We start from the raw sequence: 59,109 nt of genomic DNA, 5'->3' as shown, positions 1-59,109 counted from the left end.
GGGTTGACCTTTGAAAAAGCATGAATTATTTTCACTAGTATTAACATCACGTGTGATTATTAACCTTTGTAATAAAACACATGAATTATTGTATCAGGCCCAAAAGTTTTCTAGTATTTGCATCAGAGTCAGTTTATGAATATTAACATTAGAATACTTTTTTGTGGTTTTTCTCATCCGCCAAAGATTCCATGAGCTATAACATTTGAAAAAAACGCGAGATTTCTTTCCTTTGGCACGAAATTTCGCTAGTGTTAGCATCAAGATCATTGTACGTGAAGTTTGTGAATGTTAACGTTAGTACAAAAAAATTGTGAAAATTTGTCTACATGTTAGAAAATCTATAGTTATAGCCTTCATCCAAAACACATGAGTATTAACCTATAGAAAAAACACATGATTTTTCCCTTGGCCAAAAAGTTCGTTGGTTTTAGCATCGAAATAGCTGCACATAGAGTCTGCGCACATTAACATTATGACAAAGTTTTCTTGATTTGTTTGCCTTCAGGCTACATTTTCGTGAGTTATAGCCTTGGGCTAAAACCCGTGAGTGAACCATTCAAAAAAACGTGATTTTTTTCCCAGGGCAAGTTTTGTGCACGAAATGTTTCCCCCAGCCTAAAATTTCACTACTATTAGCATTGGAATCGTTACACATGAAATTTTTGAATATTTAAATTATGACCAGAAATTTCATGTTTTTTTGCATTATGGCTATATATTCGTGAGTTATACCATACGGATAAAACATGTGAGTCTTAACGTTTGTGAAAAAAGATTCAAGAAATTTTCCGTGGGCTAAAAATTTCATTAGTATTAGCATCGTGATCATTGCACATGAAGTTTGTGAATATTTAAATTACGACTACAAATTTCATATTTTTTGCATTCTGACTATATTTTCATAAGTTATAGCATTCGGATAAAACACGTGAGTCATAACCTTTGATAAAAAAGCATTAATTTCTCTAGCATCGGGATTGTTGCATCTGAGCTTTTTGAATATTTAAATTAAAACAAAACAATTTATGCATTTTTCATTCTTGCTATATTTCCATGAGTGTTAACCTTTGATGAAAAAATGCCTTTGGATAAAATACATGAGTATTAACCTTTGATGAAAAAATGCATTTGTTTTTCCTCCAGCAAAAAATTTCACTAGTATTAGCACTGGGATCGTTGCACATGAAGTTTATCAATATTTAAATTATCATGAAAAAAATTCATGATTTTTGCATTCTATCGATATTTTCGTGACTTCTAGCCTTCGGATAAAACATGTGAGTGTTAACCTTTGAAAAAATGCAAGATTTATTTAATAAGGCCCAAAAATTCGAAAGTACTTGCACCGGGATCGTTGTGCACGATGTTTGTCCACATTAACAGTGTGATAAAAAAAATCAATAAGGCCCAAAAATTCGAAAGTGCTTGCACCGGGATCGTTGTGCATGATGTTTTTCCACATTAACAGTGTGACAAAAAAATCATGATATTTGCCGTCAGGCTGCAGTTTCGTAAGCTATAGTCTTCGGCTAAAACCCGTGAGTGTTATACTTTGAAAAATGCATGAATTTTTTTCGTCGGCAAAAAAGTTCACTGCTATTAGCATTGGGATCGTTGCGCATGGAGTTTGTGCATATTAACATTATGACAAAAGGTTTCTTGATTTTTTTGCCTTCAAGCTACATTTTCGTGATTTATAGCTTTCAGCTTAAACCCGTGATTAAACCTTTGAAAAAACTGATGAATTTTTCCCCAACCAAAAATTCACTATTATTAGCACCGGGATCATTGTGCACGAAGTTTGTGAATATTAATTATATCAATAAAAAATTTCATGAGTTTTTACACTCGGGCTATATTTTCATAAGACATAGCCTTCGGATAAAACACGTGAGTTTTAACCTTTGACAACTAGTTTTTCCTCCGGCACAAAATTTCAATAGTATAAGCATCGGAATCATTGTGCATGATGTTTTTGAATATTAAAATTTTGATAAAAAAAAGTTTCATGATTTTTGCATTCTGGCTATTCTCGTGGCTTCTCACCTTTAGAAAAAACACATGACTGTTAACCTTTCAAAAAACGCAAGATTTTTTTACTCTGGCCCAAATATTCACAAGTATTTTCACAGGGATCGCTGTGCACAATGTTTTTTCAAATTAACATTATGACAAAATTTTCATGATTTTTTGCCTTTAGGCTACTATTTCGTGAGTTAGCCTTCGACTAAAAACCATGAGTGTTATCCTTTTGAAAGAAATGCATGATTTTTCTCCCCCAGCCAAATAGTTCACTAGTATTAGCATCAGGCTTGTTGTGCATGGATTTTGTGCATATTAACATTATGATAAAAGATTTCATGATTTTTTACCTTCAGGCTACATTTTCGTGATTTATAGCCTTCGTCTTAAACCCGTGAGTGAACCTTTGAAAAATCGGATGAGTTTTTCCTCGACCAAAATTCACTATTATTCACATTGGGATCGTTGTGCAAGAAGTTTGTGAATATTAACATTATGATTTTTTTTTGCACTCGGGATATATTTCCGTGAGTTATAGCCTTCGGATAAAACATGTGAGTCTTAACCTTTGACAAAAAAACACATTAGTTTTTCTCCAACACAAAATTTCACTAGTATTAGCATCGGGATCGTTGCGCACGAAGTTTGTCAATATTTAAATTATGACAAAAAAATTACATGATTTTTGCATTCTAGCTATTGTTTTGTGAATTATAGACTTCAGATAAAACTCGTGGATGTTAACTTTGAAAAACACAAGATTTTTTAATCTGGCCCAAATATTCGCAAGTCTTTGCACCAGGATCATTGCACACGATGATTGTTCACATTAACATTATGGCAAAAAAAATTATGATTTTTTTGCCTTTAGCCACATATTTCGTGAGTTGTAGTCTCCAGCTAAAACCCATGAGTGTTATCCTTTTAAAAATGCATGATTTTTTCCCTCTGCCAAAAAGTTCACTAGTTTTAGCATTGGGATCGTTGCGCACGAAGTTTGTGCACATGAACATTGTGACAAAAGTTTTATTGATTTTTTGCCTTCACGCTACATTTTCGTGAGTTATATCCTTCGGCTTAAACCCATGAGTGAACCATTGAAAAAACAAATTAATTTTTCCCTCGACCAAAAAGTTCACTATTATTAGCATCGGGATTGTTGTGCACGAAGTTTGTGAATATAAATGTTATGACAAAAAAATTCATGATTTTTCCACTCAGTCTATATTTTCGTGAGTTATAGCCTTATGATAAAACACGTGCATCTTAATCTTTGACAAAAAATACATTAGCTTTTCCTCCTGCACAAAATTTTAAATAGTATTAGCATCGGGATCATTTCGCACAAAGTTTGTGAATATTTAAATTATGACAAAAGAATTGCATGATTTTTGCATTCTAGCTTTATTTTCGTGACGTCTAGCAATCGGATAAAACACGTGAGTGCCAACCTTAAAAAAAGGCAAGATCCTTTTACTACGGCCCAAAAATTCGTGAGTTACTAGCAATCGGATAAAACACGTGAGTGCCAACCTTTAAAAAAAGGCAAGATCCTTTTACTACGGCCCAAAAATTTGCGAGTATTTACACCGGAATCATTGTGCATGAAATTCATGATTTTTTGCCTTCAGGCTATGATTCATGAGTTATAGCCTTTGGCTAAAACCCGTGAGTGTTATCCTTTGAAAAAATGCATGACTTTTTGCCCCATAAAAAAGTTCACTAGTATTATCATCGGTATCGTTGCGGATAGAGTTTGTGCATTAACATTTTGATAAAAGTTTTCATGATTATTTGACATCACGTTACATTTTTATAGCCTATGGTTTAAACCCATAAGTAAACTTTTGAAAAAAAACAAATGAATTTTTCCCTCAACCAAGAAATTCATTATTACTAGCATCGGGATCGTTGTGCAAGAAATTTGTGAATATTAATGTTGTTATAAAAAAATTCATGATTTCTTGCACTCAGACTATTTTTTCGTTCGAATAAAATACATGAGTCTAAACCTTTAACAAAAAAACACATTAGTTTTTTCACAGCACAAAATTTCACTAGTATTAGCATTAGGATAGTTGCGCACGAAATTTGTCAATATTTAAATTATGACAAAAAATCATGATTTTTGCATTCTGGCTGTAGTTTTGTGAGCTATAAACTTCCGATAAAATATGTGAGTGTTAACTTTGAAAAAATGCAAGATTTTTTTTACTCCAGCCCAAATATTCGCAAGAGTTTGCACAGGGATCATTGCACACGATGTTTGTTCACATTAACATCATGGCAAAAAATTTGGTGAATTTTTTGCCTTCAAGCTACAATTCCGTGAGTTATAGTCCTCGGCTAAACCCCGTGAGTGTTATCCTTTGGAAAAAATGCATGATTTTTCCCTCAGCCAAAAAGTTCTTTAGTATTAGCATCGGGATCATTGCACATGGAGTTTGTGCACATTAACTTTATGACAAAAGTTTTCATGATTTTTGCCTTCATGCTACATTTTCGTGAGTTATAGCCTTCGGCTTAAACCCATGAGTGAACCTTTGAAAAAAAACAAATGAATTTTTCCCTCGACCAAAAAATCACTATTATTAGCATCGGGATCGTTCTGCACGAAGTTTGTGAATATTTAAATTATCATGATAATTTTTTGACAAAACACATGTCTTAACCTTTGACAAAAAAACACATTTTCCCCAACACAAAATTTCACTAGTATTAGCATCAGGATCTTTGCGCACGAAGTTTGTCAATATTTAAATTATGAGAAAAAAAATTCATGATTTTTGCATTACGGCTATAGTTTTGTGATAGACTTCGGATAAAACACGTGAGTGTTAACTTTGAAAAAATGTAAGATTTTTTTACTCTGGCCCAAATAGTCGCAAATGTTTGCACCGTGATTGTTCCACACGCTAAAGTTTTGTGAGTTATAGTCTTTGGCTATAGCCCATGAGTGTTATCCTTTGAAAAAAATGCATGATTTTTTCCCTCGGCCAAAAAGTTCACTAGTATTAGCATTGCGATCATTGCGCACGAAGATTGTGCACATTGACATTATCATAAAAGTTTTCATGATTTTTTGCCTTCATGCTACATTTTTGTGAGTTATAGCCTTCACCTTAAAGCCCTAAAACCATAAGTGAACCTTTGAAAAAACAAATAAATTTAAATATTGACAAACTTTCATGCGCAACGAAGTTCACTATTATTAGCATCGGGATCGTTGTGCACAAAGTTTGTGAATATAAACTTTATGACAAAAAAATCGTGATTTTTTGCACTCATGCTATATTTTCGGACTATTTTTTCGTGAGTTATAGCCTTCGGATAAAACACGTGAGTCTTAACGTTTAACAAAAAAAACGCATTAGTTTTTCCCAACACAATATTTCACTAGTATTAGCATCGGGGTCATTGCTCATGAAGTTTGTCAATATTTAAACTATGACAAAAAATTCATGATTTTTGCATTTTGGCTATAGTTTTGTGAGTTATTGTTGACGCGAAAAATACACACTGGCCTGGGAGATCTGCTTAGCTCCTGTGCAGGTCCAAATCTTGATGAAATGCGGGCGTGCCAGTCAGTTTGATCCTGCAACTGACAAGATATGCAAATAGTAAATCAAAACAGCCGATCGGCTGACAAGCCGATGGAATAGTTCCAGTCGATAGCCGATAATAGCCGATGCCGATACCAGCTGATAGTGATAGGGTTTAAGCAATCAGCTATATGTCCAATGTAGATAATGATATAAAGGCAATCGGCTGATGATGATGTAATAAAATAACAATATAATCCAATATAAACTAATCGGCAAATAATAATATGATAAATAAGCATCGATCCGAAGGTTAAAGCACACATCGGCTGGAGGTCTGATGTCATGAAATCCACAAGATTAGATTAAACAGTGAAACCTTTGTTGTCATCGGCTAAATCCAACTTATATGTATATGCAATCCTTATGAGCCGATGCAACGTCCAGATAACTCACCGGCTGAAACCCCGATGAAACCCTTATTGGCAATCAAAAAACAGGCTAGAGATTATGGTTCTAAGCACGACTTAGTAGATCAAACTTAACTGATGCAGCACTAAGTATGAAAAGAAACATAATATCTAGACAATCAAGCCATTGAATGAGTTTTCAGGATAGTAGATGTCTAAGCTAATCTAATCTAGCAACGCGATTTAGCCGATACCGGCAGAAACCCTAAAACGAGAAGCAGCCGATATAGCTAAATTGATATGCTAAGACTAGATTATCAGAGACATATGATAAATGGGTAGGCAAATATATCATCCAAACCAGAGCAATCCAAGAGGTCAAACGTACTGATGCAGCCTTGAACGACGCCGATGTAAATGATACAATTGCCTGGACCGGCGGAACATTGGACTTACCCCTTAGCCGGAGATCGAACATCGATGCAGCCCCGCGTCAGGTGCCAAGTCCCGCCGGACGATAAAATAAAGTAGAAAAGGTAAAAGGTGGCGATGCGCCGAATTGTATTGATCGTGAAGATAGTTTACAATGACCCCGGGTGTATATATTTATACCCATGGGTAGATACTAGTCCTTATAGGACAAGAAAGAAACTTTCCTAAAGATAAAAGGAAAACATAAAGTCCTTATAGGACACTAAACACACTTTCCTAAAGATAAAAAGGAAACTAACAAACTATTCCTAATTAATAGATACAACTGCCTTCTTCGGACTCGATCCGTGTGTGGCAATCATCATGAAGCACGTCAACTCAATCCGACAATGATTCCAATATCACCTTGTCGGAATCGGCTACATCGCCTTGCCTTGTCCGATTCGGTAACTGCCGATGCACACTGTAGCCAATGGGGTTCCAAAGCCGATTCATACCATGTTTCCGTTATCGATTTCCTCCCAAATCCGCTTCGGCCTTAACTCCAAATCCGATGTATATAAACTTCAGATAAAACACATAAGAGTTAACTTTGAAAAAAAGCAAGATTTTTTTACTCCGGACAAATATTTGCTAGTGTTTGCACCGAGATCGTTGCACACGATGTTTGTTCACATTAATATTATGGCAAAAAATTTCATGATTTTTTTGCCTTGAGGCTATAGTTTCGTGAGTTATAGTCTTTAGCTAAACCCCCTGAGCGTTGTCCTTTTGAAAAAAAAGTGTGATTTTTTCCCTCGGCCAAAAAGTTCACTAGTATTAGCATCGGGATTGTTGCGCACGGAGTTTGTGCACATTAACATTATGACAAAAGTTTTCATGATTTTTTGCCTTCACGCTACATTTTCGTGAGTTATAGCTTTCGGCTTAAACCCGTGACCGTGAGTAAACCTTTGAGAAAACCAAATGAATTTTTCCTTCGACCAAAAACTTCACTATTATTAGCATCGGGTTTGTTGTACATGAAGTTTGTGAATATTAACATTGTTAAAAAAATCATGATTTTTTGCACTCGGGCTATTTTTTGTGAGTTATAGCCATCGGATAAAACACGTGAATCTTAACCTTGAAAAAAACACAATATTTTTTCCCTAACGGCGGAGACGACGGTGGTCTTGTGGTTGTCGTTGTTGCCCCCCTCATGGTCCCGTCGGCGTCACCGTGTAGAAGAGGAACACGCTAGGGGAGCAGGGAAGGAGGGACCAAAGGGGAAGAGGAAGGAGAGAGATAAGGGGAAAAGAAATGATGACATAAGGACCCAACGGGATGACTCAATGGGATAGATCAGGTCGAAGCGACATGTCAACGAAACCGTCCTCCCAAACCGCTGAGGGAATGAAATCTCTATCTCTACTATTATAAAAATTGAAGATGTTTTTGCCGAGATTTTGGTACGTCATCCGTATTTGAGTTGGTTTAGGGTTTATAGATTTATTGAATAAGTTATGGTATTATGGAACACTCTATTTGTATTTAACTCAAACAGATGAAGCTAGCTGCAAGGTTTCTTCATGTTTGTCACGAGAACGCGCATGCATACAAATCCGATTGTGTTCCTGTCTTGGAGAGAAAAAGAAGTATGTACTTCCGATGGAAACCGAGTCAGTCTCAGTGTGAACACATATGCACGCATAATTCACTCTAGATTGCAATTATATAACACTTTGACGAAAGCCGAGTCAGTCTTGGTGTCAACACGTATACATGCATACATACATATTGCGAGGAGTAATTTTTCAGTTGCTGCCAAAAAGTTTTCTCTGTTTAACTAAAAAAATATGAGCGTGTTATTTATTTTAGATCGCAATTACAAAAAAAAACTCCTTCGTGCTAAAATATAATAAACTTTTGAATTTCAAACTTTGTTCCAAATATAGCTAAAAAGCAACATGTTCACTCTAGAGACTAGGAATTATTATACCACATTAATCAAAAAAAGGAAGAAAAAAAATATGCACCATTAATAGCACTCTTCCCGATTTTAATTTATCTACGTCAACCATAAAAAATTGAAGATGTTTCTGCCGATATTTTGATACGTCATCCGTATTTTAGTCGGTTTTCAAGTTCTTTTGCTTTTAGAAATACATAAGGAGTGATATAAGAGATCCTTTTAAAAAACTCGCATGTTAACTTAGAAGAGTCACACTTCTAATTGCTTCAAAAATCTTGCCAAATCATAAGAAAGCAACGTACAATATATGACCATCATCCCAATAAAAGTTTCAAACTAGATATCAATACTATCAAAATGTATAACACCATTGTCTTTTCCCACAACATTTGATCATTTGTCTTATTCAAAAAATTAATATAAATATGTAAACGTATATGTTAAGATTATATTTTATTTGATGATACAACAAGTCGTAACAAAATAAATGATATTTATACAAAATTTTTAATAAGATGAATGGTCAAACGTTATACGAAAAGTCAATGGTGTCATAATTTTGAAATGGAGGATGTACTTTTTAGAAAAAAATTAACAATAATATGATTAAAATAGCATTCACCCGTCGTAATGCATGGGCATTTTTTCTAGTTACACCAATTTTAATAGTTGGGGAGAGAGGGGGTCAGGATATCCAGTATCGTGGTTCAGGAATATGAATTGTAGATTGGAGCTAGATTGAGGGAGTAAATGTGGACTTACTCCCAATCTCATCTTATTCCCACAACATTTTTTTTATTTTTAACCGAACACTCTGACATGTGGGTCCGCGTTTTTTTTACTTAAAGTGACATGTCAGAAAAGCCGCCATCCAAACTTTATTTACCGGTGAATTGAGGGATGGGTCATGTATGGTATTGCAGTCAGGATGAATTTCAGACTCGGCACCAAACTGAGGGACCTAAAGTGAACTTATTCCAATCCAAAATAGCCCAAAACCAGTCCATTGCTTTGCGTTCCAATCGCCAAACGGGGAGAAAAGAGATGTCCAAATAGCAACAGCGGCGAGGCGAGTGGCTATCGTTTTGCTCCGCTCCGTCATTCGAATCTCGTTTTGGCCGGAAACCCTAGTTCGCTTGGAGTTGGCCGGAAACCCTAGAAGCGATGGCCGCGGCGGCGGCAGGCAAAGGCGGCGGCGGGCAGGGGCGCATCCATCGGCTGGAGGTGGAGAACTTCAAGTCGTATAAGGGGACGCAGACAATCGGGCCCTTCTTCGACTTCACGGCCATCATCGGTCCCAATGGCGCCGGCAAGTCCAACCTCATGGATGCCATAAGCTTTGTGCTCGGCGTTCGATCCGCCCACCTCCGAGGCGCCCAGCTCAAGGACCTCATCTACGCCCTCGACGACCGCGATAAGGAGGCCAAGGGCCGCAGAGCCTCCGTCCGCCTCGTCTACCACCTCCCCGCCACCGGGGACGAGCTCCACTTCACCCGCGCAATCACCGGCGCCGGTGGCAGCGAGTACCGGATCGACGGCCGTCTCGTCACCTGGGACGACTACAACGCCAAACTCAGATCCCTGGGCATCCTCGTCAAGGCTCGCAATTTCCTCGTCTTCCAGGTCAGATGTCCCTAATTTAACATTTTCCTCATACAACTCCTCCCTGATTAATTATATAGCACTAAATAAATTTATGAATTACCATTTGCACCGCAGGGTGATGTGGAATCCATTGCCTCCAAGAATCCCAAGGAGCTCACCGCACTTCTGGAGCAGATCTCTGGCTCTGACGAGCTCAGGAGAGAATATGACGAGCTGGAGGACCAAAAAAACAGGGCCGAAGAGAAGTCTGCGCTTATTTATCAAGAGAAAAGGACCATCGTCATGGAAAGGAAGCAGAAAAAGGCTCAAAAGGAAGAGGCAGAGAATCATCTACGCCTCCAGCAGGACTTGGTACCAACATGATTATAGTAATCCTCACTCACAGTTTTACCATTGTTTATTCTATACATTGTTCACATTGAGTTGTGTTTCCTCACTTGTGTCCAGAAACTAGCCAAGACAGAACATCTCCTATGGCAACTCTACACCATTGAAAAAGATGCAGAGAAAATAGAAGCTGAACTTGAGGAGGATAGGCGGTCTCTTCAGCAAGTGCTGGAAGAGAACCAGTCCTCTGACTATGAGCTTTCTGCAAAAAAGAAGGAGCAAAGTGGGTTTCTCAAGAAAATGACATTATGCGAGAAGAGTATAGCCAAGAAAAAGCTTGAACTTGACAAGAAAGTAAAGTACCTTCCTGTCTATTTTTCGCTTCACCAAACTTTACTTGTGGCAGTTCAGTCTTGGGCTTATCCGAAGAAAATGGCTAGTATTGTTTCATTACTCAATACAAACTTATGGCATGATAATAGGACTTCTTTTCATGTAGTATCAAGGTTTTATGTGGCCATCACGTCACTAGCAATTTTACTCAATACAAACTTATGGCATGATAATAGGACTTCTTTTCATGTAGTATCAAGGTTTTATGTGGCCATCACGTCACTAGCAATTTTCTCCCACTTCATATTGCCCGGTACCCCTCTAGAATCTCTACATGTGCACATTACTTTGTAAAACTTACAACTGCTGCTCCCACAGTGCTCTGGGTGTTTTCTGGCTGCTGTGTTCACTTCTGCAGCTATCCATGTCGATCGGTTAGCTGTTAGTGTGATTTGGGAACACAGCTCTCTGCTCTACTCCACGCCTCTCTGATGTGGGCCGTTGTTTAGTCATTGCTACACACACTTCTGCACATGTTGGCTGTTTTGCTCTCCGTCCTATTCATGCATTCCCTGCGCCCATGACAAGTGGGAGTACCACCTGCTTGCCAGTTTCCCTGGTTGAGCTAGGCACTGTGCCCAGTAACTTTTTTCTTGTGCTATGAATATTGACTGCTTTACATGTCTAAAAATGAACATTGTATTTGTATATCCCACCCATTCATTTGCTTTTACCCTAGCCTCATTACTTCCACTGTTGTCAATGAATTGGATGCTTATATGGCACCTTGTTTGTTTATGGAATCGTTCAATGTTGCCCTTTTGTTATTCCAGTCAAAACAATTTCCTTCTTGCAGTTTAGAATCTCTACTTCATGAACTGGGCACATTAAATGTATTCTAATTATTACTGCATCTTTTTTCCCTCTTCAGCAACCTGAGCTTCTTAGATTGAAAGAGCAAATTTCTCGGCTGAAATCCAAAATCAAAAGCTGCAACAAAGAGATCGACAAAAAGAAGGATGATAGCAAGAAACATTTGGAAGAGATGAAAAGTTTGCAGAGTGCTTTGGTTGATGTCACAAGAGCTATTGATGAGTTGAATGAGCAAGGCCAAAATAAAAGCGACAAACTGCAATTAGCTGATGACCAACTCCAGGAATATCATAGAATGTGAGTTCAGAAGACATCTTACATATTATGTTAAGTTTAAAGTTCAATTATCTTTCATTAAGTTCAGTTATCTAATGGAAGTGGGACATAATCACCATCATCCATCATCCATGTACTTCTCTACAAAAACGAATTAATGGTTGTGTGATAAGATTGCTACTGCTTAACTGCATGTATCAATTATAAAAAAAACTGTGTTTTAAATACCTAGACAGCCTTCTTTTTTTTGAATGATGTGGCTACACTAGTGCTGGAAAAAAGCCTTGCTTCTTTATAGTCAGGACAATCCAATATTTTACAACCACAGGTGGATACATAATACCAGACCTTATTGGTTACGGTTAAGAACGAACCTTTCATTTTACTATACTAGCATACTGCTCAACTGCATGATCAATTATCAAAAAAAAATCCTGTGTTTTAAAGACCTAGACAGCCTTCTCTTTTCTTTAATGATGTGGCTGCGCTAGAGCTGGAAAAAAGTCATGCTAAGTATAGTCAGGACAATCCAATATTTTACAACCACGGGTGGATACATGATACCAGACCTTATTTATTGGCTACGGTTAAGAACGAACCTTTCATTTTACTATACTAGCATATTGCCCGTGCATTGCAACGGGATTTTAATTAAAGAAAATTATCATTAAGCCGTTATTACCATCATTTTACATACATAATCTCTTAATCTCTGTATATATTTGTTATTGACATGTAGGCCCTTTGGCCTCGCACTGTATTTTTTCCTTCCCACAAAAAGTAGGAAGTTGGTGGTGGGGGTGGTTGACATGTGGACCCTTTGGCCCACATGTCATTTTTACTTTCCAAAAAGGTAGGGAGTTGGTGGTGGGAATGGTGGCAGATTCACCACTCACCACCACTACTCCCTTTTCAAGGAGTATATACATAATCTCTTAATCTCTGTATATATTTGTTACTGACATGTAGGTCCTTTGGCCCCGCACTATCCTTTTTTCTTTCCCACAAAATGTAGGAAGTTGGTGCTGGGGGTGGTTGACATGTGGACCCTCTGGCCCAATATGTCATTTTTACTTTCCAAGAAGGTAGGGAGTTGGTAGTAGGTGTGGTGGCAGATTCACCACCACCACTACTCCCTTTTCAAGGAGTATTGATACTCAGCCAAAAATAATGTTCCTTTTCTAATGACTCTTGATTTAGTTGTGGACAGTTATGACATAAATCGGTAAATATTTTTTTGTTCCTTAGCTTGTTTTATTTTTTCTATGCCTATTGATGTATCCCTGTGAAGATTCAGTACACTTTAGCATTAACTTTCTGTTACAGTAAGGAAGATGCGGGAATGAGTACTGCAAAACTGAGAGACGAGAAGGAAGTTTTTGATAAAGAGCTTAATGCTGGCGTTGAAGCAAAAAAGAATTTAGAGGAGAATATGCAGCAGCTGCGTAGCCGTGAGAATGAGATTTTGTCACAAGAGCGTGAATTGCGTGCAAAGCTTAATAAAATTCTTCATTCAATCCCCAAGCATGAAGATGAGCTTGCTCACTTACGTGAGGAACATAACAAAATTGCAAAGGAGCGCCAGACCTCAGGGTTAGTCCGTACCAAGTCCTTTGATCTTGATAGGGTGTCTCACATCCTTAAGCACACTAATTTGCACTCAATTATCAACGGTATGTTTTACTTCTATTTTATACTTATTACAAATATTGTGCAGAGTTAAATACCAAATGTTGAAGCAGAGGTTGGATGAGATAGATACAAAATTACGAGAGCTCAAAGCTGACAAGCATGAAAGTGAGCGGGATGCTCGATTTTCAGAAACAGTTAGGAGTTTAAAGCGGCTATTCCCTGGAGTCCATGGTCGCATGACAGAACTTTGTAGGCCTTCACAGAAGAAATACAACCTTGCTGTCACTGTTGCTATGGGGAAGTTCATGGATGCAGTAGTGGTAGAAGATGAGAACACAGGAAAAGAATGCATTAAAGTACCTCTTTTGTGACTTTTACTCAGCTGATTCTTCAACATTTTTCTTATATCGGGAGAGCTCATTATATTATCTGCAGTAGTCAATTGTAATACTTATTTTTTTTTTCAAAGCGTACCTTTGGAAATTAAAATACGTAGAACCTCTTTTAATGAAATAAAATGAATAGCTTCACGTGAACTGTAAACTGTTGAAAGAAGTTTGAACTGATTCCATTCAAATGGATGTGACGGTCACATGGAGGGAGAGTTTGTGAGTAGGGCATTTGATAGATCAATATCATATTTGGGGATTCTGTTGACTCACATCCATTCAAATTAGTCCCATGTAAATTTCATCAAATAACTTATTTGAGTAATATTAAGATAACCTGACTATATATGTGATCATGGCAGCTGCAGTCTCAGGTGTTGGATAGGTAGTAATACAAAATACTCCCTCTAATCACAAATATATTGCCTGTTGGATATCGACACATCCCAAAAATACAACTTGACCAGCAATTTCTATTTGGAGTTATGATTTCATTATCCATTTATGCTGGTTACCCTTTGATGTTCTTGTGTAAGGTAGTTATTTGTTTTCTACTTGGATCATTGAAATGGCAAAACCATAAATGTCACTTTATCTCTTATGTGCTACAGTACTTGAAGGAGCAACGCCTTCCTCCTCAGACATTTATTCCTTTACAATCAGTCCGCGTGAAGCCTATAATTGAGAAGCTGCGAACACTTGGGGGGTCTGCACAATTGGTCTTTGATGTTATTCAATATCCTTTCTTTCCATAAGGAGGCAATTCTAGTCCCCCCCCCCAACAATACATGGTCTTATAACTTTGCAGACACACGCACATCCACGCAAGCACACGTCTTTTTTTTTAAAAAAATTGTGTCTTACATTAGCAATCAGTGTTTTGTCAATACTCTCTGGACTGTGGCACTGTGCTTTTTTTTGTACTCTGCCTCATTTAATAATATGCACTATTTGTTATGGACATATGGGATGTTTACCAATGGCAATAAGCAATCTGCCCATAACCATAGCCACCATAGCCTTTATGAGCGTTCTAGTTGATTAATATTTTCAGTTTGTTGATTATACTTCACTACATTCTATATACTACTTTGTCAGAGGAAAAAAAGAACCGTCTGCTTGTGTCACGATACTTCATATCAGAACCAAGCATTTTCCACTGTCTGCCCTTTTTTAATGCTGGTTCGCTCCCTATTTTCCACCACGCTCTGCCTCTGCCACTAGCAATAGTTTTTTCGAAAAAGCCCAAAATTTTTGAAAAACCCTAAAGGCTAAAGCTACCAGCAACATTGCTACCTGCCGTTCTCACCTCTATCTGCGTCACCCCAACTATTGCATGCTGCCACTGCCCTATCCTTCTAATGATAAAAATATTGCTGACATTGTGTTCACCTTGCCTGATTTCTTCCATAAAATGTGCCATCTGTTCTTTCACCACGTAGATCCACTTTATATATGGACTCCATTCCTTGATGTTTGGCCTTTCGAAGAACTGTAAAGGCTACCTTTCACTTCAATCTTGATAGTATTATACAATTTTTTCATGCTTGCCTGCCCACTTGTAGTTTTTGTAGGCTTGCTTGCCTGTTCATTCGGAGTTTTGTTAGAAACAGTTCTTGTGTCAAGTGTTGCCTCTTTATCAGTTATCCATGAAATGTACTTTCAGCAGATCATTACTATCAGCTGTGGAATAGTATTCTATTCTATTTGCTTTGCTTAACATTATACATTTGACCGTGCTTTGGAGAAAGCGGTTCTGTATGCTGTTGGAAATACGCTTGTCTGTGATGAACTTGATGAAGCGAAAACCTTAAGTTGGAGTGGTGAAAGGTACAAGGGTAAGTGTTTGGTTCTGCATATCTAAAACAGCATTTTTCTTGTTTGGTTATTTTTACTCTAACTGTTCTATCATGTGTCTGTATTGTAGTTACCATCGATGGGATTCTTCTCACTTAATCGGTCTTTGATGCTAACTGTTCTGTCATGTGTCTGTATTTTAGTTGTTACCGTCGATGGGATTCTTCTGACTAAATCGGGCACGATGACTGGTGGAATAAGCGGTGGAATGGCAGCTAGATCTAATAAATGGGATGACAGCATAATAGAATGTACGCATGTCTCTTTTACCTTGTAACCAACAAACAGGCATGCTTGTTCTGTAATTTGTCTTATTGGCTCTTCATACAATTTGTGCTGCAGCTTGGAAGAAGAAGAAAAATCAGTATGAATCTGAAATGTCAGAACTTGGATCCCCCAGGGAGTTACAGAGAAAGGAGCTTGCTGTGTCTGAGAAAATAACTGGACTTGAGAAAAAGTTACATTACTTGAATGTTGAAGAGGTAGGTACATAAGTTTGATTTCTAGCCAAATACTGGTTGATGACTTTTCTTATAAATGTATGGCAAAGGCAGTTCATTGGTATGCTTGCTCCAAAATTCTGAGCCCCCTGAAAGAGATATCATCAATGATAGTTGATGATGTTTCTATAGTTGCTGGGCTAGTCCCTTTTTCCTTGAGTCCTGTTTTCTTTTCGTTTGTACAGTTTTCTGGGTTTATTCTTTTTTATTATTTATGGATGTCTGTTACTACTGTTCCGTAACTGCAAAACATGATATCTTCAATATGGCTTTAGGTCAAAATGGCTAGAAAATATGACAGAGGAATTGATGATAATGTGATAGCATCTTCTTATGGACTGTTGCTTTCATTTCTTTTTGCTTGAAATATGGATCTTATGCAAATTCACTTTTGTTTCTAGTTCCAAGCCGATTATGTCTGCGTGTCTTATCAGCCATTCCTAGAGAATCTCATTTCTGATTGTTTGTAATATTGAATATTTTGTGCAGAATAATCTCAGGGAGAAGCTACGCAGATTGGAATCTGAGAAGAGTAATATAGAGGAAGAGATCGATCGTCTTGAGCCAGTAAAGGAGGAGGTGATATATTTTACATGTTTTCGTGTGTTGTTTTGCTAGGTTCCACTTTACTTTTACATCAATAGCTATTTTCATTTCTTTAGTTGGAGACCCGTATTGGTAAAAAGGAACGGGAAGTGAGAGTTCTTGAGAAAAAAATAAATGAGATTGTGGACCGTATTTACAAAGATTTTAGCAAGTCAGTTGGGGTGAAGAACATCCGTGAATATGAAGAGAGGCAACTTAAAGATGCTCAAGCACTACAGGAGAGGAAGCTAAGCCTGAGTAATCAAATGTCAAAATTGAAATACCAGTAAGTAACAGTTACTCCCTCAGGTCATTTAAACATAATGCAACGGTCCCACTTTTTGATCTGCATGTAGTTGTTTCGTGTTGTCTGAAACATTATATAGAATAGAAATGACTCGCATGCATGAATTGAACAATCTTAAATTTTACTCACATGGATGCCTTGTAGAAAATTTGGAGCATAATAATAATAATTTATGCTGCAGGCTGGAATATGAACAAAAACGAGATATGCAGGCACCAATTATTAAATTAAAGGAGACACGTGAATCTCTAGAGAAGGAACTTAAGAGTTTACAGGAGAGAGAGTCTGAAGCTAGGGCGGAAGCTGAACAAATTTCAAATCAGATGGAAGAGCTGAAAGCTGAGGCTGAAGGTATGCATTTGAAGCTTGCTTTTGTTCATTTTTGGTTGACAATTCAAGATTATTTAAAGGAGCCAACTGGGTGACTCTTTCCTGTTCATCCATGTCCTGTTGAACATGATTATTTTGTTCCCTTGATTTTTTTTTAATTTACCCCCAAGAATTTACATTTACATTCTATTATTCACACCTTAACTTGAGGAAATTTTCTCTTGCAACTCTATTCCCCAATCTTCCATCTAAAGAGCACTTCTCTTTTGCGATTCTTCCGTTTGAACCTTACTAATGTAACCTAGGGCTATGAGAGATGTCATTTGCATTAAGCTTTTCAAAAGAAAAAAAAAGCACTTAATAGTAAATACTAGACAAGATATCAGCAACTCAATGGAATTATCTTACCTAAGTTTTGTTAGATATGTTTGGTTTGTTAACTAAATGATGTTCTCTTCCGATGCTACCAGCTTTTATCGTCATAACAAACACAAACTTCTCCAAATTCTAAATGTTTCATTGTGTATGTTCACCATTTTAGTTGTATTGACCAATGAAATTTTCCCAATATAGACTGGAAATCCAAGTCTGATGAATGTGAAACGGGTATTGATGAACTGAAGGAGAAGAATGGTAGTGTTGCTGCAGCTTTGGCAAAGCTGGATCGCCAAGTGAAGTCAAAGGTAGGTCTTTCTGATACTGCTAGTCCTTTCATAAACTAGTCTTCAATACTTTTTTAACAATGATATGTCTGAAGCTTGTTAAAAGATTACTTGTTTCATTTTGTTTGTATTATTATGAAACCATGCCATGGACTTGTAGGAAGGGAAGCTTGTGCAACTTAGATCACAGGAACGGGAGATTCATGAGAAGTGTGAACTGGAGCAACTGAAGCTTCCTACAGTTAATGATCCAATGGATACTGGATCATCTTCACAAATACCAATCCTTGACTACAGTCAGCTTAGCGAAAACTACCTACAAGATATGCGGCTTTCTGAACGTGACAAACTTGAGGCAGAGTTCAAAAAAAAAATAGGGGATCTAGTTGCTCAGATTGAGCACACTGCTCCAAACCTGAAAGCGCTCGACCAATATGAAACATTGCAAAGGAAGGAAAAGGATGTTATGGAAAAGTTTGAAGCAGCAAGAAAAGAAGAGCTGGAGATAGCTGACAAGTACAATTCTGTCAAGCAACGAAGGTATTGGCCAAACATTATCTGCTGTACATATAGCAGATAGCATATTCTCTCAATCCATACTATAATTGCAAACATGCATGCAAGTCAATACCTGTTGAAGTTAGTACCTCTTTTTTTTCCTGGGATGCTTGTAGTTTTGTTGGAATCATCCTGCTTATTCATATACTACGAATGCTTTCTTTCTGTAAGAAATGTTTTTGATTATAGGTTTGCTAGAAGAATGATATACATTATATTGTTTGGTCGGTGGTTTATATTACTTTATTACCATAAAACACATGCTGAAATTACAATCCAATACTCCAGTAGACACAAAATAGATGTAATCTGATTACAGTGCTGTTGTTTTTGAACGGAAGTATCCCTTTATAATTCCAATTACATTCTGAACCAAACAGCCTTCTTTGGAGGCATGTTCAGTTTACACCATACTTGTACTCAAACTCTTGTTGCTCATGATATCAGATGATGCTGTTTGGTTCTTAGCTGATTATGTTATACTTATGATATTGGTATTTAGGTATGAGCTGTTCATGGAAGCCTTTGATCACATATCAAAAGGCATAGACCAAATCTATAAGGAGTTAACAAAAAGTCAAACACATCTACTTGGAGGAACAGCATATTTAAATCTAGAAAATGAAGATGAGCCATTTTTACATGGAATCAAGTACACAGCTATGCCTCCGACAAAGCGCTTTAGAGATATGGAACAGTTATCTGGTGGTGAGAAGACTGTCGCTGCCCTGGCATTGCTTTTTGCCATTCACAGGTAAATGTTTCTTGTAGTACAGTTTCCTTCAACCTGTTTCGCATAATTGAAAAGGTTGTCAGGTTGTTGCATTACTAGTCCTTTTAGCTCTGGAGTGTCACAAAGAGAACTACTTGCAGGCACTACACATTGCACTTGAATGGTCATGTAGGCACCAATTTTGGTTATAATATTGATATTGATGTTTGTGTTTCTCGTTCCACAAACTTTTATGAACTTGTTGGATCTGTCATGACCAACCAGTGGGTGTCATGCATATTTATCAGCATAGCATACGGGGAGTTTCGCAAGGCATATCACTCTCTGAGAATGCTCAGATCATTTTTTTTGTGTGATGTATCATGTTAGTATTTGTTTTTTTCCAACCAAGTGTATTAAGTTGTGTGGGGCATTCCTCAGTTTCAGGCCATCCCCATTCTTCATATTGGATGAAGTTGATGCTGCTCTGGATAATTTAAATGTTGCCAAGGTTGCTGGGTTTATCAGATCAAAGTCATGCCAGCGCGTTGATGAACAAGATAATGGAGGATGTGGATTTCAGAGCATCGTTATATCGCTGAAGGACAGTTTCTATGACAAAGCTGAAGCGCTGGTTGGTGTTTATAGGGACTCAGAACGATGGTAAAGTGCACTTCTGTTACCTTTGCAAAAACATTTTAGTAGTACTTATATTACACAGACCCTAACTCCTCTCCATCAAATAATATATGTACATGCAGTTGCTCGAGAACCCTAACCTTCGACCTGACGAAGTATAGAGAAGCATGAATCCACTTTGTTTGGAGTCTTCATGTGTGTGGTTAGCCAGTCTAATATTTTTAACTTGTGTATAACTGCTTATATGGTTGACGTAGAAACTCAGCTAGCTGAATGCTATTTGTGTATTAGTTATACTTTGTAGAAATTTGTATAATTAAGGAGCACCAAATGAGCATTGTGTGTGCGCACAGCCGCATTGTGTTACGTGCACCAGTATTTAAAAAAAATGAGAGGCCAGTAATGCTGTTTTCGCACGACAAGAAGAAAACAAATCAGCGAAGAGAGAGAAGATAACCACTATTGGGCTCGCTGGTTATTCCCATCTTCTCCCGTCGTCTGTACTGTATGTTTATGTAGGAAGAAAGAAAAGGCACAAGTCGAGATGTCACTGATGTGTTGGGGGTGTCCTAGATACCAGTAGAAATCTTTGACACATGTGTTTATATTTATAGCTAATTATTACTTTAGTGATAGATGATATACTTATCAAAAGTGAACCATTAGCAGTGACTATCAATTTTAAGATACGTTGGTTCAATATTTCAGATGTATTTATAGGGCAAAGTATACCGGTGCTTATAGGGATAGTGATTTTATTAAATCTCGAGATATATCGTTTCAAGGTTGTACCTGTGTTGTGAATGCTCATGTTTTTAAGAGAATACGAAGATGTATTTCCATTATCTATACAAAATGAAGACGTATGTATTTCAAAACGAGGGTGCGAGTAAAAGAAAGTCTAGTACTAGAAGGAAAGAAAAACAAGCATTGGAGTCGTCTCCTCCTCACCCTCACAGTATCATATCATCATGTGCGACTGCGAATGCGAGCCCCACTCTGACAGCAGTTGCTGTGTTGGCTAGTGATTCTTCTTCTTCTTACCCAAGCCCTCAGCCGAGAAGAGGAAGAGGCAAGAGACAACCCACTCCTCTTCTGAACTAACCCAAAGATCAGGTCGGAGGCGGAGGCAAACACGAGAAGAAGATGCCGCGGCGGCCTAGCGGCGGCGGCGGCGGCGCTGGTCCCGCGGCGGCCGCGGTGCGCAAGGTCCCCCTGCGGAAGCTTCTGCGTGCGGCGTCGGTGGCGTGCGGCGTGCAGTTCGGGTGGGCGCTGCAGCTCTCCCTGCTGACCCCCTACGTCCAGGAGCTCGGCATCCCGCACGCCTTCGCCAGCCTCGTCTGGCTCTGCGGCCCCCTCTCCGGCCTCCTCGTCCAGCCCCTCGTCGGCCACCTCTCCGACCGCATCGCCCCCGCCGCCTCCCCCCTCGGCCGCCGCCGCCCCTTCATCGCCGCCGGCGCCGCTTCCATCGCTGCCGCAGTTCTCACCGTCGGATTCTCCGCCGACCTCGGCCGAATCTTCGGCGATTCCATCACCCCGGGCTCCACCCGCCTCGGCGCCATCATCGTCTACCTCGTCGGCTTCTGGCTCCTCGACGTCGGCAACAACGCTACACAGGGACCCTGCAGGGCCTTCCTCGCCGACCTCACCGGTATCTATCTACCCTACCTACCATCGATTGCTTGATTGATTGCTAGCTTGCTTGCTTCCCAACTTTCGCATCGAACAGCCAAGAGGAATTGGAATTGGACCTCGCTTCCGCCACAAGCCACACCTGCTCATCTTTTCGATTCCGTCCAATTGCGAAACGTAGGACCAAACTTCAAAACAATTTCCTCTTTTTCTTTTTTTTTTCTTATGTGGCTGTATGTGTGGCTGTGTGTGGACACAACACAACAGCAGCCTGCCTCTGCGTATCGCTTTCCCCTTTAGCCTGCCTGCCTGAGATTCTTGCTCCGATGGATGCTGGTCGGCGTAACTCATTTTGCTTGTCTCCCTAAAAATTATATTATATATTTCCTCTTCATTTGTTTATTTATTTTACGGCCATGGTTTTTTGTTTGCCCTGCCAGCTGGCCTATTATTAGCATCAGGGTTAGGCGAGCTGGACAACACGAACCACAAAACGACATGACAACTCATTACACTGCATATATTTGAATAATTAGGGTTGGTACAAATGTCGCACCAATTGTTTTTTTTTCATTTCTTCCTTGTAGTTTTTTTTTTCATTTCTTCCTTGTTTACACGGAGTATTCGATGGTTGTGGGAGGGGGAGGTCAAGGGATCGCTTTCTGACTGAGATAGGAATATAGAAAGGAAGATATTTGAGTGTTACAGTACCCCTGTAAGTTTGGAATCATAGGAGGAGAAAGAGCATCTTTTGTCAGCAGACAGGGCTATTGTCTGAGGGGCCCTGGTTAAATAATTGTAAGGCTGGCAGTGGTTTGTAGCTGTGGTCTTTGTTATGCCTTTGCATTCTATGGGAAACACCTGATGCAAACATTACATTCAGAAGGCATGATTGTGCTTTTTGTCATGGAAATGCTGGAGTTCCACGGTAAATTGGTGATAAAATTGATATGATTGTAATATTACTCCATGATCTTCTGTTTAGGCAGTCAAATTCAGCTGGCACGATCTCCATTATCCAATGCATGTGGATATGTGCATACAAGAGCTTTTCAGATATTCTTAACTTGTAGTTGCACATGCCTGTCCTCAAATTTTTCCCAGTAATGTTTACACCAATAACCCATCTGTGCAATGTAACGTGTTCGAAAGGCATCGTAATTGCATTAGCATTTTTCCACACCTCGTAAATGCTCATTCTGATCCTTTCTATTTCAGAGAATGACCCAAGGAGGACTCGGATAGCTAATGCTTACTTCTCATTGTTCATGGCCCTGGGAAACATACTTGGATATGCCACTGGAGCATACAGTGGCTGGTACAAGATATTCCCGTTCACCGTTACTCCATCATGTAGCATCAGCTGTGCCAACCTCAAGTCTGCCTTTCTACTTGATATTATCATTTTGGTGGTCACTACATGCATCACTGTAGCATCAGTGCAAGAGCCTCAATCCTTTGGAAGTGATGAAGCAGATCACCCTAGCACAGAACAGGAAGCTTTCCTCTGGGAACTTTTTGGATCATTCCGGTACTTTACATTACCGGTTTGGATGGTTTTGATTGTTACTGCCCTCACATGGATTGGATGGTTTCCATTTATCCTCTTTGATACCGATTGGATGGGTCGAGAGATCTATCGTGGAAGTCCAGATGATCCAAGTATAACTCAGAGCTATCATGATGGTGTGAGAATGGGTTCTTTTGGTCTGATGCTGAACTCGGTCCTTCTTGGATTCACTTCTATTGTACTAGAGAAGTTATGTCGGAAGTGGGGAGCTGGACTGGTGTGGGGTGTCTCCAATATCCTAATGGCATTGTGCTTTGTGGCAATGCTTGTAATAACATATGTGGCAAAGAATATGGATTATCCACCTAGTGGAGTACCACCAACCGGCATTGTCATTGCTTCCCTGGTAGTTTTTACAATTTTAGGAGCGCCCCTGGCGGTGAGTAACAATTTTTTCCCTCCAGAGTTTCTTCAAGTTCTCACTGGTGTATGGTATCCTTATTAATTCTTGTTATTGCAGATCACGTACAGTATACCATATGCAATGGCTGCTAGTCGGGTTGAAAATCTGGGACTTGGCCAAGGTACTGTTCCTTTTGAGTCAATGCTATCATTTTGGGTTCCTGTACTTAGGAAGTCTTTGTTTCACATGCAGGTCTAGCAATGGGCATTCTTAATTTGGCTATTGTCATACCACAGGTATGTATTTCTTGCCTTTTTTTCTCTTTGTTTTAGAGTTTGATTCGTTCAAACATATGACTGTAACACAGTACAATTATGAATATTGACATGATTGCTGTATCCTAAAATAACCTGTTGATGGTGGAAACTTACTTAATTCATGGCTCAACCACAGTTATCAGACACAATTTAAGAAATGGTTTAATGGTTAATTGTAAGCTATGACCTGCCGTCGACCATGTCAAAACAACCATATACTGCATAATTTACTAAGTAGGATAACTAGTCATACTGGTACAAGTAAATTTGTTATGAAAAACAATGCTTTCACAGTATTGTGCTGACCTCCGAAATCATTTACTTTCGTGCTAACTTTGTTAAGGCACAATGAATATAATTTAGTAGTCATGGTGTTATCTTATTGACTTCGAGAAATCAAAAGCCAATTTACTTGAGTGAAAGTGTGAACTCAGGAATAATTGTGTTATGTAAGCTAGATACATTTTGTGAGCTACAGCATGAGAAATCATTCTCTTACAAATTTAGTATACTGTGAGTGCCATCATGGTAGTTGAAATTTAAAAGGTTGAATCCCTGATGGAAGATTACAAGTTCAGGATTGGCACAATTTGCCCTGATTTACGGGCTACAGAATATATGAGGGATTTAGTAGTTGGATGTCAACCATTCGCTTGTTGCTACTACAAAGCTTCCATGCTATTCCAGAAAATTACTTTCATACATTAGGTTATCGTGCATGTACTGACACTGGTACATTCAGGTTATTGTGTCACTGGGTAGCGGGCCCTGGGACCAACTGTTTGGTGGTGGCAATGCACCAGCCTTTGCAGTGGCTGCTGCTGCATCTTTTATCGGTGGGCTGGTGGCTATTCTGGGCCTTCCACGAGCCCGCATTGCATCAAGGAGGAGAGGTCACCGATAAGAATATTGCTACATATAAATTGTCGGCCATTCTTTGCAATTCGACTCATAAGAGGCACTCGGAACGCTATGCAGTGCATGGGGGAATTGTATATTATCTCCGAATCAAGAAGGGGATAATGCTTGCTTTCTCCATGAGCTATTTTTGCCTTTTTCATGCCGGATCATCATATGCTGTCGTACATTGGATGATCTTATGCTGTTGTACATTGGATGTTGGTCATTTGTAGAGATACTAGTGAATAAAAGTTGCAGGAGTTGGTTCACTCGAGAAAATTCTGGTCAGTATGTCGTCCATCTGCTGCACGACAGCAGTTAGGAGCCGAATAGCATGTCCATGGGTTTTCATCAAATGTTGTATCATCATTTGTTTTTTGATACGTTCAGACGGCTTCAGTGCTGTGTGAATATATATGTATGGAATATATCGAGAAAATGTTGTTGTAACATTTGGTTTTTGATCGTTGAGACGACGGCTTCAGTGCTGTGTTAAGGTGTGTGTATGAAATGCTATATATTGGATCGATAATGTTGTTTGGGTAAGGTATTTTGATTGATTCTCGATAGATCATGTCGAAGTACTACTCAACTGTGAAAAAAAAAGGAGTAATCATCATCAGTTGAAAATTTATTGAGATATACAGCTACAGTCGCCCTATATAGTCCATGTTGTTATGTGTAGGAAATTAAATGGAGGGAGGGCATGCATGGATTGGAATGAATCAAGTAAGGTGGGGGAGGTGGATGTGGAGTGGGACGCCGGGCGTTGGGTGGAGCAGCTGAGCCTCCGGGAGCGTGTCGGCCAGCATGTCCTTGAAGGCCTCCACCGTACCCTCGGTGGCGACGACGGCGGTGAGGAGGCCCTTGGCGTCCACGTCGCCGTTGCTCATTGGGACCACGTACCTTGCCCGCAGCAGGCTGGCCAGCTCCACGGCGTCCTCCTGCCCGGCGACGAGGGTGAAGTTGGCCGGGAGGAGCTGCTTCACGACGGGCGTGATTACCACGTCGGCACGCAGCGCCTCCTTCTCCAGGAAGGACCGGTCGTACACGCAGTGCGGCTCGTAGTACACAAGCCCCTTGGCGTCTTCCTCTTCTTCCTGGAGGAGGAACATGATGTAGCCGTTCTCCGGCCGCTGCCATGGGGGCCCCAGCACGGGCCCAGGGGTGGCCAGTATGCGGACGCCGCCGCCGTTGCAGTTGGTGGATTGCCCGGGCTCCAGGTAGGTGACGTCGCGGAATGGGGTGGGCAGCGCGGCCAGGACGGGGCGCGCGTTGGGGGTGGTGACGACGGGAAGGTCGGGGGCGGCGGCGGCGAGCTGGGCCAGGGTGCGCGCGTGGCAGTGGTCGTCGAGGCTCTGCGTGATGAGGAGCAGGTCGACCCCCGGAGGCTGCAGCACATCTTGGACGCCCAGGTTCTTGAGGCGCTTCTTGGCGGCGTCGAAGAGCCATGGCGCGCCGAAGTCGAGGTTGCCGGCGAGGATGGGGTCGACCAGGATGCGCGCGCCGCCGACCTCCCACACCCAGCTGTTGATCTCCAGGTATGTCAGCTTCACCTGCCTCTGCCTCTGCCTCTGGCTCTTCGTTACACCGGCGCTGCTGCTTCGGACTCGGACGGCTATCGCTCTGGGTCGCTGCGGCGGCGTGGAGGCGGCGAAGGTTCTCCGGCTGCAGCTGCTCCTGCTTATTAGCCGGTGGAGGCCGCCCATGGTGGTGGTGGTGGTGGTGGTGGTGGCCATGGCGAAATTTGCGTTTGCATCTCACTCTAGTGGTGCTCTGCCTCTGCTGCTGAGTAGGTACTCCACCTGTGGCCTGTGGGGCGCCGGCTACGTGTCCAAGTGGCAACCACCCACCCAAGACCAATCCTCCTGCTTTTACTTTTGACCGGCCATTCCTTTTTCTTTTTCTTTTACTATGATCGAAGAGGCCAGGCCGGACTTGCGATTCTCTCAAAAGGAAAAAAAAAGGAATTATTGAAAAACGTTCGACAAATTTCTTTCATAGCTTTCGATTTTTCTGCTAGGCTGAGTTCTTTTCTGTTGAAGTTTTCAACTTGTCACCCTCGTTTTCCACGTGTACATTTTTCAAACTAATAAAACAATGTGTTTTTGCAAAAAAAAAAAAAGACAATCTACACGAAAGTTGTTTTAAAAATCATATCAATCATTTTTTAAAAAAGATAACTAATGCTTAATTAATCATACGCTAATAAGTCACTCCGTTTTTTCTCGAAAAAAAAGTTACTCCGTTTTATGTGTGGGAGGGATTAATTCTCAATTCCAAGCAACTAACTCAGCCTTAGATGCGCTTCAGGATTTGTGATAGCAAGTACTTGCCGTGCTTTTTTATATATAGATGAGCATATGTTACATTCTACTAGTTATTAGTTATAATATAATTATACTACATTTAAAAGTTTTAGTTTAAACCGGTAAATGTTATATGGGTAATAAAAAGTAGTATCTATTTAGATAATGGTTATTGGCTAAAAGCTCACAAAGGTAGCTAGCATTAAATGAAATGGAAGATAAATAACCACTCCGCCAAAATAAATACTATCTATAAATGTATTGATACATCTTTCCATGAATTTTACGCTAGCAATGCGCCCACGCATCAAAAAGTGTTTGATGGGCTTTAACCGACGGAAGAAACTTACCCCTACTTCTCAAATTGATCATCAAATAATAGAATTCGAAATTTCTCAAATTAATCATCATATAACCACATGGACACGGATTTCATCAAAATACAATTAATGTAGTATGGGAGAATATGTGCATGCTAAAGTGTACTACTAATTGACATAGTGTTTTAATCTATATATGCATTATGAGAGAATGTGTGCATGGTGTTTTGATTGACGTGATTTCAATTATTCTTGGTCTTTGGTGCATAATATATATGATGATCATTTTGGGAAGGAGGGAGTATATTATAAGCTTTGAAATATTACATTTTCAATTTTTTAAAAGTTATCAGCCCAAAGGAATGTCAATGATCCACTATGGCCTCGTTCTTTTCAGCTGCTAGGATGTGCTACTCGTTTATCGAGAGCCGCTTTCAAAACTTCCAAACGACACGTGTTTTTTTAAAAAATCTACCTAGAAAGTTCTTATAAAAATCAAATAAATATATTCTTAAATTTATAATAGTTAATAAGTAGTTAGTTATGTGCTAATATCTCGCTGTGTTTTTTTGCCAATCAAAATAGCTCAGTAGAGAAGCCTAATTCAGTCCTGTTCATTTTACATCATCTCTTATGTCGCAAGGTCCACGTGCTTATATCATCTGGCCCATTAAAGCATATGAACCTCAAAGCATATCAAATGCTTTCTTCGTCCTAAAATATAAGAAGTTTTTGAGTTAGACATGGTTATTAAAAAAAATAGGCAAAATTAAATAGGACGATGTTGTGATTGGTTGAAAAGTGAAGATAAGAAAAAAAGTGATTGGTTGGTAAGATAATGTTGGTGGAGAAGTTATTATATTTTGGGACAAATCATGAATGCTACAATATGTTATATTTTGGGACGGAGAAAGTAATAGCCAAGTATTCGCATAATTTCTCTAAAAATATATGTTGACACATGTATAGCAAATCAGAAAAAAAAAGATGTAAATGACACGTTAATTTTTTAAATAACATTTGATCATTCTTTTTATTTAAAAAATAGTGTAAATATGTTAAAATAAATTCATATATAAAGTTCTTTTGATGATAAAATATTTCATAACAAAATAAATTATAGTTATATAATTTTTTAATAAAATGATGAATGGTCAAATGTTATCTTAAAAGACAAACGACATTATCTATTGAAAACAGACACGTCACAACATCCCATTAAAAAAGGTTGTAGATTACATAACCTCTAAAGGAAGAAACAAAAAGATAAGTTAGATAACTCTCTTGTAAAATTAATTAATTAGCTCGGTTGGCGTGGTTATCAGATCGTTGATCAGGTTCGTGATGGCGGAAGGAAGTTAAATGGGCGGGCAGACAAGACAGCGCCACCTACGATCTGAACAATGTACTCCACGCAGCATTCGGTCAAACATATCTCGTCACATATAGATAGAGGTGGGCTATATTTAGATATAAAGTTTGGATCCAAATTTCAGTCTTTTTTTATCATGTCAATTTGTCATACACACATAACTTTTCAGTCACATCATCTTCAATTTCAACCAAAATCAAAACTTTACGCTGAACTACATACATAACTTTTCAGTCACATCATCTCCAATTTCAACCAAAATCTAAACTTTACGCTGAACTAAACACAGCCGTGGTGTTTGAATCTTCTGAAAATAAAGATAAAAATTAAGTGTTTCATACAAAACGAGGTGATAATAACGTGTGATTAATTAAGTTTAATTATTATAAACTTGAAAAATGAATTAATGTAATATTTTAGGATAACTTTAATATATAAAGTTTTTGTACGAAACACACTGTTTAGTAGTTTGAAAAGCGTACCATAAGTATCCATAAGTTTATCTAACTTTTGTAGGAGAAAAGAACAGGGCCAGAGTCAGTCTAGTATTGATACTGATGTGGTATTAGTTTTTTAATTAGCCAGGGGTTGTATTTTGTATTGGCAAAATGCCTGCAGACGATGTTGTACGAGTATCTAGCATCAGCACATAGTACATGGCAATAATTTGCCTACAGATACAGATGCCGATCTGATTCCTTTTCTATTCTACTAGCGGCTCAAATAATCTTCATGTATTTTTCTATACTTCCTTAGTCAGATGAGATTAGATCAGAGATCAAGCGAGTAGAGTACATGGGTACTAAAAGTGCAGTTTACTTTTCTTTAAGATGCACTCGATAACGCAATGATAAAAGATATGTAGTTTTAACTCCAAGTTCCCTGTTCAATCTTTAAATGCTCACAAATTTTTTTAGAAAAATGCTTAGAAGGATGTCTTTTCCTTTAAATCTCGATTTTCAGTTTACCTTTTCTTTTTCTAGTAGACTATAGATTTGTACTTCCTATGTCCCAAAATATAAACATTTTTAGCATAGTGATAAGTTAAATATTTTTTAACTTTGACTATTAATAGTAAAAAATAAAAAAGATCAATAATGTGAAAATGATGTTATTGGGATTCATCATTAAACAAACTATCATAATATATACAACTCTTTTTATTTAAAACATCTTACTTTTATAGATATTGTTGGTCAAAGTAACATCTTAAAGGTCGTGTTAGAGTAAAAAAATGCTTGTATTTTACTAGGATGGAGGGAATAATTCTTTTTACTCTTTATCAAAATGAAACTCTGCACATTCTTGTCCAGATTGTTTCAAAAGAAGAGGAATGAGATTGAGATCTGATGTTACAAAGGATCTTAATTTTACACACAACACTGCAAGGCATTATGGCAATACCTAGGTTTGTTTGACACCACAGAATGAGTCTATACACAGGGTTCATAGCCAAAAAAAAAGCCCAAAAGTAAAGTCATGGATGCTAAGTGCAGTTTACTTGTGAACCTGAAGAGGAAAATCTATTCTCCGTTGTTACAAAAGAATCTTAATTCTACGCACAGCACCATGTAAAAACATGTAAATTCAGGCTATCTGGCCATGCAATGAATTCATCTGTTCTGACCCAACAGAAGGCGGTTCTGCGTTTGAAGTGGAATTTTTCATGGCACATGTAAAATGAAACAAGTCATTAGCATAGTGACTTTTTTTTGCCGAAAGGTTCGGTCGAATTGGGTGTAAAATCAAATGAAAAAAAAGCAGCTGCTAACTACAGTGTGCTGTCGCATCGGTACCGAACTAGCATAGTGACTTATTGAGTAGTAGTAATTTGAAAAATAAGTCTAGGATATTTTAAAGAAATTTAGCATGTTGAAAAGCATGCTCATTATAAATGAGAGGATGGTTGTAGCTGCTGTGCACCCATTGAGGATCCAATCCAAAGAAAAGAGAAAAAGGGGTGACAAAACAACAAGTCAAAACAAAAGGAAAGGGAGCTCAAGTGAGGAGGCTGCTGCATCTTCTTCTTCTTCCTCCCTTTGCCTTGGATTTTCCACTTGCACTTGCACTTCCTCCTCCTCATCAGTAATCCATGGACAATCCCGAGGCGGAGCCTGATGACGCGGTGCTCTTCGTCGGGGTCTCCCTCGTCCTCGGCATCGCCTCCCGCCACCTCCTCCGGGGCACCCGCGTCCCCTACACCGTCGCCCTCCTCGTCCTCGGCGTCGCCCTCGGATCGCTCGGTCTGTCTATTTCTCTCTCCCCCTCCTCTCCTACCACCTTGCCTTCTCCTCGATCTCCCTCACCCTACCTCTTTTTCTTATCTTCAACATTCCTTCAGAATTTGGCACAAAACATGGCATGGGCAAACTCGGAGCCGGCATTCGTATCTGTAACTACTTCTTCTATTCAATTACTTATATTACTCACTTTTTTATTGTACATATGCTAATTAATTATTACTCCTAAATTTAATTTCAGGGGCTAACATTAATCCTGATCTTCTTCTGGCTGTTTTTCTACCCGCTCTTCTTTTTGAAAGTTCCTTTTCCATGGAAATACACCAAATCAAGGTACTATATTTCTTTCTCTTTCTTCATGTGTGATGCCACGCGATTATTTTCTGTTCACTGCAAATTTTCTGTTTAAAAATCATTTCAGATGCATATATGGCTACTCATTGTTTTGTACTAAAATGCTTATTTTCCAGAAATGTATGGCACAAATGGTGTTACTTGCTGGACCTGGTGTGCTAATATCAACCTTTTTCCTAGGCTCTGCTCTAAAGGTATGTAACATATACATTACTAGTTTTCTTTTTTTTATTTTTTTAACATGTCCTGATGCTATCTAGTTCATGTGTCGCAGCTCACTTTTCCATACAACTGGAACTGGAAAACATCATTGTTGCTTGGTGGATTGCTTAGTGCAACTGACCCCGTTGCTGTTGTTGCACTGCTAAAAGAACTTGGCGCAAGTAAAAAGCTTAGTACCATAATTGAGGGAGAATCCTTAATGAATGATGGGTAAGATAATATGCCTCTCTACTGGTTCATTCTTTGATCCCATACAAGACAATCTTTCCTTGCTGCGCCTCTGCCTCTTCTACCCTGTCACCTGGAAAAAGGGACAATATGAACCATGCAAAAGTTGGATTTCTCTGGTCAATACTCAGAGAAAATTTCTACACTAAAACTAGTATCATTTACCGAGCCTTAACATTGAACAAATTTTTTTAGTATGAGATTGATCCCATGTGTTTGAACTTCATTTTCCTGTTTGTATTTTTCAATTTCAAAGTTTCTGAAAGATACAGTTCATAACATCTTTGCTCATCCTGCAGTGAGAGATTCTATCACATAACGCTAAAATTGTTATTCCCCCCAAATAAGAAGACCATGGTCTGATTTGTTTATGGAGACCTGGAAACATAAGTTACTATAGATTTTATGGCCATATTAATATTGTTTTTCCCTTTATTTCTTGATGGAAGTTAAAATCAGGAATCATGTATTTAGTTAACTATTATAACATGACCCGACTTTCTTTATCTGCAGTTGTAAGGCACTCTTGACTAATGCTGTATCTGTCATTGTATACATCAGCTACATGGCAGGATAATGTGGTGCTTAAAAAGAGCACTAAAACGTAATATGATTATGTGATATTGCCTGCTGCTCACCCTTAATTACTGCATATTATACAGGACTGCTATTGTTGTGTATCAGTTATTCTATAGGATGGTGCTTGGAAGAACTTTCGATGCAGGATCAATAATAAAATTCTTGTCAGAAGTTTCACTTGGAGCGTATGTGGAATATTCTTTGAATCTCAAGACTGGATAATGATGTTATAGTGCTTTTAAGTACTAATTCTTTTTGTATATTCCTTTACCAGTGTTGCTCTGGGCCTTGCTTTTGGAATTGCATCAGTACTGTGGCTGGGCTTTATTTTTAATGATACAATCATAGAGATCGCGCTTACTCTTGCTGTCAGCTACATTGCTTTCTTCACTGTAAGATAAATAATACATCCAACCTTCTCCACCTGTTCTTTTCTTCAGAAGGGCATTTCTGGTTAAGTTACTTGAGCTACGTTGCAGCAAACAGAATAAGTTGTGGTTCATCCTATAATTACAATTCATGATGGCCTTTTTTTTTGTTTTGCAATTTTGCTAGAGATGTCATTTTACTGCTAAGCAGTGGTAGTTGCTACATGCACATATAGCTTGAATATCTATGATATATTTAAAGATGCATAATCGGTCAGGGATTCATGGTTTCTTGAAATGTGCATATGCAATTACAGAGCGTCAAATGATTTGTTCAAATATTATTATTATTGAGGGTTACTACTGATGGCATCTCTGATTTATAGTTCTAATAATTTGGGCTATGATGGGTGAAACTTTGGATAGGTGAATGGATCTGTGAAGAAATTATTTGAACATAGGTTGTAAAATGAGCATATGCTAAGAAATGTAAGGGTACATGTCTGTACATTATAATGTGCCTATAAATGGATCAGTCATCATTTTTACTAGCCCAATCATTTGTCTTCTTCCCATATTTTTGCAACTACTGACTGCATGTATATTTTTCTGTGAGCATTTGCACATATAACATTAACATATCAGTACCCCTGATTATTGTTAGCTTGTTTGATCACCTGTGCAAGTATCCATCATGGACTGGTTTTTCTGATACCTTCTGCAATAGGAATTCGTCTGTGTTTTGGATAAAATTATGCCAATTAATAATAAGTGTTTATTTCCCTCTATTTTCTTGGAGTCTTCTCATTTACTAATGTGGTTATATCAGGCACAAGATGCACTGGAGGTCTCTGGTGTTTTGACCGTCATGACACTGGGAATGTTAGTAAAACATTTGTTGGCGACCTATTCTGTGTATCCCTTAAATACCATCAAATATTGACACGTCATATGTCCAGGTTCTATGCCGCTTTTGCAAAAACTGCTTTTAAGGGTGACAGTCAGCAAAGCTTGCATCATTTCTGGTATGTCAATCAATATGTGTCACTTTAACAAATATTAAATTATCAAGTCATGATCAATCTTAACATTCCATCAGTTCTGTAAAGCTGTTTGATGTTCATGCTTCCTACATTTACATTAAATTCTTGTGCTCTTGTAGAGCTACTATGCTGCATTGTTGATTTTGTTGGATTCAGTAGCCAGTCATTTCACTTGCATGCCATTATTGTTTTTCTCAGTGGTGGATCTATAAATGTTTTAGAGCCTGGGCAAGTAAAAATAGATGATGATAAAATAACATAAAATAAAATTCATTCAACTCTATATACCATTTACACAAGCAAGAGTGCAAGTTCTGAATTAGGAGAGGAAAACCAGTAGAAGGGATTATCAATGAATGATTGTATACTTGTACATTGTTGATAGACTAGACATATATACAGAGTAGTGACATGTGCTACCCATAATTCCTTTATAGCTGTTCTGTTTCCTTTTGCTAGTTGTGTATTTTGGTTGGCTAATCTAGGAGGCTAATGAGTAACTAAATACAAAATTTAACGCTGCATGCGGTGGCGGAGCCCGGCAACTGCTCAGGGTTGCTGGGCCTTGGCTCCGCTGCTGTTTTTTCTGGTTGCACCAAAACAATGTTAGTAAGAAATCTGCAGCAAAATGAGATGTAAATCCAATTTATAAGTGGAAGACCAACAAGAAAGCAGATTAGAAAATCCCTCGAGTGGCATGCAACTTAATTCACTGCTCTAAGACCAAATTACACCCCATTATGCAGTCCATTACTCATTTGGCCATAAGATACAACCCAGGATATGTCCTAGTGGCTAATGGATATGTTGCGGTCCTGAACTTTTCTTTTCTTTTCCTTTTGTTTCCTCTTTTTTAGCCCTGTGCTGAACTTCTATGAAACTCCTGTAAAAATCGTCTGCGTTTTCATTAATTAAAGCGGGGGAGATGCTCTCCCTTTCTCCAAAAAAAAAAAGATACAACCCATGTGTGTCCCACCATTAGCATCATCACAGATCAACTCATCTTACCAAGATCCTGAAGTTAATACAAAGGATTGGAGCGAAAAATCATAAGATCATTAGGGCTAGAGCAAAGAGGATGAATAAATAGCACAAAGTAAGGTTAGTTTACTCGTTCCAGAGCAGTTTCCATACAAAGAACGCCGGTCAGGGACATACATCAAGGGATATCTCCTGTTTTGCCCCTTTTGATTTATCCATCACTAAGGAAAATTTGGGCTCAAGGCTGACCCTTTGATGTAGTCTTTTTGAAGGTAGTTTGATGTGGTCCTATCTTGATGGGCAATGCCCTGAAGTTTCTCATTTAGCAGGTTTGTTTTGTAGACAGTAACTAACCAAAATTTAAGAAAAGCAAAAACATAGTGCACTGATATTCCTGTCATTAACTGACAAATAATATGGTTATTATTGAGGTACCAAATGTACCTTGTAATCTATTCAGGTAGGAAAGCTATTTCTTTTTTTATTACTTTTCCGAGGCATTCTGATGTAAGCTTCATGTCTATATTTAATTATACTTTTCTTGTATTCAGGGAAATGGTTGCTTATATAGCAAACACACTTATATTTATACTGAGGTATTGTCAAGCTCTTCTACCCTTGCTCTTGAAACATTCTCTGATCTTTCTTTCTTCTTTCTGGCTGAAACCAAACTGCTTGCTTTTATTTGTTGTAATCCTATGATTTATATATAGATACAGTTATAATGTTTCTTACACGTGAATTCCCCACAGTGGGGTTGTTATTGCAGATGGAGTACTAGAAAATAATGTCCATTTCGAGAGGCACGGTATTTATCTCCATGTACCTTTTGAAATTTACCTTTTATGTTTCCAATAAAGAAACCACAAAAGCCTAGTTCAAGTCTGTGGTCAGATGACCAGAGCCTTCCACGACTATTGATAAATGCAGGATAACCAGGAGAATGGCTAGAATGCGCTGCTTCCTTTTAGAGGAGGGAGAGACCGCAGACTTGAAAGATACCTTGCAATTGCTGACATGGACATTCTGGAATAGAACATTGTTTCTGAATTTCTTATTTATGCTTGCATTTTTTTAATTACTGTTTCAGGTGCTTCATGGGGCTTCCTTCTTCTGCTCTATGTATTTGTGCAAATTTCTCGGATATTAGTTGTTGTTATTTTGTATCCATTGTTGCGCCACTTTGGGTATGGTTTGGACTTGAAAGAAGCCACAATTCTTGTTTGGGCGGGACTGCGAGGGGCTGTTGCTCTGTCTCTATCATTATCTGTTAAGGTAAGTTATTATCCTTGTACCAGCCAACCTTTTATTGTTTCATTGTATTTACATTATTATACTATAAATATTTCTGAATCTTCTACCCTTTTTTTACTAGCGTGCTAGTGATGCAGTTCAGACCCATCTGAAACCAGTTGACGGAACAATGGTATGCTGTTTTTTTTATGGAGAAGTTTGAAATGTTTGATTTTACCTTTACTAATGCTACATATTTGCAGTTTGTGTTCTTCACTGGTGGCATCGTGTTTTTGACATTGATTTTTAATGGTTCTACTACACAATTTTTGTTGCATCTACTTGGAATGGACAGATTAGCAGCAACAAAGGTTAGCTTCATGAATTGTTACCTATGATTATTTTTTTCCTGTTGGGATAATTTTTTTGCTTGTCCATAGATTTCTCTGCTTTATAAACTTTCTGATTTCTAGTTGGTACCAATCTGCCATCTCCTTTGTATTAATTAGTGAGTTGGCAAATTTAAGGTTTTACGTGAGATATATTTTAGTCTAGTACCTTTAAGTCCAACACTTTTTAAATATTTAGGGTTCTCAGTTTTGCATTTGTACATAACTATGATCATGTTGCCTATAACGTTGAAAGACATTTTTTTTATCTGGAATGATTGATTTTTCATTATCCTTGACAAGAACTGTAATGACCATCAGCACCAAAGAATCAAAGGTTCTACCTGTGAACATCCTCTCCAAACAAGCATTCTGTTCAACTCTTTTGATTAGCAATTGTAGCCAGTGGCGAACCTAGAACAAAAATTACCGGGTGTTCTATACATACTAATGATCTAACCATTGACTAATTTATTAAGATGGCATAAAACAGCTAGAGATGAACAATCTATCCGGGGTCATGTGCACCCAGGAACATGCATGTAGGTATGCCCCTGATTGTAGCTTCTCCCTGCTTTTCTTGGCAGTTTCTGATCTTTTAGAACTTGTAAATGCTTTTCTAATATTTCTCATTTTATATAATATTTTCCTGTGGAGAACTCCCTTACTTTTCTCCTAGAAAAGATGGTTGAACTATGCATAAATTCAAAAGTTAGTCGCAGATCCTTTCTTACTGATTACGGTTGTTTGTAAAGCCTCTTCCATCACCTGCTCCAAAGTCCAAGCTGGATAGGTTTTCTTTGGTGTTGTCATGTTGATTTTTAGGTTGTATATCTCTTATTCCTATATAGTTAGTACCCACTAAGTCATAATTGCTATAAAGCTTGCACCACAGCTCGCCACGTCATCGGCGCATATTAACTGTTAGATCTTGATCGGATGGCCTTCAAACATCGCATGTATCCAGTCTGCTATTGGCAAAAAAAAAAAAGGAACGAACCTCTCCCTTGACGTCTCCGCCCAGTGGGCTGTTGGCCCAGCAAGCAACAGAAGAAATTTTTTCCGTTCTTTCTTAGCAGCCAACGGACGAAAGCGGCCCACTTGATAAACACATACTCCACATTATTTTGTCGGAAAAAAAACACGCAACCAATGAGTAAAAAAAGGAAACACACGAAGATTGATCAACAATATTTCTCAGTAAGAATTCTCAAATCCCGCTGCAACGCGCGGGGGTATCCACTAGTGATATAGTAAGTTATTCCCTTCACACTCCAGGTAAAGATTCTAACATTATTGTTATTGCAGCTTCGCATATTGAATTATACAAAATATGAAATGCTAAACAAGGCATTGGAGGCTTTTGGTGATCTTAGGGATGATGAGGAACTTGGTCCTCCTGCTGATTGGGTTACTGTAAAGAAATATATCACATGCTTGAACGACTTGGACGATGAGCCTGTGCATCCTCATGCTGTTTCTGACAGAAATGATCGCATGCATACCATGAACTTAAGGGACATCCGTGTGCGGCTTCTAAATGGTATGTTATCACCTTACATTATAATGTGCTGATGGTGGAATTTGATACAAATATTTCCTGGAGATCGAAATAGAACACATATTAATACACTCCTTTGTTATATTCTTGTCTCCTGTTATCATTTAGCTATTTCAAGTTGGGCTTTAAGTTTGATGTCATGTTTTATGTTCAATATCCCTTTTAGTTACTTTGCTTAGTTGCTCTCTAATTTTTCCCAGTAACATGCTATATGGAAAGCTTAGGTATGTTTACTAAGGATGCATCGTTTACTTTTTACATTGCCTGCTGGTTATTAATCTGTTTGGTGATATACTTGAACCTTGGGCGCTTCCTTTGGTTTAGTGATACGTTTGGTACTTGGCTTTCAATAAGATATATCATCTCTTTTTCTGATGAAACTTTATCAAATTGATGGATTAGAGTTTCTTTGACTTATTTGCTTCCTATCTTTTCATTTTTTACACCCATTTTGTTGCATTCAGTTTTTTATTCCCACATAGTTCAATTAATATTTCTCTCACTGTTCTATATTCTCTAGATAAGCTGCTTAGATTACGGAGTTCTATGCTGAATGAATAAAAACAGGTGTCCAAGCTGCTTACTGGGGAATGCTTGAAGAAGGACGAATAACTCAAACCACTGCAAATATTTTAATGAGATCGGTTGATGAAGCTATGGATCTTGTTCCTACCCAAGAATTATGTGACTGGAAGGGTTTGCGGTCCAATGTCCATTTTCCAAATTACTATAGGTTCCTTCAAATGAGCAGGTTGCCACGAAGGCTTATCACTTACTTCACAGTAGAAAGACTGGAGTCAGGATGTTACATCTGTGCTGCATTTCTCCGTGCTCATAGAATCGCAAGACGGCAGCTACATGACTTTCTTGGTAAAAATTTCATGTTTGTTTGTGCATATTAGCTGCCATTTATTTGGAGGTCTAATTCCAGAAAGAGTAAAAGACAAATCCACCTGAATACATGATATGCATATGAGATATGAGATATATGTGGGTGGAACATATTCTTGGTGTACATTGCTTTAGTTTATAAATGCAATGAAGATGCAATATATATACTCTAGCAAGGGTTATGCTTCCTATAATTCTGTAGGGTTATGCTTCCTACAGAATTTAGTGTCAAACTGGCCAGGTCCTGATGTGTTGGTATAGCTTTTGTTTCTGAAAAACTGCTTTATAGAGTGAAATTTGGATGGCTTAAATGATCTCGCAAGGAGTAAGAATGAACCTGTCAAGTTTACTTTGTTTTGCAAGTTACTACTATGGAAGCCTGGTTGAAGGCATCTTTCTATTAATAATTTGGAATGCACCTTCATTAGTACAGATGACTTGCATGTCATGCTAGTGCTCTTTGAACCTGTTTCCATTCTTATGCACTTCTTTCTTCAGGTGATAGTGAGGTTGCCAGAATTGTTATTGATGAAAGTAATGCTGAGGGAGAGGAGGCTAGAAAATTCTTGGAAGATGTTCGTGTTACATTCCCTCAGGTTTGTGGTTACAGTTTGTTCCCATCATATGATTATTAATGGAGTTTACAGTCATCAGCATAAAATCTTCATACCCAATTCTACTAACAGTTTTCTTTTTCCAAAACATGGACATAATGGCACTATGTCCAGGTTATCATGCCATGTGTCATAAATTATACTTTATAAATTATGAAGTTGTTGTGCTGGGACCTGCCAGTCTAACTTCTTTCCTGAAATAGCTGGTGGAAGGAAAATATAGTACTTCTGTCATAAGCTGGTGAGCTGAACTGCAATGGGACTAGTTTTGGTTTTTACATGTACTTATATGACACCAAAATGCTGAGAAATGGTTTAAGTTTGGATTGGTGTATTTGATGTGGCATATCAATTGTACTGTCTATTGCAAAATTTATGTGAAGATCCTACTCTCCAAACAAACAAAAAATAGTACGTAGGATGTGGCATATCAATTGTACTGTCTATTGCAAAATTTATGTGAAAATCCTACTCTCCAAACAAACAAAAAATAGTACGTAGGAAGTTTCATTAAGAAGATGAAAGGCAACAAAATTCAAACTGTTATTAAAATATTTATTTATGGTTCAAAAGACGAAGTATTTACTTAGTGTTTCATATTTAAGGTGATCTTTATATTAACCAAGAGAAACACCACAACATAAATAAAATGTTCCACAATTTCAGGTGCTTCGTGTGCTGAAGACTCGACAAGTAACATATTCGGTATTGACCCACTTGAGTGAGTATATTCAAAATCTCCAGAAGACTGGGTTGCTGGAAGAAAAGGAAATGGCCCATCTAGATGATGCTTTGCAGGTGGCTGGAATATTTTGCTTGTCTTTTAATTATTACTATGCTGACTTTGTTGTTTCAGTTACAAATCACAATGGAAATACTAATTCTAGTCAATTCACTTGGCAGACAGACTTGAAGAAGTTCAAGAGGAATCCACCATTGGTAAAAATGCCAAGAGTCAGTGATCTTTTGAACACTCATCCGTTAGTTGGTGCACTGCCTGCTGCGATGCGTGATCCTTTATTAAGTAGCACAAAAGAAACAGTAAAAGGACATGGCACAATCCTTTATAGAGAGGGCTCAAGGCCAACTGGTATATGGCTTGTTTCGATTGGAGTAGTAAAGGTCTGTTTCTGCTTTAAGACTACCTTATCACATTAGAGTTGAGGCTTACTGTACTTTCCAGTTTGTTCCATGATGAGCATGTACATCTCTATCTCCTTTTTCCACAGTGGACAAGTCAGAGATTAAGCAGCAGGCATTCATTGGATCCAATTTTATCACATGGCAGCACTTTGGGCCTGTATGAGGTGCTGATTGGAAAACCTTATATCTGTGACATGATTACAGATTCTGTGGTGCACTGCTTCTTCATTGAAGCTGAAAAGATAGAGCAATTGCGTCAATCAGATCCTTCTATTGAGATTTTTCTGTGGCAGGTATCATAAGCTTAACCCAATAAATTATGTGGTTCTTTGGCTTCTTTATTTTATGGTTTTGGAAATCCGGATATCGTCGTAGAGCCAAACAACACTGCAGGGAAGATGTAGAACATACTGACCGGTACATCAACCAGTGTTCAGGAAAGTGGCCCTTTCTGTCGAACACTTAGGTACTGGTTTTTCTTTAAACCTGCAGTTTAGGTTCTAAAGAATACCCCAATCTGCCTTCCCGGTTTAAGCTGAAAGGCTATCTATGCTTCTCAAATATCACAGCATCTTAGGAAGAAAACATTTTAGCGTTGCAAGAGCTGGATGTCTGAAAACCTCTCAAGATCTTGGAATATACCAAAAAAAACTACACTGTTCTATTTTTCATATGCTTCCTGATTCCTTTTTAACGTATAAAAGTTCATGATTCTTTTAATCAGAAAGGTAGGACCTCTGCCAATTTAGTTACAGGATAGAGTTTAGAGATAGATAAAGTTACAAGGAGGAAAGGGCCTGCCAATAGGAAGAGCTGCTAGAGGCAAGGACTGCCAGAAAGTACCTGCACCATAACATTAATTGCCGAGGGCCCATGCATATTTGCCCAGTTCAACTTTGGGCCTGTTTAGTTCGCGAAAAGAAAATTTTTGGGTGTCACATCGGATGTTTGACCGAATGTCGGAAGGGCTTTTTGGACACGAATGAAAAAAATAATTTCATAACTCGTCTGGAAACCGCAAGATAAATCTTTTGAGACTAATTAATCCGTTATTAGCACATGTGGGTTACTGTAGCACTTGTGGCTAATCATGGACTAATTAGACTCAAAAGATTTGTCTCACGATTTCCCCCCTAACTGTGCAATTAGCTTTTTTTCATTTATCTATATTTAATGCTTCATGCATGTGTCTAAAGATTCGATGTAATGTTTTTGGAAAAAAATTTTGGGAAACTAAACGGGGCCTTTATTATCAAAGCACTTCACTTTTTTTTTCTTGGTTATTACAGTGAGGAGAAGATAACAAAATCAAACCGACATGTTCTCTTTTAACTAATTAATCTGTGGAACTTGCAAGCTTATATGTTCATATTAATATTCATGGAAATTTCAGGAAAGTGCTCTAGTCGTTGCCAGGCTTTTGCTCCCTATGATGTTTGAGAAAATGGCAACACATGAGCTCAGGGTTCTCATCACTGAAAGATCTACTATGAACATCTACATTAAGGGCGAAGAAATTGAACTTGAGCAGAATTTCATTGGCATCTTACTGGAAGGATTTTTGAAGACCAAGAACCAAACTTTGATCACACCTCCAGGGTTACTGCTACCACCAAATGCCGACTTGAACTTATTTGGTCTCGAGTCATCAGGTTATTAAGCTATCCTCAGACACTCAACATGAGATGCCTGTTCTTTTTCTTTTCCCTCAAAAACACAATGTTGTAGAGTGCTCTGAGTGAGTTCTCTGCCTCTTGCTGTTTTGTCGTCGGGATGACTCTTGCTGTTTTGTTTGCAGCTATAAACCGCATTGACTACTGTTATACAGCACCCAGCTATCAGGTGGAGGCTAGAGCAAGGATTTTGTTCGTTGAGATAGGGAGGCCCGAAATAGAGGCGGATCTGCAAAGGAGTGCGTCATTGATATCTCAAACCCTTGAACTGCCTCGGACACAAAGCAAGGAGCACAGCGGTTTGCTCAGCTGGCCGGAAAGCTTCAGAAAATCCAGGGGAGCTCAGAATGGTGCCAGCTTAACTGAAATCAGAGACCATCCAGCAAGCTTCTCTGCAAGAGCATTGCAGCTGAGCATGTACGGGAGCATGGTACGTAGAATAAGGAAAGCAAAATTATGGTTTTACATACAGTAGTATTTCTGATCAAAGTCAGCTGATGGATTTGGTTTGCAGATCAATGACATGAAGTCCGGTCAGGGTCAGGGTCAGAGGAGGCAGAGGCATCGTCACACGAAAGCAAGCTCTAATAAAGCGCACAGCTCGTCGTACCCAAGAGTGCCTTCGAGGTCGTCCAACACGCAGAGGCCCCTGCTGTCTGTGCAGTCCGAGGGTGCCAACATGACGACGGCAAGGCAGGCTGCTGCTGCTGGTGCTTCTCTGCCGCCGGAGCCGGAGGAGGCAGGACGGCGGCGGCGGCGACAACGCAAGGCAATAGAAGAGGACGAGGACAACTCGAGCGATGAGTCGGCCGGGGAAGAGGTGATTGTCAGAGTCGATTCTCCCAGCATGCTCACCTTCCGTCAGCCCTCCAGCGCTGCTGATCGATGATCAACGTCGCAACCCAAGTAATTGTTGGACCAGCCAATGGAAATACTCCTCTTATATTTAATACTAATATTTGCAATGCATTTGCTCATTTCATTCTGTTCTAGCGTATACATATGCATCTTATATTTGCATGCTTGGCTCGTGCGTTTACCTCTAGTACAGTAATAAAGAAGAATCCCTGTTCGTTCCGATGTTGAGCTACATGATTATTTATATAGATATATATTTTTGAGATGATGAGCTGCCTACTTGACTGATTAATTTTGTTTTGCATTTTGCTCATGACTCATGAGCCAATGACACAATAACACTGCAAATTTCATAATTGCTCACCGTAAATTTTATAGGTAACATAATTGTGAATTCCATAACTTGCACTGCATATTTCATAGGTGAGAGCCTGAATGCCTGATAGTGCATGGGTTGTACCCTTTTAACAGTTTAGCTATATGTTGGTTCGGTGTATCCCTATTCCTTTCCATTCGAGATGGCCACACCACAAAGCCACCCGATGGCTTTGAGGGATCACCGATTTTTTTTCCGCTACACTCTTTATGTATATCACTTTAAAAGTTATCAAAAAAAATTTAAAACAGTTTACCCATCAATATATGTTATATATTCTATAAATATACATGCTCAAATTCGACTTGCATACGGTGTTGTTTGTTGTTTGAGTTCAATGAATATAGAGATGTTTTGAGTTCAATGAATATAGAGATTAAGTACGGGCATGTGTAAAACAAGAAAGTCATTAGCGTATGGTTAATTAAGTTTTAGTTATTTCAAACTTGAAATTTTGGATTTATCTGACATTTAAAGCAATTTTTATATAGAAAGTTTTCTGCACAAAATGTTTTGTTTAGCAATTTGAAAAACGTGCTAACAAAAATTGAGATAAAATATGTATCTTAATCAGAAAAGAATGGAGCGTACTAGATTAAAAAAAACAAATATAACTATCAAACTTGATTTGTTTATCTACTTTTGTAAGTCGAATTTAAAACTACATGTTTATAGGATAATATATTATATATTAATATATCTTATCATCTTTTTTTAAAAAAAATAATAACTTGTTAGGTGCCATGCATTATGGCTTCTTCTGCTGTAAAGAGGAACTAAAAGAGAGAGACGGGGAGAGGCCCTGCTGCTCTCACTGTGAATGGTGCCAATGGTGAGCCAAGAATGATTGTGCTTCACCTCTCGATTCCTATCCTTGTGAGATCCTCCCTTAAAAGGAGTTTCACGGTACAATTTAATAGCATTATATATTGCGTATATACAAGAGCACATTAGAAATGTAATGGAGCTGATGTGCGACATATGGCTGCTGCCTCCTCGAGGTAGAGGGCCTAATTAACTAGGGTTTTCGGCAGGTCGGAAGGTGAGAAGCAGAGAGGAGACCAAGCGGCGGTGGAACTTGCTCACGGCGGCCGGCGTTGGTGGCGTGGCGCGCGCATGGACTTGTGGTGCTCGCGGGTGGCTCGCCGTGGTCCGTTGTGAACGGGCGATGGGAATGGTACTGGATGAGATCAAGTTAGAGAAAATTGTCCATTTAAAGAATTGTCCTCCGCGATATACGTTGTCCATTTATAGCTAGAATTGACCCCATGCATGTTGCAAAAACATACTCCCTCCGTTTCGAAATGTTTGACACCGTTGACTTTTTAGCACATGTTTGACCATTCGTCTTATTCAAAAACTTTTATAAGATATGTAAAATTATATGCCTATATAAAAATATATTTAACAATGAATCAAATGATAGGAAAAGAATTAATAATTACTTAAATTTTTTGAATAAGACGAACGGTCAAACATATGATAAAAAGTCAACGGCGTCAAACATTTCGAAACGGAGGGAGTATATAGAAATACACAATCGATTTAAGTGGGTAGAGAAATTAATGTACAACATTTTGGGTAGAGAACGCGTAAGGAGCATGAATTATTCTAGGGTTTTCTTCTTTCTTCTTTTTATCTGTTTAGCTTTGCGGTCATGGATCAGAGACAATGCATCATCGATCATGCATGAATTATTTCTTAGAATGGAAATGAAAGATATAGACCATATTTCAATCCGGATGGATAAGTTGATGATGATCGATCTTGTGAGATCGATGCACTTACAGCGTATACAGGCAAAATAATAATAATAATCAAACACGTACAGCCTCCAAATGAAAGGGAAAAAAAAGAAGAAGCAAACATAGTAATATCTATATAAGGTCTACCTCCAAATGAATGGATAATTGTAGTGTATAAGAAAGAAAATAGGGGAGAAATGGAAAAAGGAAGCTGGACGTGAGGAGCGGTGTGGTGGTGACGTACTCTTATAAGTAGCATATATATATATATATCCTCTTGGATATATATATATATATATATATATATATATATATATATATATATATATATATATATATATATATATATATATATATTATTATGTGGTGCTTAGTTAGTTTATTGTTGTTTTTTAATTAAGGATTAATTATTAATTAATAGGTAAAAAAAGAAATTAGAAGCACTTTCGGTGAACGATGGAGGGGCCGGACTCGTCGTACTCAGCCTTGGCAATCCACATCTGCATGAAGCGGAGTATATAGTATTAATGTGGAAAATAATAGTACTCCCTCCGTTTCGAAATGTTTGACGCCGTTGACTTTTTAGCACATGTTTGACCATTCGTCTTATTCAAAAAATTTAAGTAATTATTAATTCTTTTCTTATCATTTGATTCATTGTTAAATATATTTTTATGTAGGCATATAATTTTACATATTTCATAAAATTTTTTGAATAAGACGAACGGTCAAATATGTGCTAAAAAGTCAACGGTGTCAAACATTTCGAAACGGAGGGAGTAAGAAGTAAGGAAAGAAAGGAGTGGGCGGCCGGGTGCGTGCCTGCTGGAAGGTGCTGAGTGATGCGAGGATGGAGCCTCCGATCCAGACGGAGTACTTCCTCTCGGGCGGCGCGACGACCTTGATCTTCATGCTGCTGGGAGCGAGGGCGGTGATCTCCTTGCTCATCCTGTCGGCGATGCCGGGGAACATGGTGGTGCCACCGCTGAGGACGATGTTGCCGTAGAGGTCCTTGCGGATGTCGACGTCGCACTTCATGATGGAGTTGTAGGTGGTCTCGTGGATCCCCGCAGCCTCCATCCCCACGAAGGAGGGCTGGAACAGCACCTCGGGGCAGCGGAACCTCTCGGCGCCGATGGTGATGACCTGGCCGTCGGGCAGCTCGTAGCTCTTCTCGACGGACGACCCCGTGGCGGCGGTGGCCATCTCCTGGTCGAAGTCGAGGGCGATGTAGGAGAGCTTCTCCTTGACGTCGCGGACGATCTCGCGCTCGGCGGTGGTGGTGAAGGAGTAGCCGCGCTCGGTGAGGATCTTCATGAGGTAGTCGGTGAGGTCGCGGCCGGCGAGGTCGAGGCGGAGGATGGCGTGGGGGAGGGCGTAGCCCTCGTAGATGGGGACGGTGTGGCTGACGCCGTCGCCGGAGTCGAGGACGATGCCGGTGGTGCGGCCGCTGGCGTAGAGGGAGAGGACGGCCTGGATGGCGACGTACATGGCGGGGGCGTTGAAGGTCTCGAACATGATCTGGGTCATCTTCTCGCGGTTGGCCTTGGGGTTGAGGGGGGCCTCCGTCAGCAGCACCGGGTGCTCCTCGGGGGCAACGCGGAGCTCGTTGTAGAAGGTGTGGTGCCATATCTTCTCCATGTCGTCCCAGTTGTTGACGATGCCGTGCTCGATGGGGTACTTGAGCGTCAGGATGCCTCTCTTCGACTGCGCCTCGTCCCCGACGTACGCGTCCTTCTGCCCCATCCCCACCATCACCCCCGTGTGCCGTGGCCTCCCCACGATGCTCGGGAACACCGCCCGCGGCGCGTCGTCCCCCGCGAACCCGGCCTTCACCATCCCCGTCCCGTTGTCGCACACCAGAGGCTGGATGTCATCAGCGTCCGCCATCTCTCTCTCTACCTGCTACTTTCTTTCTTTCTTCTTACTACTGCAAATACAACAAACTTCTTCTCTAGCTCTTCTTTCTTTTCCTCCTCCCTCTTCCTTCTCCTCCTCCTTCTCTTTCTTGTGTAGCTAGGCTACCCAACAAACCTTGTAACAGCTAGCAGCTAGCAATGGCCAAGGATGACAGTTTCTGTGCCTCCATCTATATATACACACCCACACACAAACCAAAGCCACACACCTGCACCGACGGACGCCCGCCTTCCTCGTCTCCTCTCCACTTCCACACATCTATATATACACTATAGAAATATTATTACTGGATCCATTAATTATAGTATATGTCTAGTAGTAATTGTTTGTTTTCTTTATCCATGCATGCATGTATATCGCTCAATATATAATACTAATACTAGCACGCCACGCGCTACTATTTTATATCATCACTCAACAGGAAACTCAATCTTTATATATGGCCAGCATATATATATATATATAATCATCCGATCCTCTTTAGTATTAAGATTACAAACAAATTTGAGACTAAAAATATGCATGCATGGGCTCACCAAACCTATACAGCACCAGGCAACGATGATGGATGATTGCCAAAAAAAAACACACCACCAAATCTCATCAAGAAACCAAAGGTTAAAAATAAGACTAGCTTAATTTGCCAGGTTAATTAGACAGAGTAGTCGTCGCGATTCCCACGAGATATAGGCTAATCGCTCCGTCTTCTCGGCTCGACGTGTAAAAATGTAACCGATCGATCCATCTTCTCCAGACATCAATCAGCAGCTCGTCATCACTACTAATCCAACATTCAACAACTAGACAAGGATATGATGTCGAAGCACCCAATTAAGCTCTCCTCTTATTTGAATGCTTCGTAAGGGTTGGCTGGTTGCCGCCGTGTTCCTCGCTTGCATCACATATTGCGTGCTGAACCACTCCGAGGCAATGTCCTGAGTTACATTACATTACATACTCACGTGCGTTAGCTGCATTTCATAATTAAATTAATAGTAATCTCAACCAAGGAAAAGTAAATCTTGTTCCCAGTATTAAGTACCTGCCAGGTGGCAGCTGCGAACTTGAACTACCAAACCTTTTTGCTTTGTTATCCTGCTCTTTCTCCAACCGCAAAGCCGCCATCTCCTTTTCCATGGCAGCTACCTCCATCCTCCTTTTTTTACCCTCTGATTCCATTGCCTTTGTCAATGTGTCTACTTTCTTTGCTAGCATCTATACATCAAACCACCCATTAATAGGACCAAGGCAAAATGAAAGGTTAAAAACAATTCAACACTCTCCAACTAGATTTACCTCAACTGCATCGTCCTTGTCTTTCAGGCTTTGGTCCTTTTCATGGCAAGCCTTCCTTAGAGCAATTACCTCCTTTTGCAGCGTATCATACAGCAAACCTGATACCGTATCCTCTGTCTCAACTGATGTAAATTCGTTAGCCTTCTCATCTGAGTTGTTTGATTCCTTATCTTCACTGGAGTCCGTAGATACATTCATACCAGACCCGTTTACATGTCCCTTGTAACGGTCAAGTGATCTACAGCCTCCGTCAAAAGACTTTGATGCCCCTTTTGCATGGTTGACCAGAGTAGTTGTGGTGGTAGATACTGACGATCTCATCTGGAATGATGGCCGTTTTGATAGGAACCCATTGGTCTTGGATAAACTATCAGCACCACCAATAGACTGGCGGCGTGCTGCACTAACATTGGTTCGAGTCGTTGACATTCTCAAACCTTCCTCAAGTACTTTAAGCCGTAGCTGGAACTTATCCTGAGAAATTTGATGCAGATCACAATGAAGAGATAGTAGAAATACATAATTAACAGGAAGATGGAAGAACTTTATGAGACATGTCAAAACATACTTTCAATTGAGCTTCTGATCGTGCGGCCCTTTCTGCTATAGCCAGTTTATCCCGGAGTTGCTGCATTTCTCCCTGCAAAAGAAAGAAAGAAAAGAAAATTCCCAACAAATTAGACCCCAAAAAGATGAACCATAGTATACTCCGTTTAGGAGTGGGGAAAAGTGAAAACAATTGTTGCATTAAAAGGCTTCACTGTATCCATCCAGAACAAGTCAGCAATAGCACATAATTAAATGATAGCATTACTTACTTGTAAAATCCTCCGTTCTTCTAACCATTGTTTAACAGGCATTACTTTATCATTGCCATCTTTCCATTCATTTGCCACCACTACTGCAACTCTATTTGCCGAAACCTTCGCACGAGCTAGTTCACGATCAAGAGTTTTCCTTTCTTCCTGACATCAGCATAAGTGTAAATTGGCATCAATTACCATTCTATTAGGTAGAATAAACATCAGGAACGTGTGCTCAGGGCATCATGCATTACATTCATCTCCTGGACTTTGCGCTGATAGTCTCTCACAGCATTTGCAGCTGCACCTCCAGCAAGAACAGCTTCTTCGAGCTCTCTGACAGTCTGAGTGAGCTTCTCAACCTCAGCTACTTTTTGGCGGTGCATTCTATCCAAGATTTTGTTCTCTTCCTGCAGAGTGCCAAATACTTATATACTGTAGCTAAACATGTGGTACATGCTTTGCAAATGACTGCTATTTCTGTTGTCTTATACCTGACAGATCTCGATCTGTTTCATCAATTCTTGGTTTTTGTTTTGCAAATCATCAACCAAAGAAGCTTTTGCTAATGCTATCTGAACCGTCCTTTCTGCTTCCAGCAGAGCTGCTTCCTTGGACTTAGTAAGGCGGTCCAATGCCCTGTTGTCATCTTGTAGTTTTGCGATCTATGCAAGAAAACTAATGCCTTAGTCCTAAGTGTTTCAGTAGCAGCTGACACTCAATCAAATATGGAATAAGCAGGGAACAATTAATGGTGATATTCTGAAATCAACAATAGCACAGCATAAAGCATATAGACCTCTACTCTTAGCAAGTTTCAGAATAATTGAGATCTGCAACACATTTAGGAATCAGGTCACATTGTAAATATCTCTCAAGAAAAGAGCTGTAAAATAAGTAGGTTACATCACTTAAAGGTAATAATCTTTGAGAAGGATTGCAGCATTCTTCATCTGTAAAGCAAGCATCTTGACACAAAGACCGATGCATGAAGAACATTGGTACTGATTGGAAAGAAAAGAAGAAAGAGAATCCAGGTATACACTTGGATGAAATACCTCATGACGAGCTAGTTTCAGTTCAGCTTCCAATGGCGCAAGAATGGCCTCAATAGGGGGCATGTCATCATCCTTCTGTGCTGCATGAACCCTTCGAAGTGTAGCCTCTGCTGCAAATTGGGCTGCAAGTGCTGCTTTCTTTTCATCGTTTATCTTCTTTGCCTCAAGGTTCTGCAGCATCGTGTGCTATCAGTAACTGTTCTCGAGACAATATGAGCTGTGAAAGAGGAAAAGAATAGGGCTGCTCCATTACCTTGCTTTCGAGGAGAGACTCTGTAAGCTTCAGCTTCCCATCCACCTTTGTCAATTCTTCCGTAAGCTTACATCGATGCAGAAGGCAAAGTCAGGATAGTCTCCCTCAAAAAAAAAAAATCTTAAAGTTTGACTACAAGTATAAGTCAAAAGCTTTGACAATGCAGTTAAGTATGATAACAGCAGCATGGTCATTGAATTATCCTAAATTACTTAGGGTGCCTGTTGGCTGTTGCCCTGTGTTAAGTTGACAGCTGTTGCAGCGTAAGGATCCATGTTCAACAACAAAATAACAAGCTAAACAAGTTAATAGCAGGACTCGGAGGTCATTAATCGGACAGTTACAATCAGTAAGCGCAAAGAAAGCAGCTTGATGCGCATAGACATTGAAGCGTTGGGGGCTATGAGCTCTATGGAGGCCATAGTGAGCAAGTAGCAGATACAGAGCATAGTATATAGATGGAGTTTTCATGAGTTGTTGTTATGTTGAAAGGTTTTTCATTTTGAACCGCAGAAAGAGAAGATGTCAGGCCTGTTCACTTTGATGCCATTTTCAACCTTACCAAATTTTAGTAAAGTTACCAAAAAAGTGACTACATTTAGTTTGCTACCAAATTTTGGTAACTATATAAGAAATCCTGCCAAAATTTTGGCAAGTTACCAAAATTTTGGTAACTTTGCTAAAATTTGGCAATGCCAAAATTTGGTAAGGTTTTTTTTGGCATCAAAGTGAACAGGCCCGTCATTTTCCAACTAGTTAAATCTAGCAGGTCACTAGGCATTAGTACACGACAATGAAAATGAAGAAAGCTGCTGGGATCTGGTAGTTTCCACAAGATGCATCGGATTTATAAAGGAGAGATGTAGAAAAAGAAAAGGAAAGGATTTTATTTATTTATTTATACTGACATCCTCGACGGCCTTCTCGCGCGCTCGCTCGGACAGCCGCAGAGCCTTGATCTCAGCCTGCGCCTCCCCAAGCTCCTTCTCCTTATCTGCAGTCAGTCAGAGGGGTCGCGAATTGTAAGATGCAGTTAGGTGGGAGGAAAGATCCGATCGAAACAGCGGGAGGGGAGATCCGAAGATCTAGGGGGTAGATCAGATCGGGGAGGAGCGGCATTTGAGGAGAAGGATGGGATGGGATGGGATGGGGGTTACACTGGAGCTCGTTCTCGAGGCGGGTGAGCTCGACTCGGACGGGATCGGAGCCGTGGAGGAGGTTGATGAAGTCCTCCACCTCGAGCGCGGGCTTGAGCTTCTGGCGCTGCTGCTGCTTGAGGCCCTTGCCGTCGCCGTATGGGTCGGCCATGGCAGGCGGGCGGCGAGGAGCACGCTGTGGCGATCAGCTGCCTCTCTCTCTCTATCTCTCTCTCACTCTGACACACACACACACAGTACCCAAATAATCTCTCTGTATCAGAGCAGAGAGACACCGGGAGAGAGAAGAGGAGAGAAGAGTCGAGTCAGCTCGATCAGGCAGGCAGCTCACTGATGAGATGACACTCCCACCAGCACCACTTCTACTGCTGATTTCTGAAAATGACACCCAATGCAATTTTAACGGTATCTACGCCCCGTTTTAGGCAGCTGCCGTTATACTCTCTCTGTATCACTATCTCCTGATGCTCAGTCCGTTTCTAGTATAGTACAATTTACCATAGACAATCTTCTCATTTTCTGTGAGTATTTTTCTTGTAAAATGGTTTTTCTATGAAAAAAAAAGGTTGGGTGTAGCTATATTTATGGCGTTATATTTTTTATCTAAAAATAGTCAGTATGTATTTATACATTGTATGTTGCTAGATTATGAAGAAGTTTTTGAAATATAGCAATTTTAAAAATGTTTCACGCAGAAGTTTTTAATTAAAAATATCAAATAAACCAATCACGGTATGTTTAAATAAAATTCGTCTGAAATTCGAGTAGAGTTGAGTTGGGCTGGTTGGGCTGCGATTTCAGAACAGAACACCGACCCGGAAAACTGCTTGTGGGGCCATCCTGTCAGCGTGGATGGATGGAGTATAACTCAACAATAAGGGTAGGAAGGAGCGTTCCGTTCCGTCGAAGACTTGCCTCGCCGCATACCTCGCCTCCGATCCGATCCCCCCCCAAACCCTAACCCTAGCTTCCTCCACTCCCATGGCTGAGGAACCCTCCCCCTCCCCCTCCTCCTCCTGCGCCAAGCACCACCGCTCTCCCGACCCCGCCGACCCCGCCGCCTCTCCTAAGCGTCGCCGCAGGCACCACCGCCGCCGCCGCGACGTGGATGACGACGACGAGTCTCCGCTCGCCGACGCGGACAGGCCGCCGGCCGCCGAAGACGTCGAGGAGGGCGAGATTCTGGACGACGCCATGGATGTCGACGCCGTTCCAGATGCTGCTCCGGTCCGTCCCCCCCCCCCCTCCGAATCCTTCCCTCCCTCTTTCTTTTAGACGTGTATGGATATGTATGCTTATTAGACGTGCAATTTTAGTCAAGGCGTGGCATCAGCACACGCAACTCAATTGCCATGCTCCCTTTCACTTGTCCAGGCGCAACACTTTTGTTTTGCTGCAAAACTTCTTTAATATGCAATTTTCCTTTTCCGCTCTTATTCATGCTGCCCACCGTATCTTGGAACTGTGCTCATATTACTTGGTGCTCTCTAATTGCAGCAACTTTCTTCTGGTAATCATGCCCATATGAACTCAGATGCTGATGCAACCGTGCTGCATGCTTCTCGCTTGCCTACTCATTCATCCTCAAGGGACGAAACCAAGTCAAATCACACCGCCCATGAGCCTGAGAGTGGAGGCGATGCAGATGATACCAAAGGGGATAGACAAAGTCAAAGGGTGCCAAAATCACCACTATTGACAAGGGAGAAAGAAAGGAAGCACAAAGATGAGCACCGCAAATCGTATCCTAAAGATTCACATTCCAAAGAGCAGTCTAGAAGATCCCCTTCAAGGCACCATAGCAGTCAAGATCATGCCAGGCATCACTCAAGGTCTAGAGATACTGGTGCTGAAGCTAATGGTTCGCGGGCAAGTACAAGGGAAGATTCTGACCGTGACAGCAACGGCAGAAATAGTAAGCATGGTAGGCATGCAACCAGGAGTCGAGATAATGAGACAGAAAGGAGCAGCAGCTATGCTGTTCGTGATGAGGCGTATGATGAGCGGGAAAGATATAAGCATGAAAGAAGGCATAGAAGCAACCCAGTTGATAGAGACAAAGTGGATTTGCATGAACTAACTCACAGGGATAGAGAAAGGAGCAGCAGTCGCAGTAGATCTGATCGTAGGGAGAGTGCACATCACATTCGTGATGAAAGCAGGGAGAGTGAAAGGCGGAGTAGTAGTTCAAGGCATAAAGATAATGAGAGAAGGGATAGAAGTAAGGATCGCTATAAAGAATCTGACAAGGTTGACAGTGGACATGAAAGGGACAAAACAAGAGATGATAGAGACAGGGGACGACATAAGGATTTGGAAAGTAGAAAGCGGAGAAATGGAGAAGCAAAGGACAGGGATGACAGGCACAAGGATTCTACACGCTCAAAATACAGTACTTCTGATAGTCATAAACACCGCTCAAGATCCAGGGAGAGAGGTAGAGATGCTGAACGTAGAGGCCAGAGATCTGAAGAGCTGAAGGAGAATACTTTCAGGTAAAGCTTCTTTCACATGATTTACTATCTTTCCTTTTGACACTTCATAAGTTCATAGTTCATATTGCTGTTTTTATGATGTTAGGGAGGAGGATGAAGAGGAGTACCAAGAGAAAATTGAACAGCAGTTAGCAATGCAGGAAGAAGAGGACCCTGAAAAAATTAAGGAGGAAGCAAGGAGGAGGAAAGAAGCTATTATGGCAAAATACAGGCAGCAACAATTGCAGAAGCAGCAGCTGGAATCTTTACCTAGAAGTAATGATGAAGGTAACTTGAATATCCAAAATTGACAGAATATAAAATTATTATGTGTAATATTCTATTCCTAAATGAATTTATTCCATACTGACTATCTTACCTGTGCCTGTACAGAAGAAGTGGAAATGAACAGAGGTGATAATGCAGATCTGAAAGGTGATAACGATAGCAGATTTGTGGCTAGCGAGGAAGCTGAAAATAAGCATGATTCTTCAGATGCAATTGTTGGTGAAACAGACTTCACTGTGGGAAAGTCTCCTGCTCACAATGATGGTGCAGGAACTTTGGGTAATCAGAGAACAACTGGTGTTTCAGGTCTTGGAGAGGGCACTCCAAAGGTAATTCTGTTCTCTTACCCTGTTGTTCAACTTTAAGTTATTTAAATCTGGCCAGGCCATCCAGAAATTTTATGTTCCCCTTTCTATTTTCAGAGTGAGAGATCGGCGGATATGTTTTGTGATGACATTTTTGGAGAATCACCTGCTGGCATCCGGAAATTGGTAGGCTTCTTTTTTCCTTATGTAATCTGTAAGTGTATCTAAGCTGCAACAGATTAGGACTGATGAATGGTGGAGATGGAATGTTCTAAGTGCATTACTGAAGATGGCAAACTACCCCCTTCTTAGGACTAGTAATGTGTCTAGAAAAATAGTCTAGCATCCTGTGCCAATAGCATCATCATGCTGTAGAGAAAATAGGAATAACAAATCAGTCACCACACTAAAGAAGATACCAAAGCACTTCCACATACATGATTCTTCCAAACCTTGGTCAAAATCTTACCATACTTGGATAGCAGAGACAATAAAGTCAATTTGTGACCATCTAATGTTGAAACATAAAAACCATATAAATTTCCAAGATTGACAGATTGTCTCACTATATACAATCCCAGTACATGAAGAAAGAAGCCTTCCAGATTTAATTATGAGGAGATCCATCCCTCAATATAAATTATGGACATGTTTAGACTAAGAACTGATCGAGTGAATGGCTGGTTAATAGATTTATTAAAATCAGGGAAGGAAAGAAATGAAATCCATGGGAGTGATCAAGCAGCTGGACCAAAGAGGGGTGCAGGCACAAAGAGCATTCACTATGAAGTGATCCATCTTGCACTATGAATTTGCTACACTATATTTGAGGCTATTGATCAAATGGACAGGATTGATATGTGTATATTTCTATGGGTGGTCATAGAAAATACTAGAACTGATCCTTTCTATGTTAGTAGAATATTCCAATATTAGAGATATACATGACCTGTTTACTCAGTGTTTGAATATTATGCCGTGCAGGGCAAGGATGATGGTTTGCGCATCGAGAAAAATGCTCTTCATGACAACTGGGATGATGCCGAGGGGTACTATAGTAAGTTCCACCATATGCTAACCTTCTCCCTTTTAGTTTTCTTTTGTTAACTGTGGTCAACAAACTATTCTTTGCTGTGTCCATTTGTTTCCATTCCTAACTTATGCAAAACTTTGCAGCTTACCGTTTTGGGGAATTGCTGGATGGGCGCTATGAGATTACAGCAGCACATGGAAAGGGAGTGTTTTCAACAGTTGTCCGAGCAAAAGATCTTAAAGCTGGGAAGGATGATCCCGAAGAGGTTGCTATTAAGATTATTCGCAACAATGAGACAATGTGAGTTAAGCTTCCTAGAAGTATTTTTGGTTTACTTGTAGCATGGAACATGTACATGACCCTTTTATTTGATATTTGATTATACAGGTACAAGGCTGGTAAGCAAGAGGTTTCAATATTAGAAAAACTGGCAAGTGCGGATCGTGAAGACAGGCGCCACTGCGTGCGGTTTATTTCTAGTTTCATGTATAGGAACCATCTTTGCTTAGTTTTTGAATCTCTAAATATGAATCTTCGTGAGGTACTAAAGAAATTTGGTCGCAATATCGGACTTAAACTAACTGCTGTGAGGGCATATTCAAAGCAGCTTTTCATCGCCCTGAAGCATCTGAAAAACTGCAAAGTGCTGCACTGTGATATAAAGCCAGATAATATGCTGGTATGATATCTGGCTTGCCATACTTCTTTTCTCACACTAGCATTTGCTCTTGTTTTTTGGCCATTCGGTTTTGTAGAAGTTTTGTCACTATCTACATAAAAAAAACCGCTATCTGGAACATGGCAATTTTGATTCCTGTGGATATTGAACATGCTTGAATATTTTTATTTATGCTTGTTATATACTACAGTCATTGTATCTACAGTAAACATCCTTTTTAATTTTTTGTCTTGATATTCTTTAGGTGAATGAGGCTAAGAATGTGCTGAAGCTCTGTGATTTTGGCAATGCAATGCTTGCTGGAATGAACGAGGTTACACCTTATCTTGTGAGCCGTTTCTATCGTGCACCTGAGATAAGTGAGTTCCTTTTCTCGCACTTCATTTTGTTGTGTATTCAATATTCTTCCTACTGTTATTCTGTCTCCATACTACATGTGGTCTGATGCACAATTTTTCTTGCAGTTCTTGGGTTACCCTACGACCACCCATTAGACATGTGGTCAGTTGGCTGCTGTCTATATGAACTTTACACCGGAAAAGTCCTATTTCCAGGTCCATCAAATAATGACATGCTTCGGCTTCATATGGAACTGAAGGGCCCCTTCCCCAAGAAAATGCTTCGAAAGGTTCTTCATCATTTTCAAATCTCTTCTTACCTTCAAGGAAACAATCTACTTTTGATATTTACATCTGCAACAGTTGCTAAGTGAATATACAAATACTTTCTAAGGAATTGTTCCCAATTTTGCAGGGTGCCTTTACGATGCAACATTTTGACCAAGATCTCAACTTTCATGCCACTGAGGAGGATCCTGTGACTAAAAAGGTGTCTATGCAACCATGTTCTCAAATACTCTGTTTGAGTGCATTGTTATGGATTATCTTAACTTATTCTTCTTTTTCTTGCAGGCTGTGACAAGGATGATTTTGAACATTAAGCCAAAGGATATTGGTTCCTTGATTTCAAACTTCCCTGGCGAGGATCCAAAAATGCTATCCAACTTTAAAGATCTTCTTGAAAAAATATTTGTCTTAGATCCAGAAAAGAGGATAACCATATCACAAGCACTTAGCCATCCATTTATCACTGGCAAGTGAAAAGATGTTGATTACTCTTGGCATTGCTAACTTAGCATACCTTGTAAACTACATTTTGGGTCGCTCTTGTCTAATCATTGGCATTTCTGTCTTGTGTCCTCGGAGCTATGAGATCAGAGTATGTGGGCGAAGCTCGGAAATATGGAAGAGATGGCTGTCTTACAGACCTTGGTGCATGCAGTTATCATTTGGATATGTTCTGTTGCTTGTAAGACAACTGGCCAGCTGGCATTTCATTACCTGTATACATTCTTTCCTATGGATTTGCAAGATATACACATGATATTTCTCTTCATTTTGCTCAACAGTGTGCTGAATTCTGTCCGAAAATCTAGGTTATATCTATAAATGTTTTTGTACTGGAGGTGGTTTTTCCACCAGGGTTAACCTACTCTAGGGATCAAACCCAGGTCAGCTGGGCACCCCCACCCCTAGTGCCTTACTGCCTGAACACATTGAGGGTTGTCTATTCTATGTATTACTAATAATTGAGTGCGTATATTCATAAATCTTCACGTGCTTGATTTTCTTACGAATTGGGCACAATTTTCTTTTGTTCTTCTTTCAAATACTGTCATGTTTATGTTGCCTGCTTTGTATGCTCAGCATCAGGCATTTACTCATCTGGATATGCGTTGGATGGCCACGCTACTTGTCAAGCTCTTTTATTTAATATTAACAGGGACCTTCTTTTCTGTTAGTTTATTCTTACATCTTTTGTTTCTGGATTTTAAGGATCTGATTATTTGTTTCATTCAGGAATTCTGCCAGGGCCTCTGCTGTGAAAGTGCACATTTTGTATGCTAAAGGGCCAACATAAGAAGGTACCCTGATTGATATCTGGGTAACTAAGTAGTTTGCACCCATGAGTGATACATTCTCTTTTGACGACATGATTTTTTGATTTAAGTTGTCAAGATGAGTCAGCATGTGACACTGAATTGATTTTTTAATATGAATGTGCATATGACCTCTTCCATAGTACTACATATATGTTCCGATCTTCTTTTATTGGATGGATGTTTTTTCTTTTGAAATTTCATAGGTCACTGCCTGTTTGTCTTTTGATATTTTGTATGAATCGATACATTATGCTTACCTTCTCTTACATTTGTTAGCTTCACTGAAGTGTGGTTCTAGGAAGCCTTTTTTTTATGTATTTGCACTTATATGTGGAACATCAATTGAAAATTTTATTTTGCTTTTATGTTACTGAGGCCCTGGGATGGAGAATAGCTGGTTGCGCTGCTTACACTAGCCCCCCTATGACGGTAAATTCTTCAACTCTGTAGATACACCAGCCTTTTAACAGTGCAGATATTTTGAATTATATCCCTAATAGATATCCAACTTTACTTTATTTTTCATATATATGCATCCATTAAATATAGCCTTAACTATAGTAATTAGAGGGTAGTATAATTGTTTCAATGCCATCTTGTTCTATGTGCAAGCTGAAAATACACTATAAACATGGATGTAGCAGTTCATGTGTACATTTTTGGGACCTTTCCATGTGTATGTGGTACATTGT

General features: G+C 39.6%; 7 protein-coding genes across 13 annotated transcripts; 4 read left to right on the top strand and 3 right to left on the bottom strand.

Annotated features, from left to right (window-relative positions):
- The first annotated feature begins 9,442 nt into the window (after positions 1–9,442).
- LOC4352932 (structural maintenance of chromosomes protein 1) lies at positions 9,443–20,314 on the top strand. Its single transcript, XM_015764222.3, has 18 exons — positions 9,443–9,986; positions 10,083–10,319; positions 10,416–10,649; positions 11,560–11,798; positions 13,104–13,370; positions 13,495–13,765; positions 14,410–14,534; positions 15,527–15,636; positions 15,799–15,906; positions 15,998–16,137; positions 16,645–16,734; positions 16,818–17,026; positions 17,229–17,398; positions 17,951–18,060; positions 18,200–18,579; positions 19,100–19,351; positions 19,751–19,972; positions 20,071–20,314. The coding sequence occupies exons 1-18, from the start codon at positions 9,528–9,530 to the stop codon at positions 20,117–20,119; spliced, it is 3,672 nt and encodes a 1,223-aa protein (XP_015619708.1). The 5' UTR covers positions 9,443–9,527; the 3' UTR covers positions 20,120–20,314.
- Positions 20,315–21,019: 705 nt separating this feature from the next.
- On the top strand, positions 21,020–25,186 carry LOC9266530 (sucrose transport protein SUT2-like). The gene is made up of 5 exons (NM_001404772.1): positions 21,020–21,599; positions 22,799–23,529; positions 23,611–23,674; positions 23,746–23,789; positions 24,553–25,186. Exons 1-5 carry the CDS (start codon positions 21,095–21,097, stop codon positions 24,712–24,714), a joined length of 1,506 nt encoding a protein of 501 aa, NP_001391701.1. The 5' UTR covers positions 21,020–21,094; the 3' UTR covers positions 24,715–25,186.
- A 119-nt stretch (positions 25,187–25,305) lies between these two features.
- On the bottom strand, positions 25,306–26,822 carry LOC4352930 (uncharacterized). Its single transcript, NM_001404771.1, has one exon. It carries the CDS (start codon positions 26,447–26,449, stop codon positions 25,436–25,438), a length of 1,014 nt encoding a protein of 337 aa, NP_001391700.1. The 5' UTR covers positions 26,450–26,822; the 3' UTR covers positions 25,306–25,435.
- Positions 26,823–30,724: 3,902 nt separating this feature from the next.
- On the top strand, positions 30,725–43,356 carry LOC4352928 (sodium/hydrogen exchanger 8). 2 transcript variants are annotated; one of them, XR_010738509.1, is made up of 23 exons: positions 30,725–30,954; positions 31,053–31,103; positions 31,193–31,284; positions 31,422–31,499; positions 31,580–31,737; positions 32,418–32,519; positions 32,609–32,726; positions 33,532–33,584; positions 33,662–33,727; positions 35,278–35,322; positions 35,479–35,534; positions 35,817–36,001; positions 36,102–36,152; positions 36,223–36,330; positions 37,657–37,891; positions 38,477–38,779; positions 39,299–39,396; positions 40,081–40,212; positions 40,318–40,536; positions 40,644–41,023; positions 41,951–42,209; positions 42,356–42,660; positions 42,745–43,356. XR_010738509.1 is itself a non-coding variant. In XM_015763865.3 (23 exons), the coding sequence occupies exons 1-23, from the start codon at positions 30,804–30,806 to the stop codon at positions 43,117–43,119; spliced, it is 3,447 nt and encodes a 1,148-aa protein (XP_015619351.1). In that variant the 5' UTR covers positions 30,725–30,803; the 3' UTR covers positions 43,120–43,356. The 2 variants fall into 2 exon arrangements, 1 of the variants encoding a protein (XP_015619351.1); XM_015763865.3 differs by having other exon boundaries at positions 40,644–40,850.
- A 1,837-nt stretch (positions 43,357–45,193) lies between these two features.
- Positions 45,194–47,272, bottom strand: LOC4352927 (actin-1-like). The gene is made up of 2 exons (XM_015763864.3): positions 46,032–47,272; positions 45,194–45,709 (listed from the first exon to the last, which is right to left on the bottom strand). Exons 1-2 carry the CDS (start codon positions 47,097–47,099, stop codon positions 45,644–45,646), a joined length of 1,134 nt encoding a protein of 377 aa, XP_015619350.1. The 5' UTR covers positions 47,100–47,272; the 3' UTR covers positions 45,194–45,643.
- A 298-nt stretch (positions 47,273–47,570) lies between these two features.
- LOC4352926 (microtubule-associated protein 70-1-like) lies at positions 47,571–52,003 on the bottom strand. Its single transcript, NM_001423638.1, has 11 exons — positions 51,697–52,003; positions 51,448–51,533; positions 50,540–50,605; positions 50,287–50,457; positions 49,723–49,893; positions 49,483–49,638; positions 49,244–49,390; positions 48,994–49,065; positions 48,426–48,899; positions 48,172–48,344; positions 47,571–48,064 (listed from the first exon to the last, which is right to left on the bottom strand). Exons 1-11 carry the CDS (start codon positions 51,845–51,847, stop codon positions 48,028–48,030), a joined length of 1,704 nt encoding a protein of 567 aa, NP_001410567.1. The 5' UTR covers positions 51,848–52,003; the 3' UTR covers positions 47,571–48,027.
- Positions 52,004–52,588: 585 nt separating this feature from the next.
- On the top strand, positions 52,589–58,562 carry LOC4352925 (uncharacterized). Of its 6 annotated transcripts, none has more exons than XR_001541989.3 (13): positions 52,589–52,923; positions 53,194–54,191; positions 54,277–54,458; positions 54,567–54,787; positions 54,881–54,949; positions 55,748–55,820; positions 55,940–56,096; positions 56,184–56,475; positions 56,720–56,834; positions 56,940–57,103; positions 57,229–57,303; positions 57,387–57,783; positions 58,335–58,562. XR_001541989.3 is itself a non-coding variant. In XM_066306398.1 (12 exons), exons 1-12 carry the CDS (start codon positions 52,678–52,680, stop codon positions 57,573–57,575), a joined length of 2,781 nt encoding a protein of 926 aa, XP_066162495.1. In that variant the 5' UTR covers positions 52,589–52,677; the 3' UTR covers positions 57,576–57,870. The 6 variants fall into 6 exon arrangements, 2 of the variants coding, with proteins under 2 accessions (XP_066162495.1, XP_015619344.1); XR_001541986.3 differs by having other exon boundaries at positions 54,564–54,787; XR_010738510.1 differs by having other exon boundaries at positions 54,564–54,787; positions 58,182–58,562.
- Positions 58,563–59,109: the final 547 nt, after the last annotated feature.

The sequence above is a fragment of the Oryza sativa genome, chromosome 12 (assembly GCF_034140825.1).
Source record: "Oryza sativa Japonica Group chromosome 12, ASM3414082v1".
In the NCBI taxonomy this organism is placed as follows: Eukaryota; Viridiplantae; Streptophyta; class Magnoliopsida; order Poales; family Poaceae; genus Oryza; species Oryza sativa.
This window is presented reverse-complemented; position numbering and strand designations above follow the sequence as displayed.

Coding starts and splice junctions, on each gene's coding strand:
- LOC4352932 (XM_015764222.3), top strand. CDS start 9,528: ATGGCCGCGGCGGCGGCAGGCAAAGGCGGCGGCGGGCAGGGGCGCATC. Junction 13,766..14,409: donor CAGGAAAAGAATGCATTAAA/GTACCTCTTTTG, acceptor TATGTGCTACAG/TACTTGAAGGAGCAACGCCT. Junction 16,138..16,644: donor ATTACTTGAATGTTGAAGAG/GTAGGTACATAA, acceptor TATTTTGTGCAG/AATAATCTCAGGGAGAAGCT.
- LOC4352927 (XM_015763864.3), bottom strand. CDS start 47,099: ATGGCGGACGCTGATGACATCCAGCCTCTGGTGTGCGACAACGGGACG. Junction 45,710..46,031: donor CACTCAGCACCTTCCAGCAG/GCACGCACCCGG, acceptor CGCTTCATGCAG/ATGTGGATTGCCAAGGCTGA.
- LOC4352928 (XM_015763865.3), top strand. CDS start 30,804: ATGGACAATCCCGAGGCGGAGCCTGATGACGCGGTGCTCTTCGTCGGG. Junction 33,585..33,661: donor ACCGTCATGACACTGGGAAT/GTTAGTAAAACA, acceptor TCATATGTCCAG/GTTCTATGCCGCTTTTGCAA. Junction 40,537..40,643: donor TTTCGATTGGAGTAGTAAAG/GTCTGTTTCTGC, acceptor CTTTTTCCACAG/TGGACAAGTCAGAGATTAAG.
- LOC4352926 (NM_001423638.1), bottom strand. CDS start 51,847: ATGGCCGACCCATACGGCGACGGCAAGGGCCTCAAGCAGCAGCAGCGC. Junction 49,639..49,722: donor AACAGATCGAGATCTGTCAG/GTATAAGACAAC, acceptor GGCACTCTGCAG/GAAGAGAACAAAATCTTGGA. Junction 49,391..49,482: donor GCAAAGTCCAGGAGATGAAT/GTAATGCATGAT, acceptor TGCTGATGTCAG/GAAGAAAGGAAAACTCTTGA.
- LOC9266530 (NM_001404772.1), top strand. CDS start 21,095: ATGCCGCGGCGGCCTAGCGGCGGCGGCGGCGGCGCTGGTCCCGCGGCG. Junction 23,530..23,610: donor TTTTAGGAGCGCCCCTGGCG/GTGAGTAACAAT, acceptor TTGTTATTGCAG/ATCACGTACAGTATACCATA. Junction 23,675..23,745: donor AAATCTGGGACTTGGCCAAG/GTACTGTTCCTT, acceptor TTTCACATGCAG/GTCTAGCAATGGGCATTCTT.
- LOC4352925 (XM_015763858.3), top strand. CDS start 52,678: ATGGCTGAGGAACCCTCCCCCTCCCCCTCCTCCTCCTGCGCCAAGCAC. Junction 54,459..54,563: donor ACCTAGAAGTAATGATGAAG/GTAACTTGAATA, acceptor GTGCCTGTACAG/AAGAAGTGGAAATGAACAGA. Junction 57,304..57,386: donor AGGATCCTGTGACTAAAAAG/GTGTCTATGCAA, acceptor TTTTTCTTGCAG/GCTGTGACAAGGATGATTTT.
- LOC4352930 (NM_001404771.1), bottom strand. CDS start 26,449: ATGGCCACCACCACCACCACCACCACCACCATGGGCGGCCTCCACCGG.